Source organism: Emys orbicularis, chromosome 21, assembly GCF_028017835.1.
Source record: "Emys orbicularis isolate rEmyOrb1 chromosome 21, rEmyOrb1.hap1, whole genome shotgun sequence".
NCBI lineage: Eukaryota > Metazoa > Chordata > Testudines > Emydidae > Emys > Emys orbicularis.
The window spans coordinates 7194972-7264065 of NC_088703.1; the positions used below are offsets into that span (position 1 = coordinate 7194972).

The 69094-nt window shown below is 55.2% G+C and overlaps 3 protein-coding genes across 3 annotated transcripts; 2 read left to right on the plus strand and 1 right to left on the minus strand.

Annotated features, from left to right (window-relative positions):
- The first annotated feature begins 9457 nt into the window (after positions 1-9457).
- LOC135892925 (CLOCK-interacting pacemaker-like) lies at positions 9458-13491 on the plus strand. Its single transcript, XM_065420687.1, has 3 exons — positions 9458-9668; positions 12046-12218; positions 12530-13491. Exons 1-3 carry the CDS (start codon positions 9458-9460, stop codon positions 13448-13450), a joined length of 1305 nt encoding a protein of 434 aa, XP_065276759.1. The 3' UTR covers positions 13451-13491.
- Positions 13492-29593: 16102 nt separating this feature from the next.
- ERCC1 (ERCC excision repair 1, endonuclease non-catalytic subunit) lies at positions 29594-37939 on the plus strand. The gene is made up of 10 exons (XM_065420689.1): positions 29594-29757; positions 30837-30944; positions 32031-32336; positions 32896-32999; positions 33826-33925; positions 34211-34287; positions 35054-35153; positions 36873-36944; positions 37418-37486; positions 37684-37939. The coding sequence occupies exons 2-10, from the start codon at positions 30864-30866 to the stop codon at positions 37735-37737; spliced, it is 963 nt and encodes a 320-aa protein (XP_065276761.1). The 5' UTR covers positions 29594-29757; positions 30837-30863; the 3' UTR covers positions 37738-37939.
- Positions 37940-41079: 3140 nt separating this feature from the next.
- POLR1G (RNA polymerase I subunit G) lies at positions 41080-43570 on the minus strand. The gene is made up of 3 exons (XM_065420692.1): positions 43524-43570; positions 43266-43386; positions 41080-42184 (listed from the first exon to the last, which is right to left on the minus strand). Exons 1-3 carry the CDS (start codon positions 43543-43545, stop codon positions 41509-41511), a joined length of 819 nt encoding a protein of 272 aa, XP_065276764.1. The 5' UTR covers positions 43546-43570; the 3' UTR covers positions 41080-41508.
- Between the last annotated feature and the right edge of the window lie 25524 nt (positions 43571-69094).

A 69094-nucleotide genomic window follows, 5' to 3' on the forward strand; every position in this document is an offset into this window, starting at 1 on the left:
GTTCACTTCGGAGCCGGCCCCTCGGCACCCACTGGCAGGTCGAAATGCCCTTTGTGGGGTGTGGGGCTGAGCTGGGGCGTGGGTGAGCGAGGGAGCGGCCCCTCCCTCTGGGGGTTGTCTGAGGACCACGTTTCCAGGGCCCTGTCCAATGCAGGGCTGGCTGCATGGTGCAGAGAAGTTTCGCCCCCATTCACGCCCCAGTCCGAAGGCAGCTCAGTCTCTGTTACTGAGTCCTGGGGGTGCTATTGCCACCGGTTAGCCGTGGCTCCGGCAGGTGGGGGTGGGGGCAGTGGAGCTGGGGATGTGTCAAATGTCAGATCCCCCCCGCACTGTAAAACGGTGGAAGGATTTCTGCTTCGTGGGCGGGGGAGGGCGTGCTGGATGCTTTTCCAGAGGGACTCTGTGTCGTGCAGGGTAACCCAGGCCTTGCAGCCCCTGGCTGATTCTGCAGAGTACAGCTAAGGGCCCAGCTGAGCTGGGGACCCGCTGCCAGGAAAGGTGCCCCCCTTCCCCCCCCCCCTGCTCCTAGGGCGCTCTGCACTGGCCAGGCTGTGCTGTGCGGGGGGTACAGGCTGTGCCATGGTTGCTCCAGTGCAGGGAGAGTGAGTGGCCTGAATTCCCAGCCCTCTCCCTGCCGTAAGTCTGGGTGTTCTCGGGGCAGCCATTGTGTGTCCCAAGCCAGGGCCCAGGAGCCCCTGCTGGGGTCAGCGCTCACCTCTGGCATCTCCTGGGAGCTGCTGGGGTTCAGTCTCGGCCTGGCTGGGACCCCTGAGGAGTGACTTGTGGGGCAGGCAGACTCCTCCGGGGAACAGCCCAGCTTGTGGCTGGGGAACGTCTGTCCTGGGAGCGGTGATGATTTGGACGCCAAACACCCCTCGGCCAGCGGAAATCCGAGGCACGTGCTGGACACCTCAGTGCCTCTGAGGTGTTGGTGGACACAGGTGTGGAGTGAGGGCTGGTGGGGTGGGGAGGAAGTCGGTATCTGGCTGATATGGGGAATGGATGCAAGGTGCATGAGTGGCTCTCCCAGCAGACAGGCCTGGAGCCTGTGCCACCTCAGTACCAGGCCATGAGACTGCAACCCCCCCCCCCCCCCCCCCCGGGACTGACTGTGGGGTCTGTATAGCGACCCCCCAGCAGGTGCTATGCGGAAGACGCTCTGGGAGCTGGCAGTTAGTATGGCTGATCTGCTGGGGGGGGACACAGACACTGTCCCCAGGGACCCTCTGCTGGGCGGAGGAAGCTGCAGCTCTGGGGAAATCCGGCCGTTGCCTGTTGGGGTTGGAGGGCTTTGGGCAATTCCATGGGACAGACTTTGCCCTGTCTGCACCAACCACTCTGCTACGCAGTGTGCTCCGTTCTGCACGGCCCCAAGTCTCCCATGCGCTGCCGTGAGGCAGCTGGGAAGGACTGGGGACTGGGCAGTGGGGGGAGTTGTGTTGGCTCCTAGGCCGTGGTTGTAGGTCTGGCCTTGGGGAGGGGTTATATCTCCATTGTGCCACTTGTGTAGAGATGACTGTGGGGGCTGCTCGCCCCTGGCGCGGCCGCTCTGTGGGAGCAATTGCCACTGGTTTGAGAGGACAGTGCAGTAGTTAATGCTGATGGGTTGTCGATGGAGTCCAGACGCTCCCTGGAGCACAAGCTGTGGTGAAACTGGACAGTGGAGTTGGGGGAACCTCTGCCTTTGCCATGACCACTAGCTCATGCCCTAGACAGAGACAGCGACCCCCCAGAGGAGATAAAACTTGCTCGCCCAACCGAGTGGCAACCAAGCCCTTGCCACCAAGTCTAGCATTGCACAGCCTCTGCTCCAGCCCCCACCTAGAGGGCATTAGCCCAGGGACTGGGGCAGGATCCAAGAGCCGGGACAGTACCTGGGAGCCTTGCCTCCCAGTCCCGCCCTCTGCCTCGGGCCGTGCTGCTTCTCCAGGCTTTGCATGGGCTGTCTTGGGGGGGGAGGGGGGGGGGGAGGGGGGGCTCCTTGGCATTGGTTCCAGGGCAACTCCTTGGAGGATGCTGTTGTTTGTGCTGCCTGCAGATGGAGCCCCTGTCTCCTGCAATCCTGTTTCCCTCCACAAGGACTGGGCAGCTCTGTTGCCCAGAAAGCGGGAACTTCCCAGCCTGGCCTCCCCCCCGACAGAATTCGAGGGCAGGGTGTGCCAGTGTTGAGGGCAGGAGCAGAGCCCTCAGTGTCTGGGGAGGGTGAGAGCCATGGGACCTTTCGGAATAGCCTGGCTGCTGGCCTCTTGCTGCATGTGTCAGACAAGGTGGCTGATCTGTGTGGATCCAACCTGTGTTAGATACGTCCCATCACTGAACAGTGAGTGGGAGATCTGAATGTTGTCACTAGTTTATTCAAACTCTGACATTACTGAGGGGAGTGTGTGGGTGGGTGGGGGGCTGGTTGGTGGTTTGAGCGGGGGCTTGGACCCAGGACTCCTGGGTTCTGTTTCCAGCTCTGGGAAGGGGTTGGACCTAGCGCTGATCTCTGGCTCCTGGCTGGGACATGGGAAGCTGAGTTTTCTCTCCCCATGGGGGCTGTATGCGACGCACCAAGGCATCACCAGTGGAGCTCGCAGCCCCTTTGAATTCCCTGGTGTCCCTACACAGGGACCACCTGGGCCTGCTTGGTGCCGGCACTGAGATCCCTGCGTGTCTGAAAGGTGCAGTACCTTGGAGTGGGGTGAAGGAGGAGCCTCCCCTAGTGTGGCTCAACCCTTCCCACGTGGACAGAGCTGGGCCTTTCCACTCCAGACAGCTGGGGCTGGGCCACTGGGAAGCCCCTGGAGAGGATTAAACAGGCAGCAGAAAGAAGCAGCTTTGGGAGGCCTGTGAGCATGTCTAGCTGGGACTGCAGGCTGGGAGCCTCGCCTGGCTGGCCAGGGTGAACAGTCCCTTGGCTTGGCCCTGGACTACTTCCCAGTATGGGGAGGGGCTGTGACCCACGGGTTGGGTGGGCCGGGGAAGCAGAGCCAGGAGTCGGGATGGGTTGAGCAGGACAAGGGCTGCGATCTCCCTCCTCCAGCAGTGCCACTGAAGGGCTGGCGAGGGCTGGAGTGGGCATGGGGAGAGCCAGGCAGCCTGCAGGGTGGGCTGCAAGGGGCAGAGGTGGGCACAGCCTGTGGCATGATTGGGGGGGGGCTCTGCGGCCCCCACCTCCTCAGGTTTCACAATCCTCTGGGCTGCACGTCCCCCTGCTCCTCTGCCCTCTGCCCCTTCCTATTCTAAACTCAGCTAGGGAGTTTGAACTGCCCCCGTCCAGCCACAGCCCCCTCCCTGAGCAAGCTGGACACCAAATCCCTTTCTGGGTGGTCTTCCCCTTCCCCCATGTTGCAACCTGCTGTGGCCTTCTCCAGTTGCCCAGGGCTTGGGGCAGAGCCGACTAGGTAGCAGTGTGGCTTGGGGGAGGCGGGCTGGAGAGGTGGGTCTCTCCCCACATGGGCTGCTGTGATGTGGGGCAAATGCTGTTCCCCACCTTCTGTGGGGCTCTGAGGGCATTGCAGGAGCTTGGCTGTGGTGTGGCTGCTGGCCAGGTGGGGTGGGCTCCAGGGCAGGGGCTGTGGAGGGGACAGCTGGCAGGGTGGGGGGGGAGGGGTTTCCTGGGACGGCTGAGCCAGGCCAGAGCGTGAGTGGCAAAGCAGGGTGCTGGGCCCAGGACGTGACAGGCTTCCTCTGCTGCCGGGCATGGGGGCATGGCCCCCCCCGGAGGGGCATCTGGTGACTATTGCTGCTGCCCCCCCGCTCATGCTAACTGGGGGGGGAAGTGTGAGCTGGGGAGCCTCCCCCAGAGGCTTGGGGGCAGGCGGTGTGTGCCTGTGTTACTGGATGAAGAGCCCTTGCCAGAGCCTGTCCTGCTGCTGCCTTGCTCGAGGCTGCTGGTACTGAGGTAGCTGCTTCTGCCTGGGCCCTTCCTGCCCCCGGGGGCTCCCTGTAGGAGCCCAGGTCGTGTTGTGGCAGAGCGAGGTTGTCCCATGCTGGCTGTGCCTGGAGCTCCCAGCAGGTTACTGGGGTCTCTGTGGTGACAAGGGGCCACAAGTGTGGTCCCCCCCAGAGCCAGCTTCACACCCCATTCCTGGGCCCAGTGGCTTCCACAGCCTGCGCTGCCTCGGCCCCCAGAGCCTGTCCTGCCTTGCGTTCGCGTGTCCCAAGTCGCTCATGGCCCCTCAGTCTCTGAATCGCTGGCCCTGGGTCGTCGTGTGCCATGCTGTGATGGGAGTGTTGCCGCCGGATTGGCTTTGCTGGCCCGGCTCTGGGATGTGCCGGGACCAGCTGCTGAGTTTGAACAGTGAAGTTTCTGTGCTCGTGATACACGAGACACTACACGAGGCTGCGAGCAGGTCTTGGCTGTGTTCTGCCGGCTCAGCTGCGTGGGAAGGAGCCTCGCGCAGGGGGACCGGGACTGCCACTCTTACTCAAGGGGTCGCTGATCTCGGTGTCTGGGTTTTTGGGGCTCAGCTTGAGACCATGCAGGGCTGAGGCTTACGATTCCAGTGGTTGGGGGCAGCCCCTTGGGGAAAGACGGGCCCTAGGTGACTTATCTTGCATAAAATACATCATAACTATGTCATAATCATATCCTAATAACAGGTTTCAGAGTAGCAGCCGTGTTAGTCTGTATCCGCAAAAAGAACAGGAGTACTTGTGGCACCTTAGAGACTAACAAATTTATTAGAGCATAAGCTTTCGTGGGCTACAACCCACTTATATCTTTGTGAAGAGTCTCAGTCTAGTAATGCCCTGCGGGGCTGGAGTCCCTTCAGGAAGGAGGGGATGATCCTAATGCGGGGGAATGGGGCTGCCCCTGTGGCACAAGGAGGGGACTGGTGCAAAGACACGCAGCAAGTCAGCGACAGAGCTGGGGATAGAACCCAGGAGTCCTGGCTCCCAGCCCCCACTGCGCTATCCATTAGACCCCATTCCCTTCCCATTCATGTAGGACGGGGTAGACAACCTATGGTATGCGTGCAGAAGGCGGCACGCGAGCTGATTTTCAGTGGCACTCACGCTGCCCAGGTCCTGGACACCGGTCTGAGGGGCTCTGCATTTTAATTTAATTTTAAATGAAAAATTAAAAAAAATCTTAAACATTTTAAAAACCTTATTTACTTTACATACAACAATAGTTTAGTTATATATTATAGACATATAGAAAGAGACCTTCTAAAAAGGTTAAAATGTATAACTGGCATGTGAAACCTTAAATTAGAGTGAATAAATGAAGACTCGGCACCCCACTTCTGAAAGGTTGCTGACCCCTGATGTAGGATGAGGTGAGGTGGCTGCTGTCTGGGCACACTGGCTATGAGCTCTTGGGGAGTGTGGGTGCACCTAGGCTAGAGCACCCTTAGGAGTCCTCGGTGGGCATTGTCCCCTAGCGCCTGGGCCAGCTGGGCCCCCCTGCTCTCGCGACCTGCGCTGCGGTCCCTGGGTTGAGTTTGGTGGTGTCTGGTCTCAGGGAGGGCACCGCCTGCCTGGCTCCCCCAGGAGAAGCTGCATCAGGCTGGACATGCTCCTTTTTGTGGGGGTGGGGGGGGTTGTGCAGGCAGCGGGGCTGGGGCAGCTAGAAACTGGGAGCCCGGGAGTGACTGCTGGGCTGGTCCCGCTGGGCAGGGTGCTTGGGGGTGAGCTCCGTTCCTGTGGCCTAGCCGAGGCCTGGGGCAGCAGCAGCCCGGGGAGGCCAGGAGGATGTCCTTCCCCACCCCCCGCCGGCAGCTTGGGGGCTTCATCGCACCTCGCTTGGGGCACTGGCCGAGGCCCCTCCCTGGGTAGTCCCAGCCCTGCCCGTTCCTAGGTGTTCGCAGGGGACCGGCGTGAGCTGGGAGCACTCCCATCTGTGGGCTCAGAGGCGGCATGGTGTAAACAGACACACGTGGCCCTGCACCTGATGCAGCTCACCCAGCGGCCGCCCACGTGTCTGTGCAGAGCTGCCACCGGAGCCCTGTGTGGCTGGCGGCGCTCAGGGCAGCAGCTCTGGGCTGGAGTAGGGTGGGTGGCCCTCCTCCCACACCTGACACCTGGCAGTCATGAGGCAGGGTATTGCTGCTGGTAGGATTGCACTGTGCAGCTGAGGTCTGGGCACTGGGATGCCAAGGAGAGTGGGACTGTAGGGCACCTTTGGGGACTGGCACTTCAGAGAGCAGCTTGGGGGTCAGTGAGAGGGCTCAGACCTCTTCGGAGAGCCCATCCCAAAGGTGGTGTAGGCTTTCCCACAGGGTGAAGGATGGGGGATGGACTCTGCTGTGTGAAGGTGGCGGGGCGGGGGCTCTGCTGTTGCAGCCCATCATGGCCAGGGCCAGATCCCACTGCTTGCCCTGCTGTGGATTTGCTCTCTGCTCAGGAAATCAGCTACCTCTCTCCAGGTGCGTGCTCTCACCCATGTTTGTTCTGTCTGCCTCCTTCCCTCTCCGGACCTTGTGTGTTTCAACAGTGTCACTGGCAGGGGGGAGGGGGTCCCGTGGTCAGAGCAGGGGATTCCTGGTTTCTTTATCACAGCTTTGCTGGGCTGTGTTTGCCCCCAGTGGGCTGTGCTGGGTGCCGAGCTGCAGAAGATCTGCCCAGTGTGTGAGACCTTGGCAAGTGGCTTCACCTCCCTGGCTGAAAATGGGTGGTGATTTCCCTGTGGGAGCCATTGAATGGCTGTGCCACCCTGGGCTGTCCTGCAGAAGTGTCGGAGACACATCCTCCCAGGCCCCGTGAGATTTTGCAAGTAGCATTGCCCGTGGGTTGCTGCCCTTCTCCAGTCGTTCACCTGGCAGCGTACCTCTCCAAGCCAGTTAGGTGCCCAGGTGCCGTGGGGACGAGCGCGGTGCAAAGCTGAACCAGGGTGGAATTCCACGAGAAATAACTGGCCCCGCTGGATCGCAGCTGCTGCAAGCCGAGGGATTCTCCCGAGGAGCCGTCGGGGCATTGGGTGGGGTGCCGGGGCAGGTCAGATAGGGTGATCACAATGGTCCCTCCTAGCCTTTACTGGCTGGGACTGGCCCCTTCGTGGTTTGTAGCTGCAGCGTCGGGGGGTGGGGCTGCTGGTTGTTGTGTGCTCTGGGATAGCTCAGAAGAGCCTGCCGCTTACTCTGCTCCATTGTTGGGAGGTTGGCTCTGCAGCTGCATTTCCTTAATCTGTGCCAGTGGTCCTGCTCTGACCCCCATCATGGTAGTGCCTGCCCACTCCCAATACATTGTATCCTCCTGTGCCCCTGGGCTGCTTGCCTGGCCTACAGAGGGGATTGAGGCACAAAGGCTAAGTGACAGAGTGCTCATGGTGGCAGAGTAGTGGCCTGGCCCCCAGTCTCCTAGGCTTGTTCCCTCCCCACTGGGCCACGCTTCCTTCTGCGGACACTGCCCCCGCAGCGCCCCGTGGCTGGCAGTGGTTGAAGGAGCTGAGTCACTGAGCTCCAAGCCAAGTCCCTTCTCTCTGGCCAGGTTGGGGGTGGCTGATGCCAGCCCGGTTGGCTCCGCTCTAGCTGTACATTGCCCCTGATGGCACCCCCAACTCCTGTCTGAATCCTAGGCAGGCTGCTCCCTGTCTGAATGGGGACAGGCCAGGAGAGGCTGAAGATGATCAAAGGGCTGATGGGGGGTTTTGTGTCCCTGTTAGCACACGTGGGCCCTGGCCTAAGTGGTGATGGCCGGGGTGGGGGGGCGCCTTGGCTGTTGAGACCTAGGGACGCCTGTGAGCGCCAGGCCCCTGCCGACAGAGGGGTGGAGAATCAGCTGAACGTGAGCTTGCCCAGGGCCGTGTGGGCCCAGAGGGCGAATGTGATCTGGGAAGGCACAAATGGGATCCTCAAGCAGGAGCAGGGAGGTTCGTTTCCTTCTGGAGTGGGTTCTGGTGCGACTGCTGCTGAGCTCCTGGGTGCAGTTCTGTGTCCACGATTCCCAGCAGAGGTTGGTAAATTGGAGAGGGTCAGAGAGGAGCCAGGAGGATGATGGAAGGACTGAGGGGGTCATGGAGTTCAGCTTATGGCGCTGAGCAAGGAGACGGGTAAGGGGTGACGATCAGTGTGGGAGGATCGACGGCCCAAAGATTTGATACTGGTTCATCTTGCAAAGGGAGAGCTTGCTGCAAGGACTGGACTGAAACCTCAGCCTGGAAAGCCACCTCAGCGAGTGTAAGCCCCAGAGCTATGGGCAGGTCTCCACCATGGGGAGTTCTTAAATCAAGTGTCTCTGCTTCCTTGCCCCCCAGCCCAGAACCTCCTTCATCACTGCCTAGCTGCTCCAAAGCTTTCTCCCATCCCCTCCAGGGCTCTGCTCTGCCCCCCCCCCCGTGCCCTGCCTGACCACTCATCCCAGCCCTGCTAGGACTCTGCCTGGATCCCCTGCACCCTGCCTGGCCCCTTGTCCCAGCCCTGCCAGGGTCCCCTGCACCCTGCCTGGCCCCTTGTCCCAGCCCTGCCAGGGTCCCCTGCACCCTGCCTGGCCCCTTGTCCCAGCCCCGCCAGGGCCCTGCCTGGCTCCTTGTCCCAGCCCTGCCAGGGTCCCCTGCACCTTGCCTGGCTCCTTGTCCCAGCCCCGCCAGGGCCCTGCTCGGGCCGGCACCCTGGAGCGTGGCCGCCCAGCGAGGCGCTGCCAGCCCGGCGGGACGGGGCGAGAGGCCGCGGACAGTTCCCAACCTCCCCCCGGTTACTCGGGCCGCACGGCCCCCACCACGTGTCTGCGAGCGTGCGGAGCCGAGCGCGCCTGCGCCTGCCCCTCCCCGCCCGGGGGGCCGCGTGTCTCCCGGCTGGCGCGTGGCGCCCCGCGTGGGAGGGGGCGCGTGGCCGGGCACGTGCACCGTGGCCGCTCCCGCACGACGCGCCCGCCCCAGCTCCCCGCGGGCAGAGGGGGCTGGCGGCGGGGCCGGCCCCGGGCGGGGACGCGCTGCAGGGCCGCACCCCTGTCCTGGGGGGCGGGCAGGAGTGTGCGCACGTGTCGGTACATGCACGCGGGAGGGGCATGGCGCCAGCCTCTTCCCCACGGGGGGGGCAGGCGGCTGGGCGCGTTTGGCCTTGCCAGGGAAACGGGGGGGGTCGGTGCGTGTCTGGAGAAGGCTGTGGGGTGCACAGACCTGTTGTGGCTGCAGCAGAGAACAGCCGTTGCTCCCACTCCGGAGCTCTGGTGGGGAGGGGGGGTTGTGGGAGGGCCAGGGAGCTGATAGGGGGTGTGGCAGGGAGTCGGGGGGGGGGGGGGCTGTGTGGGGCTATGGTGGGAGGGAGTTTCAGCCCAGGGGAGGGGGTACATATGTCCCAGAAAGCATTTCTGCCCCCCCCCCCATGTAGGCCCTGGGAACAGAGGGGTCAGTGCCTGCTGGGTAACATCTGGCTGCCCCCCCCCCCCACATGCAGTGCCGCAGGTGGGGGCAGGACGAGGGGAGTTGCTATCTCAGGGGTTCCCTCAAGCAGCCGGAAGCTGGGGATGGGAGCCTGGGGGAGCCCATCCTTGGTGCCTGATCCTCTGCTTTTCCCTTTCAGGCTCGGAGATGCCTGCGGAGAAGCCCCCCGCCACAGAGAGGCCGTGCCAGCCCCTCATGGAGAGAGGCATGGCGGTGGGGGGTACAGCAGTGGCGACCGTCAGCTCCAAGGGGCGCACGGGGCTGTTGGAGAAGCCAGCCATGGGGGGCGAGGGCAGCAGGAAGTCCCCGGGTCCCCACCCGCCAGCCAGCGAGTCCGAGAAGGATTCTGGCTTCTCAGGTAGAGACGTGTCCTGGGGGCAGCACTGGGCAGCAACTGATCTCTGGGCCTCCTCTGCCACATCCCCATCCCTCTGCCCCACTCTTCGCCTGGGACGTGACTCCACTGGGAGGGGTGGGGGTGTATGAGGAGCCCGGGATTTCACTCCAGGGACCGGGCTCTGGAGCTGGGCCCAGCCTGCCTCCCTGCCCCCCATCCCCTCCTGCCCCTGGGAGCAGAGGGCGCTGTGTGCATGGGAAGGACAGGGGGGTCCAAGTGGACTGGGTGGAGTTGGGCTAAGCTGGGTTTGGGAGGAGCCAGGCCCCATGCACAAACGCTTTGGTCCCCCAGCGCTGCCCAGTGCACCCCGCAGTCTGGGGATGAGAGCCTTGGGGTTGCTGGGGCCTTGGGTTAGGGAGCCCCTGGGCCCCCATGCCCAGCAGGATCCCTCCCCCTGCAGGGCCCCTCACCCCAGCATGCAACAGGGCCCCTCCTCCTCCTCCCCAGGCCCATTGTGTGGTGTTACCAGTAGGCCCCAGCGTAGAGCGGGCCATGCAGTGCTGCCCCCTTAGCAGGATGGGCCAGAGGCCCCTGGCCAGCCACGGAGCAGCTTTTGGGTCAGTCCCTTGGTGCCTCCTGTTGCCTGTTCCCTGTTGCCCTCTAGTGGCTCTGGGTGAATATTGTCTCCTATTGCAACCCCCGGGGGCCGTTTCAGAGCCGATCTGTCAGGGGAGCTGGTGGGGACCTCACGGTTCAGTTGCCTGACGCTGTCCATTATTAAAGGTTTGCAGCAGGCCTCTGACGCTGGGCAGGGAGAGCGCCTGGGCTAGAGAAGGGCATCGCCTCTCCCCATGAAGTTCTGCTCCCGTTTAGCTGAGCTGTGGGGAAATCACCGTTTCCCTTCCCCCCGCTTGCGTTGTCAGCAAAACTTTGGCAGTAGCCACAATAATAATGGGCTAAGGGCAGGGGAGGCCAGGCCTGCCCTGTCGCTAAATCAGAAGCAGCAGGTGCAGCCGTTGGCCTTTCCCTGTGGTGAGAAGAGACGGCTGGGCAGCCCAGACCCCCTGCCGAACGCTACTGTCCCGTCGTCCAGCAGGGGGAGCCATGCGGCTGGGCTGCCCCGCTCCCAGCGTGTGGTCCTAGTGGCCCATCATCCTGCGGGGGAACCATATGGTTGGGCTGCCCTGCACTCTCCCCCACCCAGCACGTGGACCCAGTGGCCTGTCGTCCTGCGGGGGGTGCCACGCAGCTGGGCTGCCCTGACCCCCTTCCCCACCCAGCCCCTGCCCTGTCGCTGACTCTGCATGTGGCCTCAGGAGGTTTCTGTCTCAGCTTTCCCCCTCTGTAAAGTGAGGGCGATGATCCTGCGCTCTCAGAGATAACGGGTGATGTGGAGCTCAGTCCAGGAATGTCCAGCCGCCATGGTGAGGAGCCATGCAGAGGCCCCTGGGGACCGGACCCATCTGTGTGGCAGGCAGTAAGGCAGCACCCCGTGCTGAATGAGGAGGAGAACAAGGACTGTTCGCTAGTGCCTCATCCCCATCCGTCCCGGGGAACCAGCACATGATCCTGCAGTTACGGGTGGCGTCATGATGCAGACGCACAAGGGGGCCGGGGCCTGGGCAGTGGGGCCTGGGATTTCCTCAGGTCTGAGCGTTTGACTCGGTGGCCTGAACAGCGTCCTCTTCCCCCGGCTCCATGTCACCTCATTAGCCTCTCCTAGACCCCGAGAGCCTGCGCATGGGCCTCCAAGCTCCTCTTTCCTCCAACCCCTGTGAGACTGCAGGGGCAGCCATGAGACAGGGCTGGCTGGCAGGATTGGGAAAGCTGCCTCGGGGGGTCTTGGGGAACCTTGTGCTCCTCTCGTCTGGAGACTGCCCCACTGGCAGGGGCCACAGTGGGACTAGAAGCTGGCTCCCAGCTTGTGTTTTGTCCTAGGAACGTCAGGAAGGTCTGTCCTGTCTCAGCAGAACAATCTCCATGGGTGGTACTGTGCAACGCAGGGGCTGGGCACTCATCTCTAGCAGGCCTCTGCGCCCCAAGCGAGCTATTGAGCAGTGGGTTTTGGGGAGACTCCACCCCACAACTCTGGGCTGCTCTGCATGGCACCGCCTCTCCCAGCCCCAGACTCTTCCAGTCTAGACAGGAACGGACCCATGCATGGGGCTCTGGCAGGACCCTCACGGCCCCATGTCTGGCTCCCAGAGCCAGACTTAGCTGCAGGGCTGGCCGTGAGATACCCCTGGAGCTGAAGCCATTTGGGGGTGGGGGCATACAGACAGCAGCTGGAGGTTTTGTTGCCTGCTCCCCTCCCTGTGGCTCTAGTCTCGCCACCAGGCAGCCCAGCCACTGTCCCCCCCCACTGCCTCTTACACTCTGCTCCTGTCCCCCTGTGCAGACACGAGTTCAGAGTCCCTGAGCACGCTGGATCAGGCTGAAGCAGAGGAGCCGTCCATCTGTGCCTCACACTGGGCGACCAACGGGCCCAGGCTGCGGACGGCGCCGGATCTCGACAGCACATTCACCAGATTCACCCCTGTTTACATTGTCAAAAACGTTATCCTGAAACAGGTAGCCCTCCTGCCCCAACCCCCCACCACACCCCTGAGTCCCTGGGGCTTGGACACGCCCCAGCAGATCAGCTGGTCCCGCATGGTCAGTGGGGAAGGAGGGGAAAGCAGCCCTGGGCATGACGCAGAGCTGTCCCCAGGCACGGCTGTGCTTTCCCACCAGCAGCACTTGTGGCATGCCATGCCAGAGGGCGAGGTGAAGCTGCGAGGTGAGGGGGCCCCACAGGAGCAGAGCCAGCACCCACGTGCCCCCTTGTTCCTTGTGGCCCAGGTGCCCAGCTCTCACCCTCCTCTCCTGCTCTTCCCTTGCAGCCCCTGGGAGCTTCCTCCAGCACCCAGCTTCTGACCTGGAGTGGCCAAGCCCCCCCGGACAGTGTGCCGGGCCAGGCCCGGCTCATCTTCCTCCAGCAGCCGGTGGCTACAGCCATGCTGAAGCCGCTGCTGCCTGGCCGGAAGCCACAGGCCAAGGACACCTTCCTGCCCATCCTCAACGCCTACCCCAAGATCGCCCCACACCCGGGCCACAGCCGGGAGAACGAGGCTGCGGCTGGGCCCCCGCCCCGAAGTGGCAGTGCTGGCCATGCCAAGAGCAAGCGCTTTTGCCTGGAGGAGGCCTGGGTGTCATCCTCTGAGTTGGATGCCCCCACCAGCGGCGAGCTGCGGGAGGAACAGCGCCCGGGTGGCACCCTGCAGGTGCCCTCTGCTGGCAGCTCAGAGCCACTGTCCCAGAACACTGTCACCTCATCCACGGAGCTGGCTCGGCCGGCACCCAGCTCCATCGCAGCCCAGGGGAGCCAAGCACTCCTGGACCTGGCTGAGGGGAGGATCCTGGCCAAGGCCTCCAAGAAGCTGGGCTCGAGCCTCGGGAAGCAGCGGCGCTTCCACAACACGGTGGAGATCCTGAGGAAGTCGGGGCTGCTGGGGGTCACCCTGCGGACCAAGGAGCTGATCCGGCAGAACAGCAGCACCCAGCGGGAGATCGCAGAGCTGCGGGAGCATGCCCGGCTCCTCTGCGAGGCCATGCAGAGCAACAACTCTCAGACCTGGGCCCGGCTCCAGGCGGCCATGAGCCTGTCTGCCTCCTACTGGGCCCGGAGAGGCACAGGCCCCGACATGCCTGCCAAGGCCGAGGCAGCCACTCCCCCCACGGACTTCAGTGGGGAGTCCTTGCCCGCCTCCCCCATGAACCTGGCACTCACTCCGGACCTGTCAGCACACATGGCCCTGCCTTAGGCCCTAGCACGGCCGCTCGCTCAGCAAATAAACCTGCTTTGAACAAACCACACTTGTGACTGAGTTCCCAGGCCAGGGCCAGCTGGCTCTGGGCTGGAGCTGGAGCTGGAGCAGAGCCCAGTCCAGCAGGCCGAGCGTGGCCAGCCCCACTCCTCTCTGGTGGGACAGGCAGGGAGATGGAGCTCTGAGCCTGGCTCCATCCTGGGGGGGCCTGCCTGTGGTTTGCACTGCTGCCTTGGGCCACATGAGCTGCGCTGGGGGAAGAGGCTGTGTGCCAGGCTGGGCATTGCTGGCTGTTCCTCCGGGGGGGTGCGGTGGAGAGAGGTGATAGCTCGGTGCCATGTGTGCATGTGTCTGTCTGTCCTTCCCCGTTGTGGTGACTTCAGCATAGCCAGGGCAGCGGTGCTCTGTGCTGCCCCACAAGCAGCTGGGCTCCAGCCTCGGGAGAATTCCTGCCCTGGGCCGCTGTGGATGTGGGTTACGGGGTGGCAGGGGCCCCAAGGAAGGGTTCTCTCCTGCTGCCTCCTCGAGGCCATGTGTGATGGGAAGAGGGGCCGGGGACTCAGGTGCCCCATGCAGGGCTAGAGCCCGTCTCTGCATGCCCAAGGCCCCTGCCAGTGGGCTTCTGGTCAAGGGTAGGGCTGTGGAGCCTGGCCAGGCAGGTGCTGTCCTCCCCCACATGTGACCTGGTCAGAAACAGCTGCAGATTCTAGTGATTGTCCACCTCCCCCACCCCAGCAGTGCCTGATGTACCTGCACCCCCCTCCCCCCTGCACCCCCTGGTCTGTGTGCACCCCTTTTCCCCCACCCCCACAATGCCTGGTCTGCAGACTGACCCTGGGACGGTGCCAGGGCAGCCGAGGGTGGGAACTGCTGCCTGCTGGACTGTGCTCCCACCACCCATGAGCCCCCTGCTCAGTGCTGCTCCTTCCTCCCTCTGCTCTCCACCACACCCTGTATGGCTCCAGCCCCCTTGCAAACCCAGTGTGGGCAGGGACAGCTGACATGAGGGAGGTGCACCTTGGGGGCAAGGGGGCTGGAGCCACACAGAGCCAGCAAGCTGTTCACCCACTGGGTTTGCCATCAGCCCAGGCACCTCGGCCGGGCAGGTGCCTGGTTGGCAGAGACCACTCTGACTCTAGCGGGCCTTCTGCATAGCCGCAGACAGAGGCTCCCCCAGCCTGTCACTGCTGACTTTGGGGAGCTGGGGGTTGGGCCAGGGTGGGTGCAGGGCTGGAGCCCCCCACCTGCCAGAGATGCTCAGAGCGGGTCTGGGCTCCATGGAAAGATGGCCCATGTCCCTTAGACAATGCTAGTGTTACTGGGGGCAGGCCCGGGGGACCCTGGAGTGAGGCACTGCTGCCCTCCCCCCCCTTGTGGCGCTGTCCCAGGAGCTGCTTGGCCTCTCCTGGGCCCCTTCGCACCCAGTGCTCCTTGGTGGGGGTTGCTCAGGTCCAGCCTTCGGGGCCGAAGGAGCAGGGAGAAGTTCAGAGGGTTGGGCCAGGCTCGCTGCTGGCCTGCATCGATGCCCACTCTCCGTCCCTTCACACAGGAGAGAGCCTCCGGGAGCCCCATGTGGGACTCGGCCTGAGGGAGGTACTTCTCCCCCCCTGCCCCTCACTCCCAGGGCCAGCCCCTCTGGCCATGGCTTTGGCAAAGCCATGGCCTAGGTGGGGCGAGCACAGACCTTGCAGCTTCCTCCTGGTCAAAGGGAAGGTGTGTGGTGCAGATGGAGCCACAGGGCAGTAATGGCACATGCCCAAGGGCCTAGCTGGTGTCCTGAAAATCCTAGGAAGTCAAGTTGGTGCCACTGTCTCATTCGTGCCATCTAGCCAAGGCTGGTGCCTGGAGGACCCAGCTCTGGGGCACTGCCCCATTCTCCCCACACAGGTCAATGCCTGGCAAGCGCTGCCCCTGCTGGGGTGTGTGTGTGGGGGGGGAGCCCTTTTGGCTTGGCCTGGCACCCTGAGGAGGCCCCAGAAGAGGCCCCTGCTCTGCCGCCTCTCTGGCTGTGGCTTTTTCAGCTGGTGGTGCAGCAGGGATGGTTTTTTTCCTGGCATGGAGGTGTTGGGTGTATTCTGGGCAGCCATAGCAGAACCACGCTACTCCCCGAGGAGGGGCTTGGCCTCATCCCCTCCTCCTGCCTGGCAGGAGGCCAGGACCAATTGAAAGCAGGGACCAACCTTGAGCTGGGCATTGAGCCTGTGGGGTCAGGACCCTTCCCCCGCACGCTCCAGTATATGCAGTCATCCCAGAGCACAGCTGGGCTGGGTCCTCCAGCTGCCAGCATGGCCCAGGGTGCAGTTCTACTGCACTGGCTTCTTCAGCCATGGGCATTGACCTGTGTGGGGAGAATGGGGCAGTGCCCCAGAGCTGGGTCCTCCAGGCACCAGCCTGGGCTAGATGGCACGAATGAGACAGTGGCACCAACTTGACTTCCTAGGATTTTCAGGACACCAGCTAGGACTTGGGCATGTGCCATTACTGCCCTGTGGCTCCATCTGCACCACACACCTTCCCTTTGACCAGGAGGAAGCTGCAAGGTCTGTGCTCGCCCCACGTAGGCCATGGCTTTGCCAAAGCCATTGCCAGAGGGGCTGGCCCTGGGAGTGAGGGGCAGGGGGGGAGAAGTACCTCCCTCAGGCCGAGTCCCACATGGGGCTACTGAACTGGCAGCTAAACCCCCTCCTGCTGGCAGGCCCAGGGGACCCTACAGCTTTCAGCACACAGGCTGGGCTGAACTCTGGCTCCTTAGACATGCTCTCCCCCACCATTGCTGTTTCCTCCGCCCCTGTGGTCAAGGAGAAGGGCTGGGCAGGGAAACCTGCCCAAAGAGCTCTCAGACATGGCGCTCTGCTGCCAGCTCCCAGGAATACAGCCCCTGCAGGCCTGGCCTTGTGACTCTGCCATAGCCAGGGCCCACTCCCCGTAGGTCAGTACAGGGCCCTCACACTAGATTTGGACCCTGTAGGCGTGCAGTGGAGGGCCACCAGCCCTCCCTGAAGGGTGGCTAGATAAGGGACATGCAGGGGCATGTCTGGGGTCACCATGGAGGGTTGCCTTTAGCCCTAGGTGGAGCTAGCCCATCCCCCAATGCTGCAAGGCTCCAGGGTGGTAGGGTGTTTGTCACTGGCAGGCAACATGCATCTCTCCCACCAGGCTCTAGGACAGTGACTCTCAAATTTTTTTACTGGTGACCCCTTTCACACAGCAAGCCTGTGAGTGCGACCCCCCCCCCTTATAAATTAAAAACACTTTTATATATATTTAACACCTTTATAAATGCTGGAGGCAAAGTGGGATTTGGGGTGGAGGTTGACAGCTCACAACCCCCCATTTAATAACCTTGTGACCCCCTGAGAGGTCCTGACCCCCAGTTTGAGAACCCCCTGCTCTAGGGGCTGTCTGTGAACTCCAAGGGTCCCTGCTATGGGGGGAGGGTGGGGATGGATCAGCTTGTAGCAGGGGGCTGAACCTCAGAATCTCAACCATGGGGCTTTATATGTGGGGGGTGGAGGGGGCTGAGGTTCTGCTGCTCCCAGCATTGTCCTTACACACGGGGGGGGGGGGGGGGGGGTGTATGTGAGTGAGTGAAGCCACCTATTGGTGAGGGCCCATAACCACACAAGGCAGTGCTGGGTGGTCAGGCCTGGGGGAGGAGGTAGAGTTAGAGCAGGAGTTTTTTGGACTTTTTGTTTGGACTGATTCAGTCAGTCATTCTGTCTCCCAAGCCCCTTTTCCCATCCCCAGTTGTGGTTACGGGTTATTGTGATATCTTCTGCACTTACACACGTGTTTTACAACTGAGCTCACACTTAGAGTAAATTTCCATTTATCCCAACTGTCCCACCCCCACCCCCAAATCCCCCCAGCTCCCTTCCTATGCTCCACAATCTCCCCCTCCATGATTTTTGAATAGTCTACCACTGCCAGGCCTGTGGCTAACAAACAAATGAGCAATGCTAGTTCCTCTTAGCATAAATTCAATCTAGTTGGTATTATTGAAACTTAGTTGGAATCATTTGCCTGACTGGAATGTTAATCCGTGGTGATAACCTAGTCAGGAAGACTCAGGTGGGCAGAGGGGTAGGGGCGCTCTACGTCCCTGTGATGCTCCCTTGGTGTTATCTGGACCAGTGATCTGCTAGGTCACCCCAATCCTTGACTCTGGGAGCCAGCCTTCCCCTGCTCAGCTGTGAGAACCCCCACTCCCAGGCTGTTCACGCACAGCCTCTGGCCTGGAAGCTGCTCCCAGCTACATGAGTGAGCACTTTTGGCTAGCTGCTGCTTGGATTGTGCAAGCGAATGACACTAGCCAATAACTCTGGTCCTAGACACAACCCTAGGAACCTCCATTTTGCAGTGCCCAGTTATGCCCGCTGGATGCTGCAAGCTTATAGGAATTCATCAATTTAACAAAGAAATCAATATGTACCAGGCTTGTTATCCCAAGGGGAGTCTCTGACATGCTTCAAACAAAACACTGCTTCAGGTATGCAAAGCAAGGAGATTCTGACTGAATTTTTAACTCTTGCCTAACAGGTAGAATACACAAATTTATTAACTACAAAAGATAGATTTCAAGTGATTATAAGTCAAAGCATAAGAAGTCAAATTTGGTCCAATGAAATAAAAGCAAAACGCATTCTAAGCTGATTTTAACGCTTTCGGTGCCCTTACAAACTTTAGATGCTTCTCACTGCAGGCTGGCCGGTTGCTCTTCAGCCAGGCTCTCCCCTTTGATCAGCGCTTCAGGGGCTTGGTGGGGGAGTACGTAGATGGAGGTGGGAGAGAGAGAGAGAGCATAGCAAACATCTCTCTCTTTTATCATGTTCTTTCTTTCCTCTTGGCTTTACCCCCCCCCCCCCTTTCAGAGTCAGGTGAGCATTACCTCACTGTAGTCCCAAACTGACCAAAGGAAGGGGGTGACTCACTCGAGAGTCCAACAGATCCTTTGTTGCTGCCTAGGCCAGTGTCCTTTGTTTCTGTGAGGCTGGGCTGGATTTGTCCAATACCTGCCCTGATGAGGTGTGAACTGCCCCTCTGCTCCTGGAGAATGTTCGCTTGTGCTTGTTTTAAGCCATGAGGACACATTTTCAGCCTCATAACTATATACCTGAAATTACAACCTATAACATTACTGTAACAATTAATTACTATAACAATGCTCAGTGCATCATGAGCCTTCTGAAGACATCCAACATGACAAACTTTGCATTAGATACCACACAATCATATTATAAGGATGAACATGGGGGTGCAGGGTGTTCTCCTGAGGTACAGAGTGTCACACTCACAAACAGCATTACTTGCTTCTGAGGCACCAATATCACACAAGAAAAATTATTTTAAATGCTTATGGATCAATGTCCTCCCACAAAGCACAAGATGGAATATTAGATGCTGTCTGCCACAGCCCCCCACATCACACTAGGGAACGGGACCAGCTGCTTATACACCCACCTAAAACTGTAGGGAAAAAAACCTCTGATCACAGGGGACTTCAGTTTGAATGACACATAATGAAAGTCTCATGCTGCTAGGGTGACCAGATAGCAAGTGTGAAAAATCAGAACAGGGTCGGGGTAATAGGCACCTACATAAGACAAAGCTGTGAATAACAACCTGTCCCTACAAAATCAGGACATCTGGCCACTCTACATGCTGCCAGTACTAAAACATCCTTGGAGTTTCCAAACATTATAGATGACAATTTCCTAACTCAAAAAAGTGTTGCAATTAACACAGGGGAATTCTTAAACCATAAAGAGGAACTGATTACAGAACTAAAAATTAACGGTGGCTTAGGTACAAGTGATCATTATGCTGCTTGCACATTATAAAAGTGATCAAGTAAAGTCCAGATCATTGATATATATACACACTTGGTGCTTTAAATAGGTCAGTTTCACAAAACTGAACACAATTATGAGCCAAATCAGTTGGGAGGACAAATTTAATGAGAAAAATGTGACTGATAACAGGGAATCCTTTAAGAACAATTTACTAGGTTCCCCCAAAACCACAATTGAGGAAGAAGGCCACACTAGTTAAAAAACAGATCTGCTTTAGTGGGGAAGTGAAGGCAGCTATAAAAAAAAAAAATAGAACAAATGGAAGAAAGGGGAAGTTGATAGTAATGAATAGAAATCAGTTTTCTACAGTTCCTAACTTCTGATAAGGGAAACAAAGGGACAACAAGGAGAAATTTGTGGTCAGCAGAATTACAGACAATAAGAAGTTTTTGAAATATATTACAAGCAAAAAGAATCCTGGCAATAGTATTCATCCATTAGTAGATGCAAATAGTAGAATTATCAATAATAATGCAGAAAAGGCAGAAGTGTTCAATAAATATTTCTGTTCCACTCGTATCTCTGAAGGACACTAAACAGAAGCTACTAAAGTCAGACACTTTTAAATCAACGGTTCCAGATAACTTGCATCCAAGAGTTTTAAAAGAGCTGGTTGAGGAGCTTGCTGGATTGTTCATTTTTCTTTTCAATTAAGTCTTGAAATACTGGGGAAGTTCTGGACAAAAGCTAATGGTGTGTCAATATTTTAAAAAAGAGTAAACATGCTAACCTAGGTAATTATAGGCCTGACAGCCTGACACTGATCCTCAGCAAGATAATAGAATGCCTCATATGGGATTTGATTAAGAAAGAATTAAAAAGGAGGATAATATAATTAATGCCAATCAATAGGGGTTTATGGAAAACAGTTCCTGTCAAACTAACTTAAATATCTTTATGGATGAGATTACAAGTTCGGTTGATAAAAGTTAATAGGTTTGACATAATATACTTGTGCTAGTATAGACAGCCTTTTGGTTGTTAAAAATTATGTTGCTCAGGGGCGTGCGGAAGAAACAAAAACACACCCCGATTGACATAGTTACACCGAAAGAAGTGCCAGCACGGACAGCGCTATGTCGGCGAGAGAGTCTTCCGCCGACATACCCCCAACGAGCGGTGGTAGCTAGTTTAATTACGCCGGCGGGAGAGCTCTCTTCTGTCAGCATAGAGCGGCTACGTGGAAGATCTTACAGCTGCATCGGCACAGCTCCGCCACCGTAAGGTCTCTAATGTAGACCATAGTCTTAGATGTTTGACTTGGTGCTGCACAACATTTTAATTAAAGAACTACAATGATATAAAATTAACATAGCACACATTCAATGGTTTAAAAACTGGCTAACTACTAGGTCTCCGAAGGTATCTAAACAGGGAAGGCGCAGGTGTGTTTCTTACGGAGTCTTGCAGGGATCAGGTCTTGGCCCTATGCTATTTAACATTTTTATCCATGACCTGGGGGGGGGGGGGGGGGGGGAAATCACTATTAAAATTTGCAGCCAACATAAAAATTCGAGAAGTGGTAAATAATCAAGGGGACAGGTCACAAATTCAGAACCATCTGAATAGCTTGGGAAACTGGGTACAAGCAAACAATGTGCATTTTAATACAGCTAAATGTACATGTATGCTGCTAGGAACAAAGGCAGGTAGGCCATATTTACAGGGTGGGGGACTCTATCCTGAAGCAGTGTCTCAGAGTGATTTGGGGGTGCTGGATAATCAGCTGAACATGAGCTCTCAGTGTCACACCGTGGCCAAAAGGGCTAATGCAATCCTGGGATGCATAAACGGGAATCTCGAGTAGGAGCAGAGAGGTGATTTTACCGCCGTATCTGGCGCTCATGCAACTACTGCTGGATTCCTGTGTCCAGTTCTGATGCCTGCAATTCAAGAAAGATGTAGATAAATTAGAGAAGATTCAGAGAAGAGCCACAACAATGATTAAAGGATTAGAAAACCTGCCTCATAGTGATCAACTCAAGGAGCTTGCTCTATTTAGCTAAAAAAAAGAAAAAGTTGAGGGGAGATATGATCAGTCTATAAGTACCTACACGGGGAAAAATATTTAATAATGGGCTCTTCAGTCTAGCAGAGAAAGGTCTAACACGGTCCAATGGCTGGAAATTGAAGCTAGACCATTTCAGACTGGAAATAAGGGGTACAATGTTTAACAGTGAGAGTAACTGTTGGAACAACTTACCAAGGGTCGCCGTGGGTTCTCCATCACTGACAATGTTTAATCATGCAGGGGTGGTTGTAGCCGTGCTGGTCCCACACTATTGGGGAGACAAGGTGGGTGAGGTAATAGCTTTGATTGGACCAACTTCTGCAAGTGGGAAAGGGGATCAAGTTTTTAATTTGCCCACATGCCAGATGGATTTCAAAGCTGAAATCTAAGAAAGTAGGTTTCTCAATATCAGATGCCACTAGGATAATCCCCACGACTGAGTCTGAGGAGCATTAGCTTATTAGCTGAATGCTGGGTTCTCTTCAGGTCAGCTTTAACGTGAATAGCATTCCTCAAGTCAGGCCACGGGCTCATTCTTCACCAGCCAACAACATGTTCATTCACCCACCACCATGTTAGTACCCAACCAGCACCTCGGTGCTCAGGGCCAGGCCCAGGCCCAGGCCCAGGCCCAGGCTGTCACGTACATGGTGCACATGGCATGGCCAGGCCACCCAGAATCAGGCCCAGGCCATGACATACAAGGCCCACAGCAGCCCCACAGACCAGGCCACTCAGGCCCAGGCCGCATGCCTCACATGTTCCCAAGTCTCAAAAAACAAAACAAAAAAAGTGGTACGGTCTGTCAAAACAAGCCCACCCCATTTCAGAGGGAGGGAAGTGGGAGTGTTTATATGCCATATTTTTTTTAGTAACAATGTAAATACACACAAATACACACCAGAGGTCAGTCCTGGGGCTGGTTTTGTTCAACATCTTCATTAATGATCTGGATGATGGGATGGATTGCATCCTCAGCAAGTTCGCGGATGACACTAAGTTGGGGGGAGGGGTAATAAGAACATAAGAAAGGCCGTACTGGGTCAGACCAAAGGTCCATCTAGCCCAGTATCTGTCTACCGACAGTGGCCAATGCCAGGTGCCCCAGAGGGAGTGAACCTAACAGGCAATGATCAAGTGATCTCTCTCCTGCCATCCATCTCCATCCTCTGACGAACAGAGGCTAGGGACACCATTCTTACCCATCCTGGCTAATAGCCATTTATGGACTTAGCCACCATGAATTTATCCAGTCCCCTTTTAAACATTGTTATAGTCCTAGCCTTCACAACCTCCTCAGGTAAGGAGTTCCACAAGTTGACTGTGCGCTGCGTGAAGAAGAACTTCCTTTTATTTGTTTTAAACCTGCTGCCTATTAATTTCATTTGGTGACCCCTAGTTCTTGTATTATGGGAATAAGAAAATAACTTTTCCTTATCCACTTTCTCAACATCACTCATGATTTTATATACCTCTATCATGTCCCCCCTTAGTCTTCTCTTTTCCAAACTGAAGAGTCCTAGCCTCTTTAATCTTTCCTCATATGGGGCCCTCTCTAAACCCTTAATCATTTTAGTTGCTCTTTTCTGAACCTTTTCTAGTGCTAGAATATCTTTTTTGAGGTGAGGAGACCACATCTGTACACAGTATTCGAGATGTGGGCGAACCATGGATTTATATAAGGGCAATAATATATTCTCAGTCTTATTCTCTATCCCCTTTTTAATGATTCCTAACATCCTGTTTGCTTTTTTGACCGCCTCTGCACACTGCGTGGACATCTTTAGAGAACTATCCACGATGACGCCAAGATCTTTTTCCTGACTCGTTGTAGCTAAATTAGCCCCCATCATGTTGTATGTATAGTTGGGGTTATTTTTTCCAATGTGCATTACTTTACATTTATCCACATTAAATTTCATTTGCCATTTTGTTGCCCAATCACTTAGTTTTGTGAGATCTTTTTGAAGTTCTTCACAATCTGCTTTGGTCTTAACTATCTTGAGTAGTTTAGTATCATCTGCAAACTTTGCCACCTCACTGTTTACCCCTTTCTCCAGATCATTTATGAATAAATTGAATAGGATAGGTCCTAGGACTGACCCTTGGGGAACACCACTAGTTACCCCTCTCCATTCTGAGAATTTACCATTAATTCCTACCCTTTGTTCCCTGTCCTTTAACCAGTTCTCAATCCATGAAAGGACCTTCCCTTTTATCCCATGACAGCTTAATTTACGTAAGAGCCTTTGGTGAGGGACCTTGTCAAAGGCTTTCTGGAAATCTAAGTACACTATGTCCACCGGATCCCCCTTGTCCACATGTTTGTTGACCCCTTCAAAGAACTCTAATAGATTAGTAAGACACGATTTCCCTTTACAGAAACCATGTTGACTATTGCTCAAGAGTTTATGTTTTTCTATGTGTCTGACAATTTTGTTCTTTACTATTGTTTCAACTAATTTGCCCGGTACCGACGTTAGACTTACCGGTCTGTAATTGCCGGGATCACCCCTAGAGCCCTTTTTAAATATTGGCGTTACATTAGCTAACTTCCAGTCATTGGGTACCGAAGCCGATTTAAAGGACAGGTTACAAACCTTAGTTAATAGTTCCGCAACTTCACATTTGAGTTATTTCAGAACTCTTGGGTGAATGCCATCTGGTCCCAGTGACTTGTTAATGTTGAGTTTATCAATTAATTCCAAAACCTCCTCTAGTGATACTTCAATCTGTGACAGTTCCTCAGATTTTGTCACCTACAAAAGCCAGCTCAGGTTTGGGAATCTCCCTAACATCCTCAGCCGTGAAGACTGAAGCAAAGAATCCATTTAGTTTCTCCGCAATGACTTTATCATCTTTAAGCGCTCCTTTTGTATTTTCATCGTCAAGGGGCCCCACTGGTTGTTTAGCAGGCTTCCTGCTTCTGATGTACTTAAAAAACATTTTGTTATTACCTTTGGAGTTTTTGGCTAGCCGTTCTTCAAACTCCTCTTTGGTTTTTCTTATTACACTCTTGCACTTAAGTTGGCAGTGTTTGTGCTCCTTTCTATTTGCCTCACTAGGATTTGACTTCCACTTTTTAAAGGAAGTCTTTTTATCTCTCACTGCTTCTTTTACATGGTTGTTAAGCCACGGTGGCTCTTTTTTAGTTCTTTTACTGTTTTTCTTAATTTGGGGTATACATTGAAGTTGAGCCTCTATTATGGTGTCTTTAAAAAGGGCCCACGCAACTTGCAGGGATTTCACTTTAGTCACTGAACCTTTTAACTTTTGTCTAACTAACCCCCTCATTTTTGTATAGTTCCCCCTTTTGAAATTAAAGGCCACAGTGTTGGGCAGTTGAGGTGTTCTTCCCACCACAGGGATGTTGAATGCTATTGTATTATGGTCACTAGTTCCAAGCGGTCCCGCTATAGTTACCTCTTGGACCAGCTCCTGCGCTCCACTCAGGATTAAATCTAGAGTCGCCTCTCCCCTTGTGGGTTCCCGTACCAGCTGCTCCATGAAGCAGTCATTTAAAGTATCGAGAAATTTTATCTCTGCATTTCGTCCTGAAGTGAAATGTTCCCAGTCAATATGGGGATAATTGAAATCCCCCACTATTATTGGGTTCTTAATTTTGATAGCCTCTCTAATTTCCCTTAGCATTTCATCATCACTATTACTGTCCTGGTCAGGTGGTCGATAATAGATCCCTAATGTTATATTTTTACTAGAGCATGAAATTTCTATCCATAGAGACTCTATGGAACCTGTGGATTCGCTTAAGATTTTTACTTCATTTGAATCTACACTTTCTTTAACATATAGTGCCACTCCTCTCCCTGCACGGCCTGTTCTGTCCTTCCGATATATTTTGTACCCCGGAATGATTGTGTCCCATTGATTGCTCTCAGTCCACCAGGTTTCTGTGATGCCTATTATATCTATATCCTCCTTTATCACAAGGCACTCTAGTTCACCCATCTTATTATTTAGACTTCTGGCATTTGTGTACAAGCACTTTAAAAACTTGTCCCTGTTTATTAGACTGCCTTTTTCTGATGTGCCAGATTCTTTTTTATGTGGCTGTTTATCATCTGATCCGGCCCTTACATTATACTTTTCAGTCCTCTGCTCCTGACTATAACCTGGAGATTCTCTATCATCAGACTCTCCCCTAAGAGAAGTCTGTGTCCGATCCACACGCTCCTCTGCAGCAGTCGGCTTTCCCCCATCTCCTAGTTTAAAAACTGCTCTACAACCTTTTTAATGTTTAGTGCCAGCAGTCTGGTTCCACTTTGGTTTAGGTGGAGCCCATCTCTCCTGTATAGGCTCCTCCCATCCCAGAAGTTTCCCCAGTTCCTAATGAACGTGAACCCCTCCTCTCTACACCATCGTCTCATCCACGCATTGAGACTCTGAAGCTCTGCCTGCCTACCTGGCCCTGCGCGTGGAACTGGGAGCATTTCTGAAAATGCCACCATAGAGGTCCTGGATTTCAGTCTCTTCCCTAGCAGCCTAAATTTGGCTTCCAGGACATCTCTCCTACCCTTCCCTATGTCATTGGTACCTACATGTACCACGACCACCGGCTCCTCCCCAGCACTACACATAAGTCTATCTAGATGCCTCGAGAGATCCGCAACCTTTGCACCAGGCAGGCAAGTCACCATACGGTTCTCCCGGTCATCACAGACCCAGCTATCTACATTTCTAATAATCGAATCTCCCATTACTAATACCTGCCTTTTCCTAGAAACTGGAGTTCCCTCCCCCGGAGAGGCAACCTCAGTGCGAGAGGCAACCCCAGAACCATCTGGAAGGAGGGTCCCAACTACGGGAAAGTTTCCCTCTGCTCCCATTGACTGCTCTACTTCCCTGGGCCCTTCTTCCTCCTTAACAGCGCAGGTGCTGTCTAAGCGGAGGTGGGACAATTCTACAGTGTCCCGGAAAGCCTCATCAACATACCTCTCTGCCTCTCTCAGCTCCTCCAGTTCCGCCACCCTGGCCTCCAAAGTCCGTACATGGTCTCTGAGGGCCAGGAGCTCCTTGCACCGACTGCACACATACGCCACCCGCCCACAGGGCAGGTAATCATACATGCAACAGTCGGTGCAATAAACTGGATAGCCCCCACTCTGCTGCTGGGCTTCTGCCTGCATTGTATCCTAGTTAGTGAAAGGGTGGTTTACAGAAGGGAGTTTTGGAATGTGGTTTGGTTTATAGGTTTTAGGGGGGGGCCACGGGGATGGGGTTACGGCTGGCGAGGGACTCCCACTCCCTTCCCACTCCCCGTCTAAACTCCCTTGCGAAACTCCCTGTTAGCAGCCCCTGGTCGCTTGTGCGCGGCTTTATAAAGCCCTGGCCTGAGTGAATGCCCCGCCCACTGATTAAGGCTCAGCCAATTACCAGAGCTACCAGAGGGTAGCTATGCTGGAGGGTAGGGATAGGGTCCAGAGTGACCTAGACAAATTGGAGGATTGGGCCAAAAGAAATCTGACGAGGTTCAACAAGGACAAGTGCAGAGTCCTGCACTTAGGATGGAAGAATCCCATGGACTGCTACAGGCTGGGGCCCGACCAGCTAAGCGGCAGGTCTTCAGAAAAGGACCTGGGGATTATAGTGGATGAGAAGCTGGATATGAGTCAGCAGTGTGCCCTTGTTGCCAAGAAGGCTAACGGCATATTGGGCTACATTAGTAGGAGCATGGCCAGCAGATTGAGGGAAGTGATTATTCCCCTCTATTTGGCATTGGTGAGGTCACATCTGGAGTATTGAGTCCAGTTTTAGGCCCCCCCACTACAGAAAGTATGTGGACAAATTGGAGAGAGTCCAGCAGAGGGCAACGAAAATGATTAGGGGGCTGGGGCACATGACTTATGAGGAGAGGCTGAAGGAAATGGACTTATTTAGTTTGGAGAAGAGAAGAGTGAGGAGGGGAATTTGATAGCAGCCTTTAACTACCTGAAGGGGGGTGTGATGGGTTCGGTCACAGAGATCCCCTTGGGACTGTCACCTGATGTGCTGAGACTACTTCGGAGCCCGTTTTTTCTGCCAGTTTGGGCCTCCAGCACCCTGTCTTGTTGAGCCAGATATGCTAATCTGCTGCAACACAGACTCAGGGTCTGACCCACGCCCCCAAAGCTGCAGACTTAATTGAAAACAGCTTAGCAAGTGCTCTTGTCTCTAGCACTCAGACACGCAGCTCACAATGGGATCCAAACCCCAAATGAATCTGTTTTACTCTGTATAAAGCTTATCCAGGGTAAACTCTTAAATTGTCCGCCCTGTATAACACTGATAGAGAGATATGCACAGCTGTTTGCTCTCCCAGATATTACTTACTTACTCTGGGTTAATTAATAAGCAAAACTGATTTTATTAAGTATAAAAAGTGGGATTTAAGTGGTTCCAAGTAATAACAGACAGAACAAAGTAAGTTACCAAGCAAAATAAAACAAAACAGGCAAGTCTAAGCCTAATATAGGAAGAAACTGATTACAGATGAAATCTCACCCCTAGAGATGTTTCAATAAGCTTCTTTCACAGACTGGACTCCTTGCTAGTCTGGGTCCAGCAATCACTCATACCCCCGTAGTTACTGTCCTTTGTTCCAGTTTCTTTCAGGCATCTCTTTGGGGTGGACATGCCATCTCTTGAGCCAGTTGAAGACAAAATGGAGGGGTTTCCAGGGCCTTTTATATTCTCTCTCTTGTGGGCGGAAACCCCTATGTTCTTCTGTGCAAAGTCACAGCAACAAGATGGAGTTTGTAGCCACCTGGCAAGTCACATGTCCAGGAATGATTCAGCTTTTTGCAAGCTGATGCCATTGTTTACATGTTAGTTTGAACGTTCCTAGGAAAGCTCAGATGTGGATTGGCGTCGCCCAAAGTCCATTGTCGGTTAAGTGTTTCTTGATTGGGCACTTACTGAGAATAGTCCTTTCTCGAGAAGCTGACCAAATGCTTCACTGAGGCCACTTAGAAACAAACACATTGAGATACAAGTACAGGGGGTTCCAAAGAGGATGGAGCTCGGCTGTTCTCAGTGGTGGTCGATGACAGAACAAGAAGCAATGGTCTCAAGTTGCAGTGGGGGAGGTTTAGGTTGGATATTAGGAAAAACTATTTCACTAGGAGGGTGGTGAAGCACTGGAATGGGTTACCTAGGGAGGTGGTGGAATCTCCATCCTTAGAGGTTTTTAAGGCCTGGCTTGACAAAGGCCTGGTTGGGATGATTTAGTTGGTGTTGGTCCTGCTTTGAGCAGGGGGTTGGACTAGATGACCTCCTGTGGTCTCTTCCAACCCTGATATTCTATGAAATGTATTATTTAAATAATTGTAATGTGCAATAGTGTTATATGCAGCAAAACTAGAACTTAGAAATAAAAAAGGGGTAGGGGAGTGGGACTTGCAGGGTGGGGGGAGGGGGTCAGATGCTGCATTGCAAGGAGCTCAGTGGGCTTCTGCACACTATTTCCCTGTTGTAGCATCCCACTGGGGGGGGGGGGGGGCAGCTATGGCTCCCCCTGGCCAGCTGGGTTTCACCACCTCCCCATGCACTTACCTGGGCTGGGCTGCCCCCCTTGGTGCCTCCACTCATGCCTGCTCCTCAGTCACAGGCTGAGACCGAGGACCAGCTGTTTTGTGCGACTGCTCAGGCCTCACAGCCCCACACAAACACCCCGATTATGGGAAAGGCACCAAGCGTCCCCCCAGACCCTGAGCCGCCTGGGAAAAGCACTTCCCAAGGAACTCTGAGCTTTTACACACACCACACAGGTTCCCAAGCAGCTGAGGAGGTTGGAACTCAGCTTCCAGGCTGCATCAGTAACAGGGCCGGCTCCAGGGTTTTGGCCGCCCCAAGCAGCCAAAAAAAAAAGAAGAAGCCACGATCGCCATGGCAATTCGGCAGGAGGTCCTTCGCTCCAAGCCGGATTGAGGGACTGTCCACTGAATTGCCACCGAATAGCTGGACGTGCCGCCCCTCTCCGGAGTGGCCGCCCCAAGCACCTGCTTGGCAAGCTGGTGCCTGGAGCCGGCCCTAATCAGTAATCTGGGGCCCCAGCCTCCCCCACACCATAGAGTCCGGAGGACCCGAGGCTAAACAGGCCCCAATGAGCCCATCTCGAAGCCTCCTCCAGGTTCTTGCTACCACAGAGTCCCGGGCTCCACACCATAGAGTCCGGAGGACCCGAAGCTAGACAGGTCCCAATGAGCTCATCTCTCTTCTCGCTACCACAGAGTCCCGGCGGCCCCGCAGGTAGAGCGGCCAGCGGGGGAAGCCGCTCTCTCTGGGCTCCACACCATAGAGTTCGGAGGCGCGACGGAGCTAGTGTCCGCCCTGCGGGCCATCGCTGGACACCACAGAGACCCGCGGGGCTGCGGACACCCCCCAGCTCGCGCTCGACGGGGGAACTGCTCCGCTCCCCCCTTAATTAGGGTGACGCGGCGCCGGTGAGGACGGAGACTAATGCGCATGCGCGGGGGGTCCGAGAAGCGCGTTGTTCTGACTCGCGGCGGCACAGCCAATCACAGGGCGGAGGGGGCGGGGCGGAGCGCGCCTCCTGGTGACCCCCCCCACGCTGAAAAGCGTCACGTGACTGGGCGGCAGCGGGGGGGGCATCAGGCGCTGACCCCAACCGCGACCCCTGACCCCTATCACCGACCCCTGATGGGGGCAGTGACCCTTGACCCAGTGCCAAACCCTGACCCTCTCCAGGCACCTGACCCCGACCCCACTGGCATCAACCCTGATCCCATAGCCCAGTCCTGGCTAGAGTTGCCAATTTTGATTGGATGTATTCCTGGAGATTTCCTCATATGACATCATCTTTAATTAAAGATTCATCTTTAATTCCGGGGGACTCCAGGCCAATCCTGGACGGTTGGCAACCCTAGTCCTGACACTTACCCTGGCCCCCTAACCCTGGCAGGGGGTGCCAAGCCCTGACCTGGGCAGGGGGCACTGGGCCCTGACTCGTGGGCTGCAGTGGGGGAGCCAGCACTATCCCTACTGCTGGGAGCCCTGTACTGTGAGGCACCCCAGAGCCCCCTGGGAAATAGGGTCTCTCAGCTCCTGCCATGCTGACCTTTCCCCCCGTCCCCATCTAGCCATAAAGAAAGTCTCCTGAACTTGTCCATGACCTCGAGGGGGGAGAAACACCAGGCTGGGAGAATCGGTGTCATCCAGTAGTTCCCCATGACAAATAAGTCTGTACAAGTGAGTGGCTCCTGGCACCAGCCAAACATCAGTGTAGGACAAATCCCCCTGTCACTGATTTATGCCCAGGGGACACTAATGCAATGTTTTCCCCGGGGGAGACCTCAGCCGTAACCCCAAGGAATGGGCTGCATTGAGCCGGCTGGCGAGAGAAATGCTGTGCAGTGCTGAGCTCAAGCCCTGCCGCCTCGAGCCCCTGCCCTTGAGAGCTCTTTGGTGCATAACCACAGGGCTATGAGCTCTTCATAACCAGGCCGCTGGGGGAGGCTGGTCCCTGCTGGTGTCTGAAGTGTCTGCTCTGGACTCTCCCCAGGAATCGCTCCAGGCTGGGTCCTGAAGGATGGAGCCCACGGAGGCAGCCCAGGCCCCGGAGGGGAGGAAGAGATTCACTGTGCAGTCACAGGACCCTGAACATACTATGGTAGGAAAGGAGGCAGGGGTGGCTCTTGGAGGGGACCTGATAGGTAGCTGGTTGTGTCCGGGGCTGCTGAGATTCACACACACAGTGAGAGGCAGGAGGCCCCTAGCACCGAGTTGGCTCTGCCCCTCCCCAGGAACCCCCAGACACACCCTGCTTGTCGTCAGATGTTCGGTTGTGTGCATGTGTTTTTTCCGCGTGCTGCACTAGCCCTGGCCAGATAGCCCGTACAGCAGGCTCCATTCGAACCGCCCAACGAGACCACAAGACTTGTTTAGTAGTGAAGGTACCCAGCCAGGTTTATTGCCAACAAAGCACAGTGCTAATGCCCCAGCTCAATGGTTACAGGTACACTAACACATGTATGCCCATGACAATGGACTAGCTCAGTTAGTGGCAGGACTTCCCACTGCCCCCTAGGCCAGATGAAGGGTTAAAGCGAGGTATTCCAACGTTTATGAATGAAAACAAACCATCTGGGATAAACAATTTACATATCACCTTAGGGGTTTCATGACATGTTTGTTACCTCCCCTTATACTTTCCTCCTGATGTTTCAGACAAAACATTTGTATTCACCACCTGTCTTTGTACTTTTACTCGTGATGTTTCAGACAAAATATCACTATTTATTACTTTTGTCAAACCATTTTATCAAGTGCTAGGTTGGGGTGTTCTTGTGTTGGCCTGCGGGAATGTGTTTACATAGCCAGTGTGTTTTAGCAATGCTAGCTATACTGGTGCCAAGTTTGTATACAGGCCACTGACTTGCAGGTAAGCATCTGCGTTTGTCAGGGCCTGGCTGCTGCTCATAGCATAACTTTTGCTAACTTTGGTTCAGGCTTCAGGCCTTGCACCAGGCTCATGCATCAGGCTTCCTCTTTCTACTACACTGCTCATTCTGGGACCCCTAGCAGAGAGCTGGCTCTGTGCTTCCCCCAAGGCCCCCAAGAAACACCCTGCTTGCTCAGGGGATCCCTGGCACGCTTGGGATCACTCCAACTCATACCCAGCTTCCCCTGAGAGGCCCCTGCCCACGCACAGTTGGCTCCGTCTCCCTCTCACCCAGGGTTTGTTGCTTCCCGCCAGGTGAGACCCATCTTCAAATCTTCTTGCTCTGCAGCAGAGCCCAGGGCCCCTGCCCTACCTGGGGCCACCTCCTATGCCGAATACGTCGTCAAACAGGTCTCTGTGTCCTTGGCCTCCATGCCAGTCTCCCGGCCTGCCAGGGTGACGGCTGCATCATCGGAGTGCAGAGTGGGAGCTGCCTCAGGAGCGCTCCCTCCAGGCACTGAGACCAGCACTGTACCACCTGCTGCCAGTGGGGACTCGGACCCCAGCCCCACGCTGAAACCGGGGCCCAAGAGCAACTGCATCATCGTCAGTGCTCGCCAGGTGAGAGTGGGCATGGGGGGGAGGGCTGTATGAGGGGCACTTCTCCTCGCTCTCTTTTGGCATCGGAGGGGGCACTCTCTCTCTGCAGGAGAGGGCTGTGGAGCGAGGGTCTCCCCAGGCCCTGGCTCTTGTGCTGCATGGTTCAGTGCCCCCCCCATCCCCATCGGGGGCTTGCCCACTCTGGGTCTCTCTCTGGTGCCTCCCCATCAAGGGCTTGTCTGCCCTGCCCTACCCTCTCCTGGGTGCCCCTGTCAAGGGTTTGCCCAACCCCACCTCCCCTGGCCTCTCCCCAGATCTTCCATTGAGGGCTTGCCCATCCTGCCGCTTCCAGCCTCTCCCCCAACCCAGCCTCTCCCCAGGTCCTCTGTCAGGGACTCGCCCATCCCATCTTTCCCAGCCTCTCCCTGGTGCTCGCATTGAGGGCTCGCCCCACCCCTCGGCCTCTTTTGGGGCCCCCCATTGGGGGGCTCCTCAGCCTCTCCTCCCAGTCTCTTGCCAGTGCCCCGTTGGGGCTGGCACCCCATTTCTAATGCTGTGGGGACTCCCCCTCTCTTCTCAGCGGGGGAACCCCATCCTGAAATTTGTGCGCAACATTCCCTGGGAGTTTGGCGAGATCGTCCCTGACTACGTGCTGGGCCAGAGCACGTGTGCCCTCTTCCTGAGGTGGGTGGGTGAGCCAATGCTGGGGAGAGCTGGGCTTTCTGGGGGTGGGGTTGGGGGGCAGGCCGATGGCTGGGAGAGCCGATTGGGGAGCAGGTTGATGACTGGGAGAGCCGGGCTCTGGGTGGGGGGTTGGTGGGGGAGGCTGATGGCTGGAAGAGCTTGGCACTTGGGGCGATTGGGTGGGTCAGGCCCATGGCTGGGAGAGCCGGGCTCTCCAGGGGGGATGGTGTTGGGAGGGTCAGGCTGATGTCTGGGGGAGCCGGTTCAGGGGCAGGCCGATGGCTGGGAGAGCTGGTTGGGGGGCAAGCTGATGGCTGGGAGAGCTTGGCACTTGAGGCGATTGGGGGGTCAGGCCGATGGCTGGGAGAGCCGGGCTCTCCAGGGGGGATGGTGTTGGGAGGGTCAGGCTGATGTCTGGGGGAGCCGGTTCAGGGGCAGGCCGATGGCTGGGAGAGCTGGTTCGGGGGCAAGCTGATGGCTGGGAGAGCTTGGCACTTGAGGCGATTGGGGGGTCAGGCCGATGGCTGGGAGAGCCGGGCTCTCCAGGGGGGATGGTGTTGGGAGGGTCAGGCTGATGTCTGGGGGAGCCGGTTCAGGGGCAGGCCGATGGCTGGGAGAGCTGGTTGGGGGGCAAGCTGATGGCTGGGAGAGCTTGGCACTTGAGGCGATTGGGGGGTCAGGCCGATGGCTGTGAGAGCCGGGCTCTCGGGGGGCAGCAGGTTGATGGCTGTGAGAGCCGGGGTTGCGGAGCAGGCAAGGAGAGTTGCAGTGGGGTGGGCAGGAAAGGGGTTGCCCATGGCTCCGGTGCTCTCTGTTCCCCTCGCAGCCTGCGGTACCACAACCTGAACCCCAACTACATCCATGAGCGGCTGCAGCTCCTGGGGAAGACGTACGCGGTGCAGGTGCTGCTGGTGCAGGTCGATGTGGTAAGGAGCCTCGGTCCCCTCCTAGCCCTGAACCAGACCCTCTCCTTCAACAGTGCCCTGTCCTGTCCCTGCTGCAGGGCTGTGGGGGATGGAACCAGCTCCCCCCCATCCCCAGCCGCCTCCCCAGTTTCCCATCCTCCTGCGCAGTGATCCACCTGCTTCTCCAGCCTCCATGGCCTCACCCAGCCACTCCCATTGCCCCTCCCCAGCTCAATTCCCACTTCATCCCCCCTCATATACTCCCTGCCTCCCGTCTCAGAGGGGAATTGCTTTCCTTTGCTGTAGAGGGACCCGCAGCAGGCACTGAAGGAACTGGCCAAGATGTGCATCCTGGCCGACTGCACCCTCATCCTGGCCTGGAGGTGAGAGCCGCAGGCTGGGCCCGTCCCATCGAGGGTGAGACCCAGACCCAGGGAGCGGGGAGTCAGAGGCTGGGCCGGGTGGGCTTCATGCCAGCTGGGATGGGCTCGGAGTGCCTTGCCATGGGGCAAAAGGTGTGGGGGAGCTGGAGGCTGGGTCAGGCCAGCCTGGGTGTGTCCTGCCAAGGGGCGAGAGACCCAAGCCCCTGCTCCCATCTCTGCTGGAATGAGATGGAGCTGGTGGGTAACCTGGGGATTTGGCTGCCATTGTGACCAGACTCCTGGGTTCCATTCCCAACACTGTGACTGTGGCAGGTCCCTTCCCCTGTGAGGGGCGGATCGTGCCCGGCTGGCCGGAGGTGGCGAGTCCTCTCGGGGCAGCATGTTTCATTTTTCAAGCGCTGCCTAAAGGCTCCCCGTCCTCCTCAGCGCGTGCCTAGGCCTGCGTGCTGAAAGCTCCATGACTTGCGGCACATCCGCTCGACTGCCCCCCGTGGGCCTCGGGGAGCCCCCAGGGACCCTTTGAAGCCGATGGCAGGAGTGGGACTGGGGCCTAAGCATGGAGCTGAACATTGGCCATAGCAGCTGCCCAGCAAGCCCGGCAGCTGGGCCCTGCCTGTGCCTGGCTTTGAGCACCACTCCCTGCAGGCTGGGGCACCTTCCAGCTGGGCTCAGCACTGTGGCTTTAACCCTTCGTGGTGTGCACTGTGCCTGTTCAACTCAGTCTCATGATTCCTGAGCTAATTCTGGGGTCTCCGGTTCCCCTCAGCCCCGAAGAGGCCGGGCGCTACCTGGAAACGTACAAAGCCTACGAGCAGAAACCAGCTGACCTGCTCAAGGAGAAGGTGGATCAGGACTTCCTGTCCATAGTAAGGCTACCCCGCTGTGTGCTTCCCTGCAGCAGTGCCATGGCAGCATCCCAGCCAGGGACCCCCGTGCTGAGCTTCCCCACAGCAGTGCCCTGCCAGGGACCCCCATGCCGTGAGCTTCCCCACAGCAGTGCCCTGCCAGGGACCCCCCTGCTGAGCTTCCCCACAGCAGTGCCCTGCCAGGGACCCCCCTGCTGAGCTTTCCCACAGCAGTGCCCTGCCAGGGACCCCCATGCCGTGAGCTTCCTCACAGCAGTGCCATACCAGGGACCCCCATGCCGTGAGCTTCCCCACAGCAGTGCCCTGCCAGGGACCCCCGTGCTGAGCTTCCCCACAGCAGTGCCCTGCCAGGGACCCCCATGCCGTGAGCTTTCCCACAGCAGTGCCCTGCCAGGGACCCCCCTTCTGAGCTTCCCCACAGCAGTGCCCTGCCAGGGACCCCCATGCCGTGAGCTTCCCCACAGCAGTGCCGTACCAGGGACCCCCCATGCCGTGAGCTTCCCCACAGCAGTGCTGTGCCAGGGACCCCCGTGCCATGAGCTTCCCCACAGCAATGTCCTCACTAGGTCTCCTGTAGTAGAAGCGTCTCTCAGCAGCATGCAGTGGGAAGGAGAGAGGGGAATTAAGCTTATGACTGGTGAGAGTGCACTTTCCCCCGGCCAAGGAAGGGTGCTCCCACCTGCACGGCTCGATGTCTAGTTGGCAGCCGGTATCAAGCGGAGTGCCCCAGGGGTCAGTCCTGGGGCCGCTTTTGTTCAACATCTTTATTAATGATCTGGATGATGGGATTAATTGCACCCTCAGCAAGTTCATGTATGACACTAAGTTGGGGGGAGAGGTAGATATGCTGGAGGGTAGGGATAGGGTCCAGAGTGACCTAGACAAATTGGAGGATTGGGCCAAAAGAAATCTGATGAGGTTCAACAAGAACAAGTGCAGAGTTCTGCACTTAGGACGGAAGAATCCCATGCACTGCCACAGGCTGGGGGACAACTGGCTAAGCAGCAGTTCTGCAGAAAAGGACCTGGGGATTAGAGCGGATGAGAAGCTGGATATGCGTCAGCAGTGTGCCCTTGTTGCCAAGAAGGCTAATGGCATATTGGGCTACATTAGTAGGAGCATTGCCAGCAGATAGAGGGGAATAATCACTTCCCTCAATTTGGCACTGGTGAGGCCACATCTTGAGTATTGCATCCAGTTTTGGGCCGCCCACTACAGAAGGGATGTGGACAAATTGGAGAGAGTCCAGCAGAGGGCAACAAAAATGATTAGGGGGCTGGGGCACATGACTTATCAGGAGAGGCTGCGGGAACTGGGCTTATTTAGTCTGCAGAAGAGAAGAGTGAGGGGGGATTTGATAGCAGCCTTCAACTACCCGAAGGGGGGTTCCAAAGAGGATGGAGCTCGGCTGTTCTCAGTGGTGGCAGATGACTGAACAAGAAGCAATGGTCTCAAGTTGCAGTGCGGGAGGTGTAGGTTGGATATTAGGAAAAACTATTTCAAAAGGAGGGTAGTGAAGCACTGGAATGGGTTACCTAGGGAGGTGGTGGAATCTCCATTCTTTGAGGTTTTTAAGGCCCGGCTCGACAAAGGCCTGGCTGGGATGATTTAGTTGGGGTTGGTCCTGCTTCGAGCAGGGGGTTGGACTAGATGACCTCCTGAGGTCTCTTCCAACCCTAATCTTCTATGATTCTATGCAACAGCTGTTTCTCTTTCCAGGTGACAGATTGTCTGACCAGCGTGAAGTCAGTTAACAAGACGGACGCGCTGAGCCTTCTCTCAACATTTGGGGTGAGCCACCTGCTGCCCATCAGGGTGCAGACTGGGCCTTGCCACTGCTAGCTCTGAGCAGGGCTGGCTGCCTTTTGGGATTGCTTAGGCCCATCGCTCCCTTCGTATTAGTTCACCCAGGACTGGTCCCCAGCTGGGTCTCTGGGCTTTCCCTGCAGTGCATGAGCGCTGTCTGTCGGAGCAGGATGCTGCCCCTGGAGAGGCAGGAGAGCTGCAGGAAAGGATGGGATGGCAAACTGGCCTGGCCCAAGCTGCTGACCTCCCATAGCTCCCAGCCTGCAGGGGCCCCCCCTCGGATGAGACGTGTGACCAGCCCACGAACCATACTGCAGTGCGGCGGCAGGACCGGGTCACTACTTCCCAGTGAGCGTGGGGGGCAGAGTGCTGGGGCCGAATGGAAGGACCCAGCAGGGTCGTTCCTTGTGGCCCAGGCTTTCTGGGGTCACCTCTGATTCTGAATGTTGTTGTTTCAGTCTCTGGCGAACATTGCACAAGCGTCCAAGGAGGATCTCTCCCTCTGCCCAGGCATTGGGCCCCAGAAGGTGAGTGGGAGCAGGATGGAGAACTTCTCTCTGATGCACCAGCTGGACGCTCATCCTCCCCCAGTGCCTTACCTGTGCACCAAAGGGGCTGCATGGAACCAGCTGGGTGCATTCCTGGGTGAAAGCCCCACCAGAGGATGCTGGCCCCAGAGCTCCAGCCTTCACCAGCTCAGGGCTTTCCTCTGCTTTCCTTACAGGCCAAGAGGCTCTTTGACACCCTACACGAGCCCTTTCTGAAGATCCCCAAATGAGCGGAGCACTTCCCCTACAGCACTGCCAGCAGCACAGACAAGCAGGAATAAACAACCCTCTTTGCCCAGCAGGCCACATGTCCCTGCCAGCACACTGTCTGCTAGGAAGCCAGGGCCTTGGGGGACACTTAGCAGCTGTTTCTGCGAGTCTGGACTTTGACAATAAAACATGCTGTGTAGGATCGCAGCTTGGCCTGGCCACCAGACAGCATCTCACGTGGCTTTGGGTCATGGAGTCCTCCTGCCCAAGCTGTGTATGCCCCTAGGGAGTGGGGGGCTCATCAAACCTCACTGCCAGATAATGGGTAAAGCAGAAACATGGACACAGCCCCACCTGGCATCTAGGCTTCCCATAGCCTCCCGGGGAGGGGTGCTGGCTGGCTGAGGAATCTCCGCCTGGGGAAGTGTGAGGGAGCTGTTCCAGGCCCCTCCACCCAATGCACTGACAGCATGTGTTGTAGCCTGCAGCCTCAGGGGCATGCCCTGCAGGAATACATGTGTGGGGGAGTCCCCTGCTGGGGACCCTCCCAGCCCCTTCCCTTGCTCCACTGCCACATGGGCAGCGAGCCCCTGGGAGGGAGCAGCCAATAGCTTGTAGTGCAACCAGGGGAGATTTGCTAGAGCAAGGACTCCAGGTCTCTGGGGTTAAAGCACTGCCTTGATGCCAGGAGCTGGAGTGGGGGTGGGGAAAGCCACCCACCCTTGTGTGCTATGGGCCCAGCAGGGAGCTGTCAGATCTGTAGGGTAAGCGCTATGGCCTCAGCTTTGAAACAGTCTGTAGGAGGAACCCTTATAGGGGTCTGACTCTTCACCAGCCCCTTAGATTGGATCTCTGGGCCTTCAGCACCCCTCTTTCACCCCGTGAGCTCCCTTCAGCACATCCCACTGAGGCAGAGCCCTGAAGGAGACTTGTACATTTTCCAGGGATCACTGGAGCCACTCACAGCACTTTCAAACCAGCAGGGGTTAGTAGCCATGCAGAACACAGCATAGGAAGTCCTTAGGTTAGCAGAGAGAAGTGTAGAAGTGCAGGGACTGGGTCGCAGAATGTAAGGCACCAGGTCGCAGTGGCTCTGGTCAGCACCGCAACCAGGATGTTAAAAGTCCTGTTGGCGGTGCTGCCCGGCTAAGGCAGACTAGTCCCTACCTGTTCTGACCCCGCGCTGCACCCCGGAAGCAACCAGCAGCAGGTTCGGCTCCTAGGCGGGGAGGGCCACAGGACTCTGCGCGCTGCCCCTGCCCCAAGCACCGGTTCCGAGTGGGGGGCGGTGACTGCGGGTGAGAGCTGCACGCCTCCGCCTAGGAGCTGGATCTGCTGCTGGCCACTTCCGGGGCGCAGTGCGCAGTGCTAAGCCTGCCTTAGCACCCCGGCTGTGCCGCTGACCGGGACCCGCCCAAGGTAAGCCTGCACTCCAATCCCCTGCCCCAGCCCTGAACACCCCCCCAAACCCAGAGCCCCCTCCTACACCCCAAACCCCTCATCCCCAGCCCCACCCCACAGCCCTCACCCACGCACCTCAACCCTCTGCTCCAGCCCTGAGCCCCTCCCACACCCCCAGCTCCGTTGGGTCACGGGGTGTGGGAGCAGGGTCAACTGGGTCACCAGAAAAAAAGTTTGAAAACCACTTGATCAAAGCATAGGCCATGGGGGGGTAATCAGAGACCCACCAAGCTGTAGTGAATCCTCTTGTTCAAGCTCAGTCATCCCTCAGACTCCAGGTGTGCCCCCAAGAGCTTCCCACAGCCTGCACTTAGCCCCCACCTCGCCGAGCTGGGGAGAGGCAGCCCAGCCCTATGTGGAGAGGCGGGGGAGTCTGTTTCTCTCTGGGTCCTTGGCTGCTAGGTGTCAGTGTCTGCTCAGATGCTCCACTAATGGGGTCTATGTGGGCCTCGATCACCCTAACAGCTGGTTACGATTCACCCCTGTGGCTTACCCTGCCCTGAGAGCAAACAGTCCCTTTCCACCCGTGAGGGAAACTGAAGCACAAACAGGCCTCAAAAATATTACAAAACATCCCCATTTTGTCTCAGGAGTTACTAACTCCAACCATGGCCACTGCCAGACACCACCGTCCCCCACACACCAGGGAGCTGCTCAAGCTGCCGAGAGCTGAGAGAAGGGCAGCAGCTGGGGCAAGTTACAGGCACCATGGGAGCAGGGTAGGGCTCCAGGGACAGCCCCAGAACTGGGGCTGAAACAAGTGGATGGTTGTGGGAGGGGATCTCTCAATTCCAGCACACGGTACAGCATAACAGCATCCCAGGTTTAGCTCACCAAGTTATACCGATGGAGCATTAGGGTTTAAATGAGGCAAGTTAAATAAAATACCTCCTGTGAGCTTGGGAGAGTGGCATCTGGGAGTGCAGTGATTCAATGGTGGCTGCGGTTTGAGGGTCCCTGAGGTTTGAGGGGGTGCAGTGATCCATTGGGGGCAGCATCTGAGGTTTGGGGGTGCAGTGACTCAGTGGAGCTTGGGGGTCTGAGGTTTAGGGGTGCAGTGACTCAGTGGACACACACAAAGCAGTGCCCAGAACCTGCCCTGCTGCCTGGCCTGACATCCCCCCTCTCCCCCCAGCTGGGGTGACTGGACTGGTCACACTCACCCCTAGCACCCTGGCCCATCTTCCCGGCAGGCACATGGGCCCTGGGTTGACACCCTCTCCCCCGTGGGAGCCACACCAGGGCAGGACCTACAAGGCAGAGCCCCACTGGCACCCAGCTCCCCTACTAACACCCTTCTCCTTGTGGCTGGGCACTAAGTGGGAGGCCTGGCAGGGGACGGGGAAGCTCCTCAGCACACAGGGCATTGCGCTGCTCCCCCTGGGAGGAGGGGGGCTCACTGAGCCAGGCCCCTGCCCCCCAGCAGCAGACAGGAAAACACCAGGCACTGCTGCCCCATCCCTGGCTCACCGCAGAACTCCCCTCCCTTAGCAAACAGGCTACAGCCTCAGCCAGCCTCCAGCTCCCATCCGGTCCCCTACACCTTCCCTGACACACAGGCGGGAGGCCCCTGCCCAGCTGTGCCATGCTGCCTGGGAGCACAGTAAAGCACTGCCCCCCAGCAGCTGGATAAATGGGGACATGAGCTGGGTGACTCCCCCCAACCCAAGGCTTCTCCTGGGGCAGCATATCCTCTAGCCCCAGGGCTGCTGGGAACCTCCCAGCTCCCCCAGCAGGAACCCTGGGGAAAGCCAGTGCAAGGCACCAGACTCAACCCTTCCTCCCTGGGGCGGGGGGGTGCCTGGCCTCAGGGGGAGCTAGCTGCCCTCTCCCACAGGGAACAGTCACTGGTGGTGGGGGGCACCCTACAACCATGGCGATTAAAGGAGACAGAACATGTCCCCACGTGTACTTGCATTTATAATGGAAGGCAGAGACAGAACACAACTCCCTGCTGCCCCTCCCAGCCTCGGGCAGGATCCCGCAGCCAGCAGGGTTCAGCCAGTACCCGCCACAAACACCAGGTGCACCGAGAGCAGCCTGGCCACACAGTCACCAGCTGCGGCCCAGAACGTGTCCTGCTCTGCCTGGACCCACCAAGGCCTCCCGCTCGTTCCGGTGGCGACAGGCACGGCACTGGCACCGCTGGGTGGCCCTGAAGGAGCAGGGGGCCCGATGCCCCTAATGCCCACGGAGGAACGCTGGCACTTTAGACAGTCTGGGGCACCCCATGTGAAGCTGCCATTCCCATCTCGGGAGCAGGCAGACACCACAGGGGTCAGAGCAGTGATGGGACGTCCCCACCCCACATCTTCAGCCAATCGCCGCATTCACTCCTGGGAGTGTGTAGGCTCCTGCTTTATGGAGCTGGGGTCCGGCAGCTCGGCCTTGCACGGCCAGACTGCCCCCTCCAAAGCCTCATACTTGTGTTTCTTTTTCTTCTTCTTCTTGTGCTTGGGGCTCAGGTGCCCCAGAGTGGGCCCCTCTGCCCCCCTCAAGCCATCATCCTCCCCTCCGGGGGGTTCAGGGCCAGGCTCACCGCTCCCCCAGCCCCAGGGCTCCTCGGGAGGCTCCTGCTTTATGGACACCAGCAGCTCCACGGGCTCCTCTTTCACTCTCTTTTTCTTCTTCTTCTTCTTCTTCCTGGCAGACCCCAGCACCTCTGTCGCTGGCGTGGACGTGGCTGCCTCTGGGCACTGTTGCTTTGGGCTGCCCCCAAAGGGCAGGAAACGCTGCCGGAGGCCCTCTGGGACCTGGGGGGCAGGCCTGGCTGCGACAGCCTGGCCAGGGCTCCTGCTGCTGGGGTCCCCAAATCTCTCGCAGATGCGCATGCAGCCGTGGAAGGAGGCTGCGCAGGAGAGCTGGCCAGAACGGGTCGAGGACACTAGCAGGTAGGGGCTGCCCGGCTCCTCCAGGGCACTGTGGATGTCAAAGACCCGCTGCGTCCCATCAGACCTTGTCTTCAGCGTCTGGAACCCGACCAGGGGCACAGCGCAGCCATCCAGGCTGAGGGGGAAGCAAGAGAACCTCAGGTGAGCCTTCGGCTGGAACAGCACAGTAACCAGGAGGCATGAGCTTCGAGGCAGGCTCACCCACAGGCCAGGCCCCTGGCTCTGTGCCCCCACGGCGGACCAGGGCTCAGAACTGGCCGCTGTGCAAGTCCAGGGGCTTGTGGGAAGCCTGGAAGGACCAAAGCCAGTACAGAGCTTAGGGGAAAAGCAACGATCTCCCCACCTCACCTAGCCACAGTCCTGCGGGCCCTTCTAGGCTTTGCTCCTTACCCAAGGGAGAAAACACTGGACAGGAAGGTAACAAGCCCCCAACAAGCGGCTTGGTATGCCGGAGAGATTACAAGGAAAGCCTCAGCACCCCACCCAGCCCGGCTCAAGGGGGGCAGGAACATCCTCCTCCTCACCATACAGAGGGGAAGAATCTCTCCCAAGTTCAACCACTGAATGACCACTAGACCCCACTTCCCTCCCAGAGCCAGGGACAGAACCCAGGCATCCTGGCTCCCAGTCTCTCCCCCCCTCACTCTAACCACTGGACCCCACTTCCCTCCCAGAGCCAGGGACAGAACCCAGCCATCCTGGCTCCCAGTCTCTCCCCCTCCCCCACTTCCCTCCCAGAGCCAGGGATAGAACCCAGGCATCCTGGCTCCCAGTCTCTCCCCCTCCCCCACTCCCCTCCCAGAGCCAGGGACAGAACCCAGGCATCCTGGCTCCCAGTCTCTCCCCCGCCCCCCACTTCCCTCCCAGAGCCAGGGATAGAACCCAGGCATCCTGGCTCCCAGTCTCTCTTCCCCCCCCCCCCCCACTTCCCTCCCAGAGCCAGGGATAGAACCCAGGCATCCTGGCTCCCAGTCTCCCCCCCCCCACTCTAACCACTGGACCCCACTTCCCTCCCAGAGCCAGGGACAGAACTAGTATTGCCAACCCTCCAGGACTGGCCTGGAGTCGCCAGGAATTAAAGATTATGTCGTGCTGAAATCTCCAGGAATACATCAAACCAACATTGGCAACCCTAGAGAGAACCCAGGCGTCCTGGCTCCCAGCCCCCTCCGGCAGGGCCAGTCTGCCCCCCTCACCTGTCCGGGCTGAAATCAGCGGGCGCTCGGATCAGCCACAGCTCCTTGGAGGGGCCCCGCAGCTCCTCGGGGGCGAAGGGGCTCGGGGAGAAATCCGGGGGGCACTGGAACCGCGGCAGCCCTGCCAGGAGGACACGGTAAAGGGCGGATTAGAGGGGGTGGGGGGGGGCTGCACAGAGAGGGTGCCCGGGACCCCCCCCCGACCACTCCCCCCCAGCGCCACTCCCCCGACCCGACCTCCCCCCCAGCGCCACTCACCCCCCAGCGCCGTCCGCTCCATGCTGCAGGCGCTGAGCGTGCGGAAGAAACCACGTGGGGCCACCGCTCCCTGGCCCCGCCCCGGCCGGGCAGACTCACTGGCCTGGCAGGGGGAGCGCTGTCTCCACTCTGCGCCTGCTGGGGCTTGGTACGGTCCCGGCCTGGACCATCCTTCCGGGCGGGTGTCCGTCCGACCCCTGCCGTATCCTCTTGGCTCGGCCCGCGACAAAGTCTCCCGCCTCCCTAGCGGCGCGCAGAGGGGACAGCGCCGAACTTGCCCCTAGCGGCAGGCCGCTGTGTGTGCAGCCGGGAGTTCGCCCCAGCCCTGTGGCCCCAGCCTGGTGCTGGGAGCTGATTAGCCACATCCCTCCCCCATGATCATCCTTTTCTTCCTGGCTGGACTGAGCTCCTCCCGCAAGCATGGCCTGCAGGCTTTGTTCCTAGGTTGTGAAAACACACCTTGCTTGTGCCCAGGGAGCAATGCAGCTGGCTCTGGGGCAGAGCCCTGGCCTCTTCCTAGGGTAGGGTTACCATATTTCAATAGTGCAAAAAGAGGACACTCCACGGGACCCCGCCCCAACTCCGCCCTTCCCCGCCCCCACCCCAACTCCTCCCCTTCCCCACCCCAACTCCGCCCCCTCCCGAGCACCCCATATTCCCCCTCCTCCCTCCCGCCGCCCGGCTGCTGCGCTGGGGAAGTTGCTTCGGTCCCCGCCGCGGTGGAGAGCGGCAGGAGCCGGGAAAGTTGGAGCCCGGGGAGGAGGCGGTCCCCTTACCATGCCTCCCTATTTTCCCGGACATGTTTGGCTTTTTGGAAATTCCTCCTGGACAGGGATTTGAGGACCAAAAAGCCGGACATGTCTGGGAAAATCCGGACGTATGGTAACCCTACCTCTGACACTCACCTCTCCCTCCACTGGAGGGACTCCCCTGTCCATACCTGTCCCGGGGCCTTCCTTTAAAGGGGCATCCCCATATCAGCGGGGTCTACTTGGAAAAGATAATATTTACTCCCTTGTGTGGCTGAGCTGGGCTGTGACAATCCAACCCATCATGAGTACTGTGAGAAATGGGGCACAACACTAACCAAGGCAGTGTCATTTCAGGGACTGTATGGGCCTCGAAGTTCAAACAAACAAGCTATACAGGGCCGGCTCCAGGCACCAGCCCACCAAGCTTGTGCTTGGGGCGGCACCTGGAGGGGGGCGGCGCGGCGCTCCGGCCGCCGGGGAGAGCGGGGCCACAGCCGGGCTCGCCGCCCTCCCCCCGGGGCTCCAGCCGCCCTCCCCCCCGGTGCCCTCCCCCCGGCCACCGGGGGGAGAGCGGAGCCCCCGCCGGGGCTCGCCACCCTCCCCCCCGGCCGCCGGGGGGAGAGCGGAGCACCCGCCGGGGCTCGCCGCCCTCCCCCCGGGGCTCCGGCCACCCTCCCCCCCCCCCGTGGGGGGGGGGGAGGCTTTTTTGCCTGGGGCGGCAAAAAAGCCAGAGCCGGCCCTGAAGCTATATAAAGTCCTTTTCTTTACTGGGAAGCCAAATGGAAGTTTTTCTAGAAGGGTATTTTTAGAAATCTCAGTATAATGACAAATGTCAAGCTCAGTTAAATAACTTTTTTGTGAAATGATGCAGAGCACAATTAGTACAGAGACATGAATAGTGAGAGATCCAAGCTGGTTTGCCTGATATTGTGTAAAAATGTGTGTAACTTTGATATAGATATAGAAACACCTGTCCTGTTTATGTAACACTTTAAAAATCAGCAAAAGGGTTATATAAATCAAATTTATTATGAAACAAAAGGCAAAAAACTATTCTGTACATAGTTTAGTCCTATTCAGTGTCTACTCGGCGCTTCTTGGCTTGTCTCTTGTATTCATTAAATGGAGCATCTCTTGTCACTGTCCAGCAATAGTCTGCAAGCATTGATGGGCTCCATTTGCCCTGATACCGTTTCTCCATTGTTGCAATGTCCTGGTGAAATCGCTCGCCGTGCTCGTCGCTCACTGCTCCGCAGTTCGGTGGGAAAAAATCTAGATGAGAGTGCAAAAAATGTATCTTTAGTGACATGTTGCAACCAAGGCTTTTGTATGCCTTGAGGAGGTTTTCCACCAACAACCTGTGGTTGTCTGCCTTGTTGTTTCCGAGAAAATTTATTGCCACTAACTGGAAGGCTTTCCATGCCGTCTTTTCCTTGCCACGCAGTGCATGGTCAAATGCATCATCTCGAAGAAGTTCACGAATCTGAGGACCAACAAAGACACCTTCCTTTATCTTAGCTTCACTTAACCTTGGAAATTTTCCACGGAGGTACTTGAAAGCTGCTTGTGTTTTGTCAATGGCCTTGACAAAGTTCTTCATCAGACCCAGCTTGATGTGTAAGGGTGGTAACAAAATCTTCCTTGATTCAACAAGTGGTGGATGCTGAACACTTTTCCTCCCAGGCTCCAATGACTGTCGGAGTGGCCAATCTTTCTTGATGTAGTGGGAATCTCTTGCACGACTATCCCATTCACAGAGAAAACAGCAGTACTTTGTGTATCCAGTCTGCAGACCAAGCAAGAGAGCAACAACCTTCAAATCGCCACAAAGCTGCCACTGATGTTGGTCATAGTTTATGCACCTCAAAAGTTGTTTCATGTTGTCATAGGTTTCCTTCATATGGACTGAATGACCAACTGGAATTGATGGCAAAACATTGCCATTATGCAGTAAAACAGCTTTAAGACTCGTCTTCGATGAATCAATGAACAGTCTCCACTCATCTGGATCGTGAACGATGCTGAGGGCTGCCATCACACCATCGATGTTGTTGCAGGCTACAAGATCACCTTCCATGAAGAAGAATGGGACAAGGTCCTTTTGACGGTCACGGAACATGGAAACCCTAACATCACCTGCCAGGAGATTCCACTGCTGTAGTCTGGAGCCCAACAGCTCTGCCTTACTCTTGGGTTGTTCCAAATCCCTGACAAGGTCATTCAGTTCACCTTGTGTTATGAGGTGTGGTTCAGAGGAGGAGGATGGGAGAAAATGTGGGTCCTGTGACATTGATAGTTCAGGACCAGAAGTTTCATCCTCTTCCTCTTCCTCATCTGACTCAAGTGAGAATGATTCTGGTGCATCAGGAACCGGCAGTCCTTCTCCGTGGGGTACTGGGCGTATAGCTGATGGAATGTTTGGATAATGCACAGTCCACTTTTTCTTCTTTGACACACCTTTCCCAACTGGAGGCACCATGCAGAAGTAACAATTGCTGGTATGATCTGTTGGCTCTTTCCAAATCATTGGCACTGCAAAAGGCATAGATTTCCTTTTCCTGTTCAACCACTGGCGAAGATTTGTTGCACAAGTGTTGCAGCATATGTGTGGGGCCCACCTCTTGTCCTGATCTCCAATTTTGCAGCCAAAATAAAGGTGATAGGCTTTCTTAACCATAGTGGTTCTACTGCGCTTTTGTGATGCAAAAGTCACTTCACCACAAACATAGCAGAAGTTATCTGCACGGTTCACACAAGTACGAGGCATCTCTACTCACTTTGGCTAAACAGAAATGTGTCCCTTTGCAAAATCAAACACTGACAAATAAGAGAGCATGATACTGTATGATTTGTAGAGCTGATATAGGGCAATTTGTTCAGCAGAGTGATGTAAGCTTCGTTATGATTGCATCATCCATGACTTCTAGGAATAACATGATGCAATTCATATCATGTATGATGCAATACCAGCTTCAGATTGCATCATTCATTGTTTTGCCTAAAAAGCAAGTACTGTCCAAACCCAGTCATAGATTTATTCATAGATCCAGTCAAAGATGTATTTTAGTCATTTCTGGTTTAAATTGAGATCCCTTCCCTTTATAACTCACTTATCCTCCGCCATTCCCAAGTCAAGGGTCGTATATACTGACCCAGTAGCATATCTTGAAAACTAGAGCCAATCAACACTTTTAAGCATCATTTTCGTTCTCAGTGACCCAGAATTAGTAACGTTTGACTACATTTATTTCAGAAGCATTTTGGCTGTAGAGCAGTGTTATTGAAGCATATGCAACCATCATCGTAGACAGTGACTTGTTTATACTGCTCTATATACTATACCAGTGTTTCTCAATCTGGAAGTCGTGATTTATTTGATAATTTATATGGTAAAAATGAGAAAATAAGCAATTCTTCAGTAATACTGTGCTGTGATACTTGTATTTTTAGGTCTGATTTTGTAAGCAAATAGTTTTTAAGTGAGGAGTACTCAAGACAAATCAGCCTCCTGAAGGAGGTACAGTAGTCTGGAAACATTGACAACCACTGCTCTAATTGACCTGGATCAAGAATGTCTTTGTTTTACTTTCTATTTCTATAGTAAGGCTATTGGGATCTCAGCATTAAAATACAGTCTCAGAAGGATTTTTTGAATCATGTTTTTAGAAATTTCATAAATGGACCACTGCACTTCCCCCAAATTCATGAGTCTGAAGTTTCATTTTTTAAGACCAAAGGTCCCTGCATCTTCCAAGTATTAGAGTGAGTTGTTTTCCAGAAACCCAAAGGTGGAAGTTCATTAGCAATCTATTTGTGTGTAATACATTTTATAGTAACAAATAAAAAGGAAGTCACAACTGGTCTAGTCAAATTTGCTTCCTGTCCTCTAGTCAGGGACATATCTCCCTGCTGTCAACAGTTCTCTCCGGAAACGGCAAAAGAAAGATCCCAGATCAATCTATGAAACTGAAAAGGGTATTCCCAGAAACACTGAGAAAATGAATGCCAAGGGCTTTTGTTACACTTTACCAGGGAGATCAGGAGTGAATGCACCAAACCGAAAACTCACTGCTGCGGAAATAAACACTCAGGGCTAGACTCTGCTTGGAGCCAGCAGAATCGGCTACCATTTGCTGCTCTGAGGTGTACAGTGCCTCGCAGAGCTGGGGAAAGGAGGCAAGCCCGTGGCTGGCAGTGCAGGAGAGAGTAAGGTGCATCGCTGGCCTCCCCTCTGCGCTGCTATGGTGCCGAGCACCCCCCTCACCGGGCCCCCCAGGCGGGGGGGGGGGGTGAGGTGACACCCCCCACGTGCCCCAGGCCGGGCCAAGCCGCGGTGGGGTCCCTGTCCCTTTAAGAGCAGGGCTGGGCTGAGCCGAGCCGGCGGTGGGGTGGCTCCGCTCCCCGCTGCGGGCTGATGCCGGAGCCTGGGCTGAGAGCCAGGCTCGTCTCCTGCACCAGCTCCGGGCGAGGCTTTGCTGCGGCTCCCCCAGTCCCCCCCAAGCCTGGCCACCGCACGCTGTGTGGGGGGGGGGTTGCTTGAAGCAGGGCAGGACCCGGTGGGGCCGAGGGCTGAACAGACCCGGCAGGGCGGTGCGGGGGCTGCTGGAGAGGGAAGCTGGGGAAGGGGTGGCACGGCCTCACCCCCTGGGGCTGCCTGCCCCGCGGAGGAGGCAGAGGGGCACAAGCCGCAGCAGGACCCCAGCCCCCCGGGGGAGGGGATCTGGGGCCAGCCCAGGGAGGCAGGAGCAGCCCCGGGGGTGCTGGGCGCGTGCAGGGCAGAGCCCCGGGAGAGCCCCAGCCCCGCGGCGGGCAGTGCTGCAGAGGAGGAGCCCGCGCCCCCCGGCGGGCGAGGGGAGCCCCAGGCAGGGGGAGCCGGGCCGCCCGCACCCGCCTCTCGCGGCCGCTCCATGCTGCTCCCAGTTCCGCTTTCCGCCGGCGCGGCTGCCCTGTCAGCCGCTTTTGGATCTTTAAATAGCCGTCCGGGGGAAATCCCGGACATTTTTAGCTTTTTACAAATTCCCCCCGGACGGCTATTTAAAGACCCAAAAGCCGGACATGTCCGGGGAAACCCGGACGTATGGTAACCCCAGTACTCACAGGCCCATGCAGCTCTGGGCAGCAGTGATACTGGGTCCAGCTCCGGCCTGTCCTTCTCGGGCGATTCCTCCCTGGCACAGTGCTCCTCCTGGCTCCTGTCCTGGGCTGTCCCCGATAGGGTGACCAGATGTCCCGATTTTATAGGGACAGTCCTGATATTTGGGGCTTTTTCTTCTATAGGCGCCTATTACCCCCCACCCTCTGTCCCGGTTTTTCACACTTGCTGTCTGGTCACCCTAGTCCCCGATCGGCCCTGTCCTTCTCAGGCTTCAGGCAGGTTCTCTCTCCTTCACTTTTCCAGGGCCTCCGGCTGCCTCTCCCTCTCCCTGGAGCTCCAGCGCTGCCCTCTGAAATTTCCCTCCTTTTTTTTTTTTTTTTACTCTCCCCTTCCCCCCTAGGAAAAAAATGTAAAGGGGCCATGCTCTCTAAACCCCAAAGGGGTTACATGTGTTTCTGGGTGACACCCCCAGACAGATTGGCATCAGCACTATCCAGTCTGTTGGATGGCCCGTGAAGGGTAATCCGCTATACCAGCGTTTCTCAAACTGGGGTCCGTGAGGGCACTCCAGGGGGTCCACAGGCCCCTCTGACCAAGTCCTCCACCTCCCTCCCAGTGCCTTCTGCATGCTGGGGAACAGCTGTTCAGGCATGCAGGAGGCTCTGGGAGGGAGGGGGAGGGGAGGGGATGGGGGCACTCAGGGGAGGGGGGGAAAGAGGCAGGGAAGAGAAGGAGCAGGGGTGGAGCTGGGGCAAGAAGAGGTGGGGTGGGGCAGGGTCTTGGGGGAATGGATGGAAGGGGGTTGGGGCCTGGGGCTGAGCGGGTGCTTGGGGGTCTGTGAAAAATTTTAAATCAAAATGGGGATCCTGAGGTTGCTAAAGTTTGAGAACCGCTGAGCTCTACAATGAACCCATTGAGAGAAGCCAGGGGCTATGCCCATGAGTCAGCAGGACATGTAGGGACATGCCTATAGACAGGGGACTCCAAGTACCTTTCCATGCCCATGTGCTGTGAGCTTGAATTTGGGACAGAGGAAGTACAAGCCACATGGAAAAGGATAGAAAAAAGGCAGCTGCATCACCTCCATTTTGTCTTCAATCCTGCTTCTCACCGGCTCTGGAGTAACTTCTCTACAAACAGGAGCTTTGAACAAAGGTCTGATAGACCCAGCTAAGCTTTCGGTGTGTTCCAGAGGGACTTTACAAGCCAGCAAACTCACCAACGCTGCTAAGAACCAGATATATGGACCTTGAAGTCATATGTATTGGATTGCTTTGATCATTTAACAACTCTCTTCTCTTTCTTTTCTTTTAATTTATAATAAAACCCTTAGTTTTAGATACCTAAAGGATTGGCTGGCAGTGTGGTATCTTGGATAAGATCCAAAGTAATATTGACCTGGCAATGTGGTTGTCCCTTTTGGGATCAGAAGAACATTTTGTTAAGTGAATAGAGTTGAATTCACGAAGGAGAAAATTCACTGTTGCTGCCTTGCAGAACAATCAGAGGAAATGGGTTATTTCTGCAAGAATGGAAAGGCCACCCAAAATTAAGGTCAATGGTTCCGCAGAGTGATCTTGCTTTTTCAGAGTGGCTGGCTGTCCCACTAGAATGCCTACAGATTAAGACATGTTAAGGCTAAGTGTGGTGAAGCCCACAGACACGCTGATATTTCAGAGTTTTGAAGCTTTCATCAATATTAATGAATTTCTCCTTCCCTTCTGCACAGGGGTTTGTAAGGATTATTATCCTCCTTCTACAAGTGGGGAACCGGTGCACAAAGAGACTGAGCAATTTGCCCAAAGTCACACTGAGTTTGGGGCAGAGATGGGAACCGAACTCTGAAAGCTTATGCACAAATACCTTTGTTAGTCTCTAAGGTGCCACAAGTACTCCTGTTCTTTTTGCAGATATAGACTAATTCGGCTGCTACTCTGAAATCTGACTTCCTGGATCTCTGGCTCGTGACTTAACTGCAGAACTCTGATGTACAGTGGGGGCGTCACACACCTAAGCATGATTTGGTCGAATTTTCAAAAGCACTTTGTGTTGGACTGATTCTGCTCCCACTGAAGTCAGTGGTAAACCCTGGATAAGCTGAGAATCCTCAGGCTTAGAGTTTTCTGTGTGCTCTGTGTGAAAACCCACAAAGCCCAAATAAACCCCTTCCATGTACCTGCAGAAAGACATCTTTACACATCTCCAACTGCTCTTTTATCTGTGGGGTCTCAGTCTGGTATTTAAATGTAACATTTAGCAACAGAAAGAGAGGCAGGACAATTACAGCAGGTCAACATCTGCAGGGCTAAGGTTTTCTAAAGTGTCTCGTGATTTGAGACATCTTAAAAGGGCCCTGACTTTCAAAAGTGCTGAGCACTCACCCTCTGAACATCAGGCCCCTTTAAGGTCTCAGGTTAGGCAACCAAAATCACAAGGCAATTTTGAAAACCTTGGCCTAAGTGACACACCTAAGGTCACACACACAGGGACTCTAGGCCAGAGCTGGGAATGGAAGCTTGATCACTGGAGTCCTAGCCTAGCATTTTAGCCACAAGGGCCGTCCTTTCTTCCTACCAGAATACAAAGTTGATGATCTACTGAAACCCAGCAGGTGTTTTCTCCCTTTAACTCCATTGATCCCTTAAGCCCTGTCTATCTGACAACTTTCAACTGAGCCTGTAATCAGTCAGCAATACATTCGGCCCTAAAAGCCTGGTGTGTGTCCACACATCACCTGGTTAATACTCACTTAAGCTTTCTCTGTGTAGCTCATTGATCAGTGTGTGTTATGTGTCCTCTAGGGGCTGGTCCACCACGGGTCTCGTTTTGCTACAGCTCCTACCTATGGGAGTTGGTCCCTTAGCTCAAACCGTAGTGGGTCATACAGTTACAAGGTCCTGGGTTTGATCCTTGGTGATGACTGTTGTTACATGAATACTCGAGAAGTTTCCCTTCCCCAGAACTGTTCTAACCCTTCTATTGTACTTCTAAAAGGCCTGAGTCTCATCAAGGTATGTCTACACTAGAAACACTCCAGGGCTGGAGCTACAGGCGCCAACTTTCCAGTGTGCTACAGGGTGCTCACTGCTCAACCCCTGGCTCTGTCCCAGGCCTCAGCCCCACTCCACTCCTTCCCCCAAGGCCCCCGCCCCTTCCCCGGAGTCTGCCGTGTCCTTGCTCCTCCTCCTCCTCCCCCCCCCCCCGCCCCCGAGCCTTCTGCACACCACAAAACAGCTGATCACGGCTGGTGGGAGGCACAGGGATGGAGAGTTAGGCACTGATCCGTGGTGCTGCTGGCGGGTGGGGGGAGCTGATGGGGGGCTGCTGATGTGTTATTGTGGCTCTTTGGCAATGCACATTGGTAAATTCTGGCTCCTTCTCAGGCTCAGGTTGGTCACCCCGGTCTATCTACACAGCAGCTAGGAGGTTGCTCCCTAGCCAGGTGGACTAGTGCGCTAACAGTAGCAGTGTGGCCCCAGTGTGTGGGTGGCCGCCAGAGTACAATCCCATCACCCTCGGGGAACATACTCAGGTGGGAGTCAACAATCTGCCATGGCCCCGCTGCTATTGGAACCAGGCTAACTCATGTGTACCAGTCTGCCCATGCTGGGAAGCAGCCCTTGCATCTCAGGACAGGCCTGACCCCCAGTGCCCAGCCCTGTCCTGAATTGGAAATTGCCCACTTCCACAGTGTGAACTGGGACTCTCTCCTCCACACCCTGCACTCTGCACTGGCTGGCAGGGGCTTGGGGTCTGAGTCATGGTGCCTGTGTCTGGTGATAGACAAGGAGGTGACTTGGAGGGCAGGTGCAGAGGGCCCATCTGCCCTGGAATGGGGCAGGGACACCACTGGCTCAGGAGGTGAGTGGGCAGGGTCTGGACTCTGCCTGGGACCTTTCTCCTTTGACAGATGGTCAAGCAGCAACACTCCTTCCCCCAGCAGTGGGGCTAGCACTGGTGGGGAGCCCCACAGGACCAGCTGCTTCCCAGGTGTGTCTGCAGTTCAGGTCAAGGGCAGTAGGGTGAGGATCAGGGAGGGAAGGGCCAGCCCCATGTTGCCCCGTGACCTGCTCTCCCAGCCAGGAACCAGCAGGAGGTAACAGACTGTCTGGGAGGGTGCTGTCTTGGGGAGGTGGGGTGGGGGGAATGGGGCCCTCTGTGAGGGAGGGAAACTATTGGGAAGGTGAGTAAGGAGATCTATGGTGCTAGGGGGTCATGGGAGCTGTGCACGGTCAACCCTGGCTTCCCCCAAAGGGCACAGCACAAACGTCTCTGCTTGTTCTCAGGCACCTTTCTGGGACGGGCCTGGGACCGGGGCCAGCAGCAGACATGGGGCAGAGTGAGTCTGAGCCTCAGGATGAGCAGGAGTAGGTGCTGTCCAGTTCCTTGCTGGGGCCCCTGGCAGTTTGTCCTCTGCAGCCTGGCAGTCACTGGAGTGAGCGAGTTCCCAGCCTCTCAACCCCATCATTCCACCCCTGCCACCCATGTTCAGAGAGCTCCCCCTGCTGGTGTTGTCCACTGACTGGACAAGGACCTGAAGAGACCCTCCCCACCAGCACCATTTCCTGGGCGCTGGGGACACTTCCCTAGTGCAGGGCACCTTGGCTGGCATCCCAGTCAGAGTCCTCCCCAGGGCCCCCACTTGCCCCAGCAGGATGCCCCTCCCCTCTGACTTGGGAATGTTAAATCCAGCATCCAGGTCACGTTCCAGCTCCACGAATCCCCCATCTCCCATGGGAACCTTCTTCCCAGATGAGGTACTGGGTTTGGCAGAAGCCTCTCCAGAGCCCAGCGGCCTTCTGGGATGTGTCTGGGTAGGTGTGGCCTGCTGGGGCCTGCCCACGACACAGTGTCCCAGGATTGCTGGAGACTTGTCCTCCACTTCAATGTCCTTTCTACTTCTGCACTGTTATGTGCCCCTTGAACAGCTGCCAGCCTCACTCCAGAGGTGGCTGCATTTCAGTGGTGAGCCAGTGGTCCCTGCACACACTGCACACTCAGCAAAGTGTGTTGGGATGAAAGGTGCTATGGTCAGATCCTTATGCCCAGATGTTGGGTGGAGCAACCGTAGGGCTGGGCCCATGGGCTTTGATGGCAGCATCAGCCTGCCTGCTGCACTGAAGCTCTGTCTGCATCTCTCTCCACAATGGGCTCACAGCCCAACCTTAAGTTCTTTGTGGAGGATCAGCTCCAGACCAGCATGGTGAGGAGGGGCGGCTGGGGGGTTATGCCTGGGATGTGGGGCCAGGTGTGGTGTCTCCTGGAGGGATTGTATTCCCGGGGGATATGGAGCAGTGTAGTGGTCTCACCCGTGGGCAGTGGAAGTGCTGGCCCGCTGGCATAGCCCACAGTCCCCGACCCAAGGCAGCACAGCTCCTGGTGGGATGGGAGGCTCTGATACTTGCCCAGGAATGCGCTGGCACCTTTGGGGCTCAGCCATCCCTGGGCAAGTCTTGGCTGGTGAGTGGAGGGGCTGATGGGGTCAGACACTGTCCTTGGACTGGGGGAGGGGCTGGGAAAGAATTTCCCCCTGGTTTGAGCTGTGGGGAGCCTGCTGGCTTCCAGTTCCTCTAGTGCTGTGTGTGGCTGCCCTGCCCCGCCCCCATTGGTCCCTCCGACAGCAGGGGTGGGGTGTGTGGCAGGCGGGAGTAGTTACTAGCTGAAGGGCAGGCTGGGAGGGGTTCTCTAGGGTTACCATACGTCCGGATTTTCCCGGACATGTCCGGCTTTTTGGGCTCCAAATCCCCGTCCGGGGGGAAATCCCAAAAATCCGGACATGTCCGGAAAAATCGGGACATGCGGTGCCGGCGGTGCTGGGCCGGGGGCCGGGCCGGGGGCCGGCGGTGCCGAGCCGGGGACTGGGCCGACGGTGCGGTGCCGGGCCGGGGGCCGGGCCGGCGGTGCGGTGCCGAGCTGGGGGCCGGGCTGGAGACCGGGCCGGCGGTGCCGAGCTGGGGGCCGGGGGCCGGGGGCCGGGCCGGGCCGGCGGTGCCGAGCCGGGGGCCGGGGGCCGGGTCCAGGGCTGGGGGGTGCTGAGCCGGGGGCCGGGCCGGGGACCGGCAGTGCTGGGCGGGTCGGGGGTGCTCGGCCGGGGGCCCGGGGGCCAGGCCGGGGACCGGCAGTGCTGGGCGGGCCGGGGGTGCTCGGCCGGGGGTCCGGGGGCCAGGCCGGGGACCGGCAGTGCTGGGCGGGCCGGGGGTGCTCGGCCGGGGGCTGGCCCGGGGCCGGCACCCCAGAGCCCGAGCCGACCCAGGCTGGAGATGCCGGGGGGGCCAGACTAGGCCGCGCCTCCTCCCCCCACACTCCCCTTACCTGCTTCAGGCTTCCCGCGAATCAAATGTTCGCGGGAAGCAGGGGAGGGGGCAGAGTTGGGGCGGGGACTTTGGGGAAGGGGCGGAGTTGGGGCGGGGGCGTGGGTGGGGCTGGGGGCGGGGACAGGGCCCCGTGGAGTGTCCTCCTTTTGGAGGCTCAAAATATGGTAACCCTAGGTTGTCCCTACTCGCCCAAGACCTGGCCTGGGGCAGCATTGCTGATGGAGCAGCCAGCCCAGCTACTGTACAGCCCCTGGCACCCTGCAGTGCAGCCCCCCTCCCTGTGATGTGGCCCATGCAGTCGCAGCCTGTGCAGGTCAGGTGCTTGGCTTGTGGTGCTGCACTATATGGTGGGACCGGCTGTTACTGATTCACACGGTCTGTGCTGAGCCGTGCCCTTTGCATAGCATCCTGGGGTGACCCCTGTAATGCATCAGATCCCAGGGGTCACATTGTCTCAGCAGGGCAAGCCACCAGCCTCAGCACCTCTAAGTCTGGGCCTCTGGGCTCCAGCGTCCCCTGCTGCTCACAGTGAGCTCATGTTTGGGGACGTTTTTCCTGTCAGGGATTACTTCATAAGCCAGTACCTGCAGTGACACTGTGTGGCCTTTCCAGAGAGGGGGTAGTTACTAATCATCTGCAATATGGTGTTGGGGACCCTTCAGTTAGCATGAGACAGGTGAGCATGGGACAGTTTGTCTTGGTGGGAGCCAGGGCTGTGCCAGCTCCTGATCCTTTGAGCTCCAGCCTCGTGTTCTCCCCATTTGGAGTCTCTGCTCCCAGAAGCACCCTGCAGCCATCTGTTCTCCCGCCCTCCCTTGGTCTCCAGCCGGGCTGTTTGCCCATGCCCAGCCGGCCTTGGCTTAACTGGGAACGGCCCAGGCCTTGGGCTCTGTTGTCTCTTTGGGATCCTCCACCACAGGGGCAGGTGCGACGAAATGGGAATTTTTTGTAATATTTTTGAGTCCCGCTTGCCTCCGTTTCCCCTATATTTTGCATGGCTACCCAGTGGGGGGAAAGGATTGTTTGCTCTCAGGGCAGACGGAGAGACATGGGGCGGGGGGTGTCCTCACTGTCTGAGCGGACTGAAGTGGTCATTAGAAAGGACTGGCTGAGGCTGACCCATATCAATGGAAAACCCCGGTCACCAGCACATTGACAACTGGCAACCAGTGCCCCACCGCCTCTCAGCCGGGATCTGAGCAGAGACCCTGGTTTGAGACCAAAGGACTGGGTGGTGGGAGCTGGGGGGAAAAGAGTGCTCTTCTGGGAGAGGCTGGGAGCTCTCACTGCTTGGCCTAAGGAAGGGCGTCAGAGACAGCTGGCAGGGCATTGCTCTGGGCTGATGGGATCTGCCTGTGCTTTAACGCTTATGGTGACCTGAGCTCTTCCCCTGCTGGCTTCCAGCTGCCTAATAGACCCACCTGTGTGAGTGTCTCCGGTGCATTGGTCCCTGCGGAGTGGACTCTACCAGGAATCCCCCGTTCCCTCCCCCCCGGGTGCTGGGACTCAGGCCTAGGAAACATTAAACCCCTGCACAGCTGGAATGGGGAGGGGTTGGTTTCCATGGAGCTGGGGGAATTTATGCTGGGCTGTGGCTCTGCCAAGGTTAGTGGGGTGCTCCAGAGAGTTCAGGCTCAGCCGGAGCTGTAGGCTGTCCCCCAGGTCTCCTGGCCGCCTATCTGTGGGTGCGCACCTTGGGGGCAGGCCTGCCCCTCACCCTGGTGCTGGGGCTGACGTTCCTCTCTATCCTCTGCCCCACCCCTCAAGAGGACGTCAGCCTTCACTTTGTGCTGTGGAGCTGCCTACACGTCTACCAGCGCATGATCGACAAGGCGACGGATGTGTGCCTCTTCCTGACACAGCTCGGCGAGATGGTGGGCCAGCTGGCTGTGCTGACCAGGGAGCCCCTCATCTTCACCATCAAAGCCAACCGTGACTGCACCTTCCTCAAGATCTCCACGTCGGACTTCTACGAGTTGGTGTCCCCCTTCCCCTCCACATCCTGTGGGCAGGGTCTGCCCACCTCCCACCCCACTTCCATCTAGGCTGGTGGCCTGGGTCAGATTGGGGCCAGTGCTCCCTAGAGGGGAAAGGCACCGTGTCCCATTCCCCACCCCCATAAACCAGCCAGTCCCCTGCCCTGGGCTGGATTGGAGCTGCCTCCCACCAGCTCAGCATTCAGACTGGCCCACTGCATGCTCACTGCAGATGGCTCACTGCATGCACTCTCCCAGCCAATGTGGTAGGGGACGCTCTAGTTCTAGGGCTGGAGGAACCCAGCCCTGGGGAACCTAGGTCCTGCAGGATAGCTCAATTGGGAGGGGACTTGTAGAAAGAAGGAGTAGAGCTCCATATGAACACACAAGTGACACAAGCAGCACATTGATAGAATTACAGACCCCCTCCCCCAGAAGAGTAACCCTAATCAATGAGCCTACCCAAAGTGATGGGCACATCTGGTAACTGCATGCAAAAAGCCTTTTTCCTTCCTCAGGAAAGTTGGATCCCAGGCATGTTGGTTAATGATGATGCTGGGAGATTGCTTTAGGTGAAAAACTGCTGTAATAATTGATTTTAGCCTGTTAATGTAAAATTTAGACTCTAAGAAGCATGTTATGATTTTCATTTTATATGTAACCAGTTCTGTTTCCATTATCCTGACTCAGTACCTCTTAAATCTTAATCTTTGATAATAAATTTAGGATTATTCCACTATACATATATCTCATTGCTGCGAGGTTATAAACGATCTGATCTTGAGCTGTACCAATCAAGTTGTTTGGATTCTGTTCCCTGGTAATTTCTGTGAGTGTCCTGTGACAGTAACCCCATGCTACTGAGGGACACTTTCAGAGGGGCTTGGGGGCTGCGGTGCAACTACTGTTACCGTGCAAGGCAGAGCAAGGGCTGGCAGAGCCCTGTGGAGATTGGTAGGATGGCTAACAGACCGGTGATATTATGCCTGAGAAAATCTTCCTCTCGCCAGATGGGTAACAAGGTGACTCAGAGCCTGGGCACCCCAAGAAAGCTGCACACATATCCCTGTAACCTGGTTTCCCTCCTCCAGGTGCCTCTTTATCTTAGCCAAACCTCAAATATGTTCAAACCATGTTCAAATATGTTAAGGACTGTTACAAAGAGGACCCTGATCAACTGTTCTCCATGTGCACTAGAAGTAGGAGAAGTAGGAATCAGCTTAATCTGCAGCAAGGGAGATTTCGGTTAGATATTAGGAAAAACTTTCTCACTATAAAGATAGATAAGCTCTGGAACCCCATCATTGGAGGTTTTTAAGAACCCATTAGACAAAGAGCTGTCAGGGACAGTCTAAGTATAGTGCCAGATGGGATGATGTTTCTAGGACCCTTCCAGCCCTACATTTCCAGGATTCTCTGAACTGTGGAGTTTAACTGGTGAGCCCCACAGCGAACTGACCCTGCAGCGTTCACCCAGCTCTAGTCCAATGTGAATTATTAACAAAATGAGCTGGTCCCTGATACGGAGACGTCACAAGACTAGTGAGCACAGCAGGACATACCCTATCAGAGATACCCAATGACAGTCGTTCCCTTGTAGTGCAGTGTGGGAAGCTAGGGACTCCAATGGTTCCTCTCGGATAAAGTCTCGCAGTACACAAACAGGGACTTGGCTTAGAAAAGCAGAGATGCCTTCCCTCGCCCACTATTGCAGGCACCTATTCTAAGTCTGTAAGTAAACAGACGCGGTTCACAGATAGCCTTCTGACCCAGAAATAGACTAGATAGGAGGGAGGATAACTCACCAGAACACAGTCTATTCCACTTACAACCCAGAATTCATCAGCAACACTGAATTCCCAGAAAAACAAAGATGAGAATATGATTAAGAACCAGACCCCAGATCACTAACTACAGGGATTAGATCTAGCTTTGTTGGTGTCACGGACTCACAGATCGTGCCCACTCGTGGCCCTGTGCGGTCCATGGGGGGGGGCACCCCTTTCAGTGAGACAGCCCTTCTCGGGGGTCCACTCTCTCTCGGGGTTAGGCCCCTCCACCTCCTGGAGCCACACCTCTCTGAGCCTTAAAACGTCTGTCTCTCGCCGTGGGCCCCCTCAGGGAGTCCACTTGCTCTGGACCCCCCGGGGCCTCCCTCCCCCTGAAGGGGATGATGCAACCCTGTTTTCTAGACCAGAGTGACTCTCAGCCAGCGTAAAACAGGAAGGTTTATTGAACATTGAACACAACACAGGAAACACTCAGGGCCTCAGGCCTGACCTCCCTCAGCCCAGTACATCCCAGTCTCCTTGCATCCAGGTGGGCTCTGCCTGCCCCTCCTCTCCAGCCCTGCTTCCCAGCTGCATCTGAGATCACCGGCCCCAAGCCCCCCTCTGTCCATTGTCTTCTTTCCAGGTAAACAGGGTCGTCTGGGCCTCCTTTCCTCTCTGCCCTCCTCTGGCTGGAACCGGCTGGTTGGGTCATGGGGTCCTCTCTTCACAGCCCATTGTCCTCCCACTGGCTAGAACTGGCTGTGACTCCTGAGCTGGGTCTCTGGGTCATCAGGTCAGCGGTCGCTGGGGTGTCCATCCTCCAGGCCATCAGCTGGGGTCCCAAGTTCCCTCTCCGGTCCTCTGTAACAACAAACTCCCTCTCCCCTCACCTCGTTAAACCAGTAACACCCAGGGGCACTGAGTCCCACTCCCTCTGCATGCAAACCATTGGAAAACCACAAAAATATAAGAAAATCCCCCATTTCGTCACAGTGGGGATCCTGGAAGAATGGTTAGAAACCCCAGAGAGGCACTGTACTGAGGTCTTCTTCCATCTCTGCAGAGAAAGGGTAAGGGAGGAAGCCCCCACATCATGGTTACAGTGGACATGCAGGAAGCCCCAATTTCTCTGAAAGAAGAAACCAGGCCTCTGAGCAATTGAAACAGATACTTCAAACAGTTTAGTAGGAAATGTGTGCACAGCAAATCCAAAATCTGGGGCTGGGTTATTTACATATGACCTTCTTTGTGAAATACTTGGCCAGCACCTGAAAAAGAAATGTGAAGAGTCATGAGTATTTGTCCAGTGCCCCTTAATACACATAAACAGAGTGGAGAATACTAGGGAATACCAATCTGATAACATGGACCGGGAATAAGCTGCTGGATACGGTATAGAAAGCAATCACCAAAACAGGAAACACTACAAGATTAGGGGAACCCATATTACTTAATACAGTCGCTTTTGAATGAGCGGAATGTGTCAATTCAGCAGGGATCTCTATTGATTTCCTTCCAATATTCAACTGTTACAGGAACTTTGTCTCCCCCATTGAGAGCTATAAGCAATAACATCCCAGACTCCCTCTGCCTTTCGCCCTCCTCTGCTAACTGCTGCCTGGTGAATCCCCACAGGCCCTGAACCCAGGGGGACAGTAAACTGGAGAATGAGGTGGTGATGGAGACTAGAAACCTGACCATTCAGTGACCTTTTTCTATGAGGTGGAGGATCATAGTAGCTAACTTTGGAGGATGAGTTATATCTGCTGAGCGCCTTCTCTGAAGGGCAGAGCATCCTTATCTCCCAATAACATCAGTGGGAGTTTGAGAACACTCAGCAACTCATAGGATTGGGCAATACAAATACAAAGGCCTTGGGTGGCTAAAGTTAAGCACTAAAATCTGCAGTTAGATGCCTAAATACTCATTATAGCCACCTGCAGCCGTGCTGATTAAATCTCTATCAGCATTGTGGTGTTTAAAATAGATATTTGAAAAACTAGGGGACTGATGTTTATAGGCATATTTGTCCTTTGGTTGACATCAGACAACTTTATGCCAGGTGACTGGATTTTCCAAACCTGGATACCTAAACTTTGACTCCTAACAATCACATGTAGGTGCATAAATAGGGGTGGGATTAGTGGTAAAGTCACCTTTTTGCTGCCCTATGTTGCAGTGGAGCAGGACAAAGTAGCCATAAAGCTGCCCGAAGAGGCAGCTAGGATTTCCCCGGCAGGTGCAAATCCCTCACACACAGAGAACTAGCATATATAGTGTACAGCCAGTGTAGCTGGCTGTATGTCACCAACTCCTAGCTTCCCACCCAAGTATATGGGGTGTGAGCTGGAAACAGAAGATGGCACACACAGTGTGCGTTGCGCTACAGCAATCTCCAGTGCAGCAATGGCTGTTTCAAGACAGCATAATTTAGAACAACCCAGAGTCTAGAGCTCAGGTGTATTTGAGGATCTGGGCTGGTACTTGGCTGTTACTATAGTAATGACCCCTGAGCAAGCAGTATAATGTACATGCTTATCACTGAGCTTGTCCAGAGGCTACATGTCCATCAGAATGACTAGATGTCCTGATGTGTAATAAAAACGCTTTGAGTAATAAAAATCAACCCAGGCTACTTTACAGGGCCTCATCCTTCTCTCACTTACAGCATCTGAGCAGTAGTACAACGGCTAATACTGCCCAGTATAATAGTTGCCTCTCTCTTCTTCCAATTTTGGGTAGCGGGAGCAAGTAGTATAAGGGCCCTACTGTCAATCAAACATTAACCCCACACCATAACCCAATAAGCCCTGCCCACCGGTCATTGGAAGTCCCACCCCATGGGGGTATTACTTCCGGGGTCAAGGCAGACACATGACCGGAAGCGAGGTGTGTCATGTGACGCCTCTAAGAACTCCTCCCACTGTCCTCTACCAATCAGGATGGGATTTGGCCTTGATAGGAATGGCCCGAGAGAAGATTTGACCAATCAGGGGGAGTTCCGAGGTTTGTGTGACCCCTCTAAGAACTCCTACCACTGCCCTCTACCAATCAGGAGGGGTTTCAGCCACTGGGGACCACCCCGAGAGGAGATTTGACCAATTGGGGGGAATTCTGGGGTGGGGTGACCAGTCCAGAAGTGGTTCGTGTGACCCTTCTAAGAACTCCTCCCATAACCCTCTACCAATCGCGATGAGTTTCGGCTGCAGAGGATTGCTCCAAAAGGAGATTTGACCAAAATAGGGCAGGTTCCGGGACGGGGTGAACCACCCAGAAGAGGGTCGTGTGACCCCTCTAAGAACTCCTCCCAATGCCCTCTGCCAATCAGAATACAGCACCATCACCCCATAAGTCCCAGCGCTGGGCAGAGGAGGCCATCTCTTACCAAGAGGACGTGTTTTAGAAATCGTGGAAAGGCTGAGAGGAAACATGGACTCCTTTGCCACCCCCGTGAGAACTTTGGACTTTGTTTTAACCCCGAGGACCTTTGGACTTGTGTGGAGAAAACGTTACAGCAGCGACAGTTCCGAAGAGGATGAGGGAGCAGCCGAGGGGATTCCTTTGGCCCAGCCATTGATGGATATGCCAGAAGCCAAACCCGAAGCCCAACCACTCATGAGACACCCCGATGAGCATGGTGGCCTCTCGTCGTCCACCACCCTGGAGGAGGAAGGGGATCATGGCTTGGGGGAGTCACCGGCGGACAAGGTGAAGGGAAAAGACATCGCTCAGGTAAATGAATGATTAAGAAGCGACAGTTGATGATGGGGTGTAATGGGGTTAGGAACCTGGGGTTGTGTAAATCTAAAAACAAGCAATGGGAACTTACACTTGTTTCTTGTCTGAAAATCTCTTGACAGCTCGACGATGCCTTTCTAGAGGACCCGGAGGCCCTGGTCAGCATTGCATCAAGCAGCGAAGATGAACTCCAAGGATGATGGCTATGAGTAGTTTAGGAGGAGGTTTGGCATGGAACTCGCTGAGCCAGTGCCACGTTGTGAGCGTAAAAAATTATGCGGACTATTGTATGCGTTGCTGTTTGTGCTGTTCTTAATCACTGTCTTAGGGAAAAGCTTTTTGAAGATTCTGAGGGCTGTGTCATAGATGCACCAGCCCGCCGGCACCATGACCATGTGACTTGGACTTCAATGGATATAAACTGCAAGCTCCAGGGCCTGTGTGCTGAGCTGTGTTTGGAAAGCTTATTGAACACTATTATTGCCATAGGTTATGCTATGCAATTTCTGAGCCTAACCCAAGAACATTTAACGCAAGGGGTGACCTTGATAAATGCTGTGCAATTCAGTGGAGACCCTGATCATGTTTTAAAGAAAATGCCCTAACCGGAAGATGCCTGCTTACAGCGTTATGTTGACCGTCTGGTCCGCACAAAAAGTGACAGAACCCTGCTTAAGAAAAAGACTTTTTGTAAGAAATCTAATAGGATTAAGTTAGAGAATGGTGAGGGGACAGCCTTAGAAAGCCTGAATCCTCAGAAAAGTATATTTTTTTATGATTTTGAATACACACAGGAGACTGGGTTGCACACTCCCAATTACATTTTTGCTATGTCCCTAAAGACGGAAAAGTCCTGGGAATTTAAGGGCGATGAGTGTCTTTCTATGGTTGTTAAGACCTTTATTGGCAAAGAGTTCCAGGACTACACATTCCTAGCGCACAATTCCAAAGGTTACGATGTGTACTTCATCGTTAGACAGTTACTGAAGGAAAAGATGTGCCTAGAATTGATCACTCAGGATAGTAAACTAATGTATGTGGAAGTTAAGGTCCTGGGCATTCATTTTATAGACTCTTTAAACTTCTTGCCCATGAAGCTTAGCAAGCTCCCACAGGTGATGGGGTTTGAAGGGTTCAAAGGGTATTTTCCACATTTTTTTTAACACTTGAGAAAAGCAAAATTACATGGGGCCTATGCCCGGCATGGAGCTCTATGGTGTAGAAAGCATGATGCCCAGGGAAAAAGCAGAGTTTCTCGACTAGTATCGGGACCACAGGTATGAGATGTTTGACTTGCAGAAAGAGCTCGCGTATTACTGTGAGCAGATGTCAAAATTTTGAGACAGGCTTGTATCCTATACAGAAAAGAGATTATGAAAATGACGGAGAAGGGAGATATAGTAGAGAGAGGATCTGGTAAATTCATTGAGATAAAACTGTGTATAGACAAACGATATCCGCCTATATTACAAACCTAACCCCAGGGAAGAAATTCACTATTATGATTTTACCAGCCTGTACCCTTTCGTAAGCAAAACCCAAGAATACCCTATCGGACACCCCAATATACTTTATGACAAATTTGGACCCCTTGCAAATTATTTTGGAATTGCAAAAGTTAAAATGTACCCCCCACGAGGCTTCTTTTCCCCATTGTTACCTGTCAGAGTGGGTAACAAGCTTATGTTCCCGCTATGACAAACCTGTGCTGAAACCGAGCAGCGGGAGACGTGCACCCATACTGATGAGGAGAGGGCCATCCTGTGGACTTGGTGCATGGTGGAATTGAATGCAGCCATAGCGAAGGGGTACACAGTGGCTAAAATATATGAAATCTGGCATTTTAATGAAAAATCTGATGAACTGTTTTCAGAGTACATAAAATTACACCTCCACCAGAAACAAGAGGCTTCAGGGTATCCCAGCTGGTGCACAGACAAAGAAAAACAAAATCAGTACATTAACGATTTCTACCAGAAAGAAGGCGTGCATTTACGCCAACACGAGATCAGGTTTAACCCCGCTAAACACCAAATCGCTAAACTGTTTTTAAATTCTCTGTGGGGTAAATTCGGCCAAAGAACAAACCTACCCAATAGCAGCATCGTGAGAGACCCTGATGAACTCTTTCAGTACCTGTTTCCCCCCCCACTACGAGGTTTCATCCTGTGAGTTTATCGACGATGAAACAGCGTGCGTGTCTTGGAAGCATGCAAAAGACTAGTACTCAGTCTCTGGAAATACCAATGTTTTCATAGCCTGTTTCACCACTGGTTACGCCCGCTTAGAACTATACAACCTGCTAGACAGGTTGCAAGAGCGGTGCCTGTACCACGACACTGACTCGGTGAGATCTGTGAAAAGGGAGGGTGACTGGAATCCCCTCTGGGGGATTATTTAGGGGACCTCACGAGCAAGATCCCGCCAGATCAACACATCACCCAGTTTGTGTTGGCAGGCCCGAAAACATACGGGTATAAGCTGTAGAGAGGAAAGGCCTGTATGAAAGTCAAAGGTATTACCCTAAACGTAGCAAACTGTGAAAAGATCAACTTTGGCAGTCTGAAAGATCTAGTCCTGGACTATTGCACGGGCCTGTGAGAAAACACGTCAAAAAAGATAGAGGTGCAGCAGCCCTCTATCGTAAGAAACAAAAATCAATGGCAAATAGAGACAAAAACCCTTAATGAAACACAGAAAGTCGTTTACAACAAGAGGGTCCTAGGAGAAGGGTTTAAAACCCTGCCCCATGGCTTTTAAAATGGATACAAGGTGGAAACACCCCTTTTCTGCAATTCGTGCGGGGCCTAGCACCTGTGGGAAAAGTTACTTTATAAAAAATGTGTTGGATAATGCCAAACAAACATTGTCTGTTATGCCTGAGAATATTGGATAACATGGCTATCAAAATCATTGCAAGATACGCATGTCTGGGCTTGTTGAAACATGTTTTGAGCAAGGCTAGGCATGCCCAAGAATTTAAATTTAGTTTTTACAAAATTGATCACCATCCGGTCGTTTTGCACTAAAGTCATTAGAACAGAATTTTAAAATCCAGTCAAAAGCTAAACCCTTGCTACGATGATGTAAGAAAAACACGCAGTGATAGCCGCAGGCGACAGAGCAGGGGTCTTGTAATTGTCTATTGTGAAACACAATGTCTGTGGCATTTTTGTTTAAAAAATTCATAATGCTTTTAGGAAACAACACGCTGTTTGGGGGGTGCCCGTATGAGTCAAAAAACTCTCCACGGTTACGCTCCGCCAGATACAAGGCGAGCCAGTGTTCACCAAGTTGGTTGTGTGGATGCGTGTTGACCACCAAAGCTAGGGGTCTCTGAGATAGCTTGCTGCCAGGGAGCCAATCACAAGGGAACACATCTAAGAAATTCTTTTTCGTGTAATGGGCCATTGATAAGACATGTGAGAGCTGCACGGTGTCCATGTTCACATATAGTCAAACAGAACGTTTCTCCTCTGATTTATCTCTATGACGTTGTCAAAAACCTCATACACGATCATACTGACGGTGACGGTTAAAGCCTTCCCAAAACGTATTTCTGTTCTCAGGTTCCCGGTTTTAATCAGGGAATAGTGATCGGTGCATTGCTGGTCGGGAGACGGGTCAAAGGCAAACAAGGTGTAACCCTGTGCAAACTCCTCACGGTCGATTAACAGAGAACGACCTTTCGTGTGTTTACCAGCTGTCTGTACCACATTCATGTATTCTCTCACGCAGCGTCCTGCCTCGAAGTCTGGTTGCAGAGGCTTGGTTGGTATCTGTTCACCATCTACATACAAGGCCAAAAAATTAATATCATAATGTTGAAAATGAAAGGGATTTTTTGTGTAACTTCTGCTAAAAGCATCATTATCCACAAACCCCAGGATAAGCATTTTGGGTAACTGTCCCCAAAACAGGTTCTCTTGGTTACTGACCCTGCTGCTCGCGGGGATGCTAAACACTTTCATTCTCACACGGTCCATGGGATATTTAGCATTAGCGGTAAGCAGGGCCTCCGTGTGCCCCAGATGAACACTCGGGGTCACCCGTACTTTCTTCACAAAAAGGGATGCTGACACAATGCCATTAAACAGAAGGCGGCTTTACTGCCTGTCAGTTTAATTTTCACATCCACTCCGTTCAATAAAAGTTTTTCTTGAAAAAACAGGTCGCTGTGTAGATGATCCAGCAGCTCTAGCGTCCTGCTCTGGGCAGTCAGCTTTGCACGCCTCACAGACCCTAGATTCCCGCCATCCAACTCTGTTTCTTCGTCTTGTCTGACAGTGTCTTTGTAAAACAGGCCAGTGGAAAATTGTGTGGTAAAGGTGTTGTCGCTGTAATTGAGCGCCGATTCTATAAAGGCCCTGTAAGGGTAACAGTTGTTGCTTTGGCTTACAAGGCGGTCTCCCAGCGTGACATCCAACTGACTGAAAACAGAGGCCACGGGGTAATTCACCAGGCCCACTTCGGCGTCCATGGCGAGTTCAGTTCCGTCTCCTTTTACAATCTTGCAACATAGATACAGCAGTGTGTTGTTTAAATCCATATAATCGATGCCATTCCTTGCTATAAAAACATCAATGGGGGCAGACTCCGTAACAGCCGATAGAGGCGGCACCTCAATGTAGATGCTTTTCTCAATGCTGGTCTGGGTAGGGGCTATTTGAAACAAGTCTAGTTCGGATTTGGTGCACTCTTCAGACCCGCAGTGAACAAAAGCCATGTTGATTAAAATATCTCTCTTTTACCAGGCGGAGAGCGTCTTCTCTTTCGCCCAGGCTTCCTCTTGGACTTTCGCTTATGGCTGGCCCTGCGCATCAAAGCCCTTCTTTTAAAGGGTATTGGGGGACCAGTGCGTTGCAGGTATGATACATTTCTCTTTCTCTTCCTCCTTTTAATGTACATCAGCCCCGATCCTTCCTGTGAAGCTGTATTTGAGTCGGTTTGTGTAAAGTGTAAGCATCCTGGTCTGAAAGCCAAGCTGTTACCTGTCTTCTAGTTAAAGTTTTACTATGCTTTTTGGCCACTTGAAAAAGAGGATTCATCGCGCCAAAGCTCCCAACTTCCCTGAGGGTATAATATATTTTCTTTAACAGAGTCATCTGTGGAGACATGACTGTTCCCGGTACCGTCTTTTACTAACACAAGTATGGAGGGGGACACATTCATATGGACACATTTAAATAAGTTTTATTCATTGCCTGGTTTAACACAACCTTTTACAGCCGCCTGTAAAAATGGATGCCATGACCCCTACAATGAGGGAGTCTGATCTGGTTCATTCTTCTATTTTGTCCTTTTCAGGATTTTCCTCTTGAGATCTGTGTCTCAGACAGGAGCAAAAACAGCTGATGCATGATATATTTACTCCCACAGGGCTACCGATGTGTAAGTTCTCAAAGGCCTCTAGAAAGACATCGTCGAGCTGTTGAGAGATTTTCAGACAAAAAACAGTGTAAGCACCCCACTGCTTGTTTTTAGATTTATGCAATGCCAGGTCGATTCCTAACCCCATTACACCCCCATGATCAACCGTCGCTTCTTAATCATTCATTTACCTGAGCGACGTCTTTCCCGTTCACCTTGTCCGCTGGTGACTCCCCCAAGCCATGATCCTCTTCCAACTTTAGGGGGGTGGACAATGAGAGGCCGTCACACTCATTGGTTTGGGTTTCGGGGTTGGGTTCCAAGGTATCTATCAACGGTGGAGTCAAAGGGCCCTCCTTGGAACTGTCACTGCTGTAGCACTTTCTCCATACAAGTCCAAAGGTCCTCGGGGCTAAACCAAAGTCTGAAGTTCTCACGGGGGTGGTAGAGGAGTCCATGTTTCCTCTCAGCCTTTCCACAATTTCTAAAACATGTCTTCTTGGTAAGAGATTGCCTCCTCTGCCCGGTACTGGGACTTATGGGGTGATGGTTCT

Bases quoted from the DNA above. Each gene is read 5' to 3' on its own strand.
- LOC135892925 (XM_065420687.1), top strand. From the start codon at position 9,458: ATGCCTGCGGAGAAGCCCCCCGCCACAGAGAGGCCGTGCCAGCCCCTC. The intron at 9,669-12,045 runs GTAGAGACGTGT...CCCCCTGTGCAG, and splicing joins GAAGGATTCTGGCTTCTCAG to ACACGAGTTCAGAGTCCCTG. The intron at 12,219-12,529 runs GTAGCCCTCCTG...CTTCCCTTGCAG, and splicing joins AAAACGTTATCCTGAAACAG to CCCCTGGGAGCTTCCTCCAG.
- ERCC1 (XM_065420689.1), top strand. From the start codon at position 30,864: ATGGAGCCCACGGAGGCAGCCCAGGCCCCGGAGGGGAGGAAGAGATTC. The intron at 33,926-34,210 runs GTAAGGAGCCTC...CCTTTGCTGTAG, and splicing joins TGCTGGTGCAGGTCGATGTG to AGGGACCCGCAGCAGGCACT. The intron at 34,288-35,053 runs GTGAGAGCCGCA...GGTTCCCCTCAG, and splicing joins ACCCTCATCCTGGCCTGGAG to CCCCGAAGAGGCCGGGCGCT.
- POLR1G (XM_065420692.1), bottom strand. From the start codon at position 43,545: ATGGAGCGGACGGCGCTGGGGG. The intron at 43,387-43,523 runs GTGAGTGGCGCT...TCCTCCTGGCAG, and splicing joins GGAGCGGACGGCGCTGGGGG to GGCTGCCGCGGTTCCAGTGC. The intron at 42,185-43,265 runs GTGAGGGGGGCA...CTTCCCCCTCAG, and splicing joins GCTGATTTCAGCCCGGACAG to CCTGGATGGCTGCGCTGTGC.